Raw genomic sequence first — 62,046 nt, forward strand, 5'->3', positions numbered from 1 at the left:
AAACGGTAGAATACAAGAATATTAGCTTCACGGTGTGGGATGTCGGTGGACAGGATAAGATCAGACCACTCTGGCGCCATTATTTCCAAAACACACAAGGTGAGTTGTTTGCGTTCTGCAAGACCCGCATACGACGTCTATCTATTTAATCTGCATCAGCATTAAATTGCGCCAGAATTGCATCGAGATCACCAGGAAATCTTGTAAACTGCATGAATCAAATGGAAATGTGAAGGTCACAGGCAGTCCTCGACTTGCAACAGTTCATTTAGTGACCATTAATCCCTCAGTATTTTTGCTAAAGTAGTTGAAATGGAAGAAGGTCTGCAGATGTAAAAAAAAAAAAAGATGTTGAGACTCTAGAAACAGAGCACAGAAGAGCAACAAAGATGATTAGGGGACTGGAGGCTAAAAAATATGAAGAACGGTTGCAGGAACTGGGTATGTCTGGTTTAATGAAGAGAAGGACCAGAGGAGACATGACAGCAAATATCTACCTATATGTGAGGGGCTGCCACAAAGTAGAGAGGGTCACGCTATTCTACAAAGCACCAGAAGGCAGAACAAGAAGCAACAGATGGAAACTAATCAGAGAAGCAACTTGGAATTAAGGAGAAATTTCCTGACAGTTATAGCCAAATGTCTATGGAGATCCTCAGTCATCCAGGTCATGGTTGTCCCAAAGGTGCTTTTTCAAAAGACAGCTGGTTTCTGGTTTTTCTTCAAAGACATTTCGCTTCTCATCCAAGAACATCTTCAAAGAAAAACCAGAAAGTCCAGTTGCCTCCTGAGAAAGCACTTTTGGGATTCCTGGGAGTGAGAACAATTAATCAGTGGAACAACTTCTAACCCTATTCAGAAGTTGTAGGTGCTTCAACACTGGACGTTTTTAAGAAGAGATTGGACAACCATTTGTCTCAAATGATATACCGTTGCCTGCCTCAGCAGGGGATTGGGCTAGAAGACCCCCAAGGTCCCTTCCAACCTTGTTATTCGTTGCTAACTTTAAAAATGGTAGACTTCAGCTCCCAGGGGGACACACATGCACACGCACACACACGCACACACTGCTAGCTAAGTTGGCTGGAGAGTTCTGGGTGGTAAAGTCCAACCACCTCGAAGCAGACATAGTTGAGGAACAGTGCAATTCTGCTTTGCTGTTAGGAGCCGGGTATTCCGTACCTCAAGTTTCCAAATTAAATGGGTCAAACAAAGGCTTTGGCTTGATAGCTGCCAGATTCACATAGCCTGTTAAAATATAAATGTGGATTAAGAAAATACATGATTTAGCATAATACCCAGAAAACTTGAGCCATAGACCAGGGAAAAGGCTAATCCACAATTCTGCCTTTGACCTGATCTTAGGCGATCCTTTGTGCCTGGCACACTAGCAGCCTTTGCTTAATCGGGTTTGCCTCTTCCAAACACGAAACACTGATCTTTTGCTAAATCAAAGAGAAAAAAAACAGAGAAACATTTGGCGTTAAGAATGGAAGATTAAATGCAATGTTACATAGCAGTGTTTGTGAGGTGTTTCAGCTTCTTATCTGAGTGTAATTGGTAGTTGATGCAAAAAAAAATTCGTCCAGTTGGTACTTTTCTTACATCCTTTCTTCTCTCCCATCTTCTCTCTTTCTCTGTCCCTCCCTTCTCTCTCCTTTGTTTCTCTTTTCCTCTCTTCCTCTTTCCCTCTCTCTGCCCTCTCTTCCTTCCTCTCCTCTTCCTTTCTGTCTCTCTCTTCTTCCTCCTACCTTCTGTGTCTCTTCCTCTCTTTGTCTGTCTCTTTCTCTCTCCCTCCCTTCTCTCTCTCTGTCCTTCCCTCATTCCTGTGGTCACACAACCCCTTTCAGGGTGATCTTTTAATCACTCTACCAGCAGGTTAACCACATCAACGTGTTGCTGATAAAAAGTTTGAGCAGTAAAGTGGGATGCATGCAAACAACAGTGGAGGGGGGATGTGCTGTTTTCTCCTGCATTGTGAAACTGTTTATACACAAACTGTTGGTCTTAATTGCCTTGTGTACAATCCTCTTACCCAGAATCTTTTTATTGATTTGTTTGTCCAATTTGAAGGCCACCCATCTGTAAGGGCTGATAGTTCATTGACAACATTTTGTCTCTTCCCCTTCGTCCAGTTTCCAGCTTTGTCTAAAAAAATAATCCTGTTTCTCTTTCTGTATATTTGTTCCCCAAAGTCTGTAATTCTCTTGCATGAGGCTGATATTGCAGCATGTGAAATTTTTGAAGCAGGCTAAGAAGACCAATCTCTGCGCTGTGTGATTCACTTGAAACAGTAATTTACACCCTTGCAAAGTTTACTGCCTTTACTCTCTCGTGTGAGTAGTTTTGAAATCCAGTAATCAAAGAAAATTGGATCAAGGTACATGTAATTGTGGACGCTATTTACAAACACCCAGAAGTCAATTTCATATTGCTTGAAGCCTAATGTGGCAAGATTTTTCTCTCCTTGTCTGTGACTTAAATTATAAATATAATATTTTTTTTCTTCATAAAATGGAGCAATGTTGACCGTAAGTCCGGCTTACCTACAACTTGAAGGTGAATAGACTTCAATTCCCGAAATTCCCTGACCATCCAGTTCATGCAGGCTTTTCCTTTTTCTCCCCTCCTCCCCACCCCCACCCAAAAGGTCTAGGCCATCTGGGAATTTAACTCCACGTTCCTGAAAGTGGGCAGGGTTGAAAAACACAGTTCTAGGTGGCTGTTTGCTAGAACCTAGGCATGTTTTTGTTTAACTTGCTGTTTCCTTTCAGGCTTGATCTTTGTGGTCGATAGCAACGACAGAGAGCGAGTCAATGAAGCCAGAGAAGAGCTTATGAGAATGTTGGCAGAAGACGAGCTCAGAGACGCTGTCCTTTTAGTGTTCGCTAACAAACAGGTAGGTGGGAAGAGATGACCGAGAGAACCATTCTTCCTATTTGAATGTGATAAACAGTAGCAGGAACTGGGGATGGCCAGTGGAGAAAAGAAGGACTAGGAGGGGGGACATGACAGAAGGATTCCAGTATTTGAGGGGCTGCCCCAAAGAAGAAGAGGGGGTCAAACTATTCTCCAAAGCACCTGAGGGCAGGAGAAGAAGCAACAGGTGGAATTAAGAAGTAATTTCCTGATTGTGAAGACAATTAACCAGTGGAACAGAAGTTGCCTTCAGAAGTTGTGGTTGCCCCATCACTGGAGGTTTCTAAGAAGAGACTGGACAATCATTGTCTAGAATGGTATAGGGTTTCCTGCCTAAGCAGGGGGTTGGGCTAGAAGACCTCCCAGGTCCCTTCCAACTCTGTTATTCTGCTACTGTTAACCCTCCTATTTGTTGCACGGTCTTATTTTAGAAATCTCCCCGACGGCTTGTTTTGTGATGATGAAAAAAAAAATCAGGGAATATTCAAAGCTTCAGCTGTATGGAAAAATATCACAGGGAAATTTTTACTTGTTTTTTTACTTGTTCTGAGGGATTTTCTTTCAGTTGATCACTTTACCTGCAACCATCATAAATACGAGTTGGTTGCTAAAGGTCCAGTTTTTGATCATGTGACTATGAAGATATGCTTCCACTGTAAGTGTGAAAAAACAGCCGTATGCAGATGTGGGATTCAGCTGATCGGACTGGTTCAGACAAAACTGATTGTTAAAATACTAGCAGTTTGGCAACTGCTGGCTAATCCCATCACTGGCTGCCTCCGCCTCGGCTCATTTTTGGGGTCATTTTCAGCCATTTTTCGGCTGAAAAACTGCCTGAAAATAGCTCAAAAACAGGGTAAAAATGGCTTCAAAAACAGATCAGGAAGGAAGGAGGGAGGGAGGGAGGGAGGGAGATGGGAATGAGGAAAGGAAGGAAGGAAAAATCACCATTTACTATTACATATATAATACAGAATGGTGAAATAAAATTGTCTGGATCATATGCTACTCATGTGCAAAGCAAGCCTGCTATGTCTCAGTATTTGGATTTGTACATGACAGGGGACACTTCACACAGCAAAAATTCAAAGTGTAGCTTATTCATCTTGGCCAGCAGCCTTGCCCCAAAACCTACTAGTTATGTAGGATCACAAGGTGGTTGCTTTGTTCTCCACTGCTTAGAAATAATTAATAATCTTAATTTTGCTTCCAAGGGATTACTCACTCAAAGCTTCATCAGCGCTTGCAGTGTGCCTACAATTATCTAATAGTAAAATCTTATAACTACTTGCACAATGCAGACACGTTCACTCCTAAGAACAGGCAGGTGCTCTTCCATTTCTAGTGAACTACACAGTGTTTGCCATCCCTGAAATGATATAAAGTCTATTTTCATTATTGGGATATTTTTTTTTGGTACAATGATAGCTGAACCCTTTAAAATATGCTATGATAGGCTTACTGCCATGGAAGATGCCTTGAGGAACGTGCCGTTATGATTATCTATACCGTACCTCCAGCCAGCTAAAGAGGTATCTTGAGGTTGTCATTATCTGTTCCATGGTTTGCCCTCTTACCTCAACACAATATCTCAGGATGCTGCTGGCAGTGACAGAATCGGGGCATGGCACCTGCCCAGCTCCAGTGGGCTGTTGATGCGGGTGCAGGCAGGCCTCTCTGCATTGGGTCACTGGCCCAGCCATCCAGGGGGGCTAATGCAGCCTTAGCTTAGTCTCTTTCAGAATTGCATGCACAGAAGTGTGGCCAATCCTCCTCCTCCTGCTATGTATGTATTATTTTGGGGGTGCAAATGGGCTTTAATTGTAAATGGCTTCTGAGGAGTCAATGGGATTTATTGCCTCCGCCACCACAGGTGTGAAATGCTGGCTGTTATGACACCATATATTACTTTTTAATAAGCTCAGCCTCCAATGTCTTACTTTCCTTGGTGATGGGAGCAGAATGCTTTGCTGGTCTCTCCCCATCTTTTCACTGGGGGGCCGGGGGGGGGGGGAACGTGAGAGTTGGTTAACCCTTTCATTTCTGGAAGTGTTGTGTATAAGCCCGAGGCCGGGGGGGGGAGGGAGAGTGGTCGGGGTGGGGGCAGGGCTGGATAGGATGAGCGATGGCGAGTTGGCCACGCCTAGCCAGTCATATGACCACCCGACCACGCCCACCCAGCCAGTCACTAGGGCAGAGAAGCGGTTGTTAAATTGTTTGAATCCCACCCCTGGTCACAGACGACTTTTTTCATTGCCATTGTAACTTCGAACAGTCACCAAACAAATGGATTTCAGTCAAGGACTATCTGTATACCCAGCTGATGGCCTGCTGGCATTAAATATTAGGAAAGTGATAGGTGTAACACCTGCCTCTTGATTATAGAATAGGTAGTCCTCACCTTACGACAGTTCATTTAGTGACCGGTTCTAAATTACAGTGGCACTGAAAAAAAGTGACTTTGCCTGTTTTTCACACTTGTGACTGTTGCCCATTAGTCAGTCACGTGATTGAAATTCAGATGCTTGGCAATTGACTCATATTTATGACGGCTGCAGTGTCCCTGGGGTCACGTGATCCCCTTTTGTGACCTTGTGAGGAGCAAAATCAGTGGGGAAACCAGACTCACTTTACAAACATGTCGCTAACTGAACAACTGTGGCAGGAAAGGTCGTGAAATGGGGCAAAACTCGCCTAACGAATGTCTCACTTAGCAACATCCATTTTTGGCCTCAATTGTACTCGCTTTTTAGGAAGGTTGCAAAATAGCGCCCCCCCCCCGCTGTGATCAGGGGTGGGTGGAGGGTGGGAAGCGCCTTTTCTAAAGCCAGTTGCTTCCCTTTCCAGGACCTGCCGAATGCCATGAATGCTGCGGAAATCACAGACAAACTGGGGTTGCATTCTCTCCGCCACAGAAACTGGTACATCCAGGCCACCTGCGCCACCAGTGGGGACGGCCTCTATGAAGGACTGGACTGGTTGTCCAATCAGCTCCGAAACCAGAAATGAAGCCCTGAATTATTCCTCTCTTCTCCACCCCTCTCCACCCCTCCTCTTCCTCTCCCTCCTCCTCCTCCTCCTCCTCGCTTTACTCTAATGTGGCAACCATGCTACTCTGTAGTATTGAGTGCCGGAAACTGTTTTCATCATCTCTTCTCGTCCACAGGATTTGTCCTTCACCACCACCACCACCACCACGCTGTACATGTGGCAAAACCACTCCAGGAAAGAAAAAAAAAACAGTTTTAACTTTTTATTTTCTTATTTAATGTAAATAGTTCTTGTTTTTCCCACAAGGCAGTTTCTGGTACTCCTATGCAATGTTATTCGGCTCTTTTTAAAATGATAAAAAGGTTTGGTTGTTTTTTTTAACCACCACCCACCCAATAACTTGTGAGTGAATTCAGGAAAAAAAAAAAGGTTGCCAGGAATCTGGTTTTATTTGTGTCGTGTGTGTGCGTGTGTGGGGGCTAGATCCAAACGCGATCCCTCTCGGCTTGTGGATCTGGGCTGAGGCCTGATTTCCACAGCTCTGTTGTTAAGCCTGGGTATGAGCTCCTTTTCGGAAGACGGGGCTGGTGGGAAGGAGGGCGGAAAGGCCGGAACCCAGGACCCTTTGCGCGATTTCTGCAACTGAGACGTGAAGAATTGCCGGCAAGTTTCCCTTGTCCTGGATCATAAAATACCCTCTGTCTTCTTTCAGCGCTTGGCCTTTTCGCGACTGCAGGCGGATGGGAGACTTTGCCCAGAATTAAAGCGAAGTCAGTGGAGGTTGCAGATTAATGAGAAATTGGGACACCCCCGCCCCTCCCCCCAGCCCCTGTACTCTTTTTAACTGCCCCTTAGATTTGGATTTTTAAAAAAATCACTTTTTACCCTCCAACCCATGAGTGCCACCATCTTCCTCTTCCCCTCTGTCGCTGGGCAGCCTGTCTCCTTCAAAAGGGGAAAAAAGAAAAAATCCTCTTAATTTCTCCAGCCTAGAATGAATTTTCCAAAGACGGTCCTCTTGCACGAACGTCACAGCTGCAGCCACAAGTACTGTAACTTAAATAAGAAATGTCACACAAGCTTTCCGTTGTCGCATCCGGGAAAAGGGGGCGGGGCGGGAATACCAAAAACACGGGAGGGTTTGGTGATCGGACGCCTTCCATTCTTAGAGACGTGTCTAGATTCCATTTTTTGGAACGCGAGAAGCGCCCTCTTTGCATCCCTTCCTACTGCGAGGTTTGAGATTTGCCATCCCAGATTTTAACTTTTTGTTTTTTCTTTTGTATTTTGATAATTAAAAAAAAAAACACTGAAGAAGCTGGAGCTGTTGCAACTCAAGAAAAACACGATGAGAACTGGTTTGTTTAGTGTTGTGGACAAGAAAAAAAACCCCTCTCCTTGTTTTCTTTCAATACAGTAATCGACTGTTTTGTATACTTGTTTTCAGTTATCATTTCAACAAACGAGCACTGTAATTAAAGCTATTACAATAAAAATCTCTTAACTATTCCCCCGAGGTGTGTGTGTGGTTTGGCTTGTTCGCGCGGGCTCTGGAGTTTAATAATCGAGTAACGACACTTGCCTTGGCTAGTTGGGGGTTTTTAAGAAGAGATTGGGCAGCCATCGGTCTGAAATGCAGGGGGTTGGACTAGAAGACCTCCAAGGTCCCTCCCAACCCGTTTCTTTCATGTTCTGAGTGCTGGATGTAACAAGGCACTGGCTGCGTCCACTTACTTTCATTCCCATTGGTTGCAGTACAGAAGGGTTGATGCTCTACTACGAATTATCTTCAACAACCATAATTGAGCCCGGAATTACAGTCGTAAGTTGAACCCCTGACAGGACCGGAAGTCATTTTCTGGCCTTTTTCTTGGTTGTTAAGGAAACCCATTCATTTTGAATGGGTGCTTGGTTTGTTTGTTGGTTTGTTTTTACCGAAAACCGGTTTAAAAAAAACATTGTGAATTGCAGTCACACAAGCACAAAACACCACAACTGGTCACAAAGCTGGCAGCAGCCCTCGCATGACAGCTGGGGGTGCTTTACACTAGACTGACAGTTGCAAAACAACCAGTCATTAAGCGAGGACTACCTGTACCTTTAGCTGAAGAGGGAAATGCCTTGATTTTGTTTTCCACACAAACCTGTGTCTCCTCCGAATATTGGAGGGCATGTGGACTAGAAACTTGGAAACAGAGGTTCTGTTCCCAGCTTGTCCATAGAAGCTCCCTCTGTAATTGGGCCAGGCTGCCTCCACACAACAATGGGAAGAGTCCTGGAGGATTTGAAGCTGGGTGGTATTGGAGAAGTCACAACCGCTGCTTTATTTAATTAAAATTTGGTGCTCTATGGCAGGAGATACTCCCTGATCAGGTGCTTTTTATCTATCAAAAAACCTGCCAACAATCATTAGTTTTTAATTAGAGGTGCAAACTTACAAGAACATTTTGCAGATTAAATTATTGGCAGGAAGCCAGAATCTCATTGGAAGAAAAAAAAAAATATCAAAACTTTTTCTCTACTATTCACTTGCAACTATAAAAATAGAAACCTTCATTAGCATGATGGACAAATGGCCATTAAAATGCCCCTGGCATCCTGGTGGGTAAAAAAATAGTTTCTAGGCCAGATTATCACAAGCAGGTTGGACTAGAAGACCTCTAGGGTCCCTTCCAAACCCTATTCTATGCTCTAAAATTAAATCTGAAGGAGTTTCTTTGTAGAAACACCCATTTTGCTAGCAGAAGAGAAATTAATCTGGTGGGGTTAGCGGGCATGTGTTTCCATCCCCTGTTTGCATGTAAATGGTATCAATTGTGGTTCGACAACATCTGCCTGCAATTGACTAAGCCATGATTTAACCATGGTTGTGGGGTCCTTGGTGGTTTTCTTGCAGATGTTTTCATCTCTGTGCAGAAATTTCCAAGGTACATCAACTGGGAATCTTCCCTGATTGCAGTATTTCTGTTATCTTACATCTGTGGCTAAATTCATAATTCTTTGCAAAGGGACTGAAAAATGGGTGCTTCAGAATTGGCAGAGCTCTCTCTTCAGACATATAAGTCAATTTCCAAACCAATTTTAAAAAGCAAATTTTAAACTGTTTAGAGTTAGAGCAGTGTTTCTCAGCCTTGGTGACTTTTAAGATGTGTCAACTTCAACTCCCAGAATTCCCAAGTAGCTATGAAGAAAGAAAGAGAGACGGAGGGAGGGAGGGAAGGAGAAGAGGGGAGAGAAAGAAACCTGACAGAAAGAACGAAGAGAGGGATGGAGAGGAAAGAAAGGAGGGAGGAGAGGAGAGAAAAAGTGAAAAAGGAATGAAAAGGAGGGGAGAGAAAAAGAAGAGAGGGAGGCAGTGAAAGGGAGAGGGGAAAAATGAGTTGAGACTTAGAAAGGAAGGGAAAGGGGGGAAAAAGGTAGGGATAGGAGGAGAGAAAGGCAGAAAAACAGATAGAAAAGCAAAAGAAGAGGGAGAAGGAAAAAAAGACAGAAAAAGAGCGAAAGAAAAGGAAGGAAGGGGACCCAACTTTTTCTAGTACAGAGATAATCATGTGATACAACAAACTCAAAAGTTTAAATGAATATTTAGAATTAGAACTCTTTATTGGCCGTGTGATTGGACACACAAGGAATTTGTCTTGGTGCAAATGCTCTCAGTGTACATAGAATAGAATAGAATAGAATAGAATAGAATAGAATAGAATAGAATAGAATAGAATAGAATACTTTATTGGCCAAGTGTGATTGGACATACAAGGAATTTGTCTTGGTGCAAATGCTCTCAGTGTACATAAAAGAAAAGATACATTCGTCAAGAGTCAAGAATCATCAGGTCCAACACTTAATAAATAGTCATAGGGTACAATCAGCAATCAAATCATACTAGGAAACAGTCAGTAAAATACCTTAAAATACTAATAACCAACATTCTGAAAAACAAACGCTCATAATATATTCTTCCTCTAATTTTAATCTAATTCCCTCCGATCCCTGCTCCTCAACTCCCAGGGTCAAAAGTTGATTTTACCAACTCCTTTTCCAGCTGTGCTAGACTTTTCCTGTATTTGATTCTCGGCTGCCCCCTACTGGATCTGCCCGATTTTCAAAATCTTTCTTTGGCCAGTTTCCACCCACCCACCCACCGTCCCAAATTTCGTTCTGTTGTGGTCAGTTTTTGAGCAATTATTGTCTAGATAAAGTCTCTGACTCCTTCCATGCGAGTAGCCCTTGATTTATGACCACAATTGCGCCCAAAATTTCTGTCGCTAAACGAAACATTTGTGAAGTGAATTTTCCCGTTTTACATCCTTTCTTACCCCAGTTTTTAAGTGAATCGCTGCAGTTGTTAAGTTAGTAGCACCGCTGTTAAGCCAGGTGAGGACAATCAACCAGGGGAACTGCTTGCCACCAGAAATGGTAGGTGCTTCCATCGCTGGAGGTTTTGAAGAAGAGACTGGGCAGCCATTTCTCTGAAATGAGATAGGGTCTCCTGCTTCAGCAGTGGGTTGGACTAGATAACCTCCAAGGTCCCTTCCGGCTCTATTCTGATTAATTCATTGATTGTACTTGTCCGAAAGTTGCAAAAGGGGATCACGTGACACCCCCCCCCCCAGGACACTTCAGTCATCATAAATCCGAGCCAGTAGCAAAGTTCTAAGTTCTCCCATCCTTCCCGCTCCCCCCACCCCTCCTTCGTTGGCTTGGCCCTCCCACTCCCAGAATTCCTGTGGAAATGGTGTAGGGCGAGGGGTCTCCAACCTTGGCAACTTTTAAGACGTGTGGACTTCAACTCCCAGAATTCCTCAGCCAGTTTGGGAGTCCACAAGTCTCTAAATTGCCAGGGTTGGAGACCCCTGGCGCAAGGCATTCTGGGACTGGGAAGAAGTGATGGAGGAGAGTTTGGTGCTGAGAAGTTTTTGCTTTTTGTTTTGGTCTGTTTTAGATCCAGCTAATTCCTTGAAGGTGCAAGGTGAGCTATGATTGCGGTCCCTCAAGCCGGGAAACTCTTAAGGTGTGTGGAGTTCAGCTCCTGGAATTCCTCGGGCAGCTTGTGGGATGGAAAATTCTGGGGCATGAAGGCCCCCAGGTCTTAAAACATGCTGGCTGGAGAATTCTGGGAGTTGAACTTCACCCACAGATGCTGGGGGATTCTGGGAGTTGGAGTCCTCCCCTCTTAAAGCATCCTGGCTGGAGAATTCTGGGAGTTGAACTTCACCCACAGATGCTGGGGGATTCTGGGAGTTGGAGTCCTCCCTCTTAAAGCATCCTGGCTGGAGAATTCTGGGAGTTGAACTTCACCCACAGATGCTGGGGGATTCGGGGAGTTGGAGTCCTTCCCTCTTAAAGCATGCTGGCTGGAGAATTCTGGGAGTTGGAGTCCTTCCCTCTTAAAGCATCCTGGCTGGAGAATTCTGGGAGTTGAACTTCACCCACAGATGCTGGGGGATTCTGGGAGTTGGAGTCCTTCCCTCTTAAAGCATGCTGGTTGGGGAATTCTGGGAGTTGAACTCCACCCACAGATGCTGGGGGATTCTGGGAGTTGAAGTCCACCCTTCTTAAAGCTGCCCAGGTTCACAGACCCTGCTGCCCTCCCACCCCCTTGACCCCTTCCACTCCCTGTGAATCCTTCCTAGCCAATTGCTTGTCAAATTAGCCCAAAAGGTTTAGAAATTTTGTGATTATTTGAACCCAGTAGAGCCCTCTATCCATTTCTCCAAATGCTACAACCTGCCCTCCTAATACAGGGCGCGCTTATCCACAATGCCCCAGGGTTTTTCCAGCCAAACCATGTACAAAGAGAACAGATAATCCTGGCCGAAACTGTGTCACCCAAGACCACGCTAAATGGGTATTTCAAGCATAAATTCCCCATTTTTGTGTGTGTGTGTTTGCAACTGCCTAGGAACTTTGCAAGCAACGTTGCCACCTCTGTTGTTTTTGGCAGCATCCTCTGCCTGTGTGTGGCTTAGTTTTGTTCTTTTACAACACCCCAATTTCACAATTTTCTGTCACCCCCCCACCATTTTTTGGGGGTGGGGTGGGTGGGACTTCCCTCTCCTGGGGGCTTATGACCCCTGGCTTTGTCCATAAAGCGGCTTTTCTCACGGGATCCCCCCCCCATTTAACACGTAGGTGAGAAGTTCCACCCTTCTCGCCAACTTTGTTATGTAAGGAGGTTATTGGGGGGGTCCCTAGGGCCCCATTTCCTCTCCTTGGCCCCCTCCCCTTACAGCAGGAAGCTTGGGCAACCAGCCAGGCCTGAAGCAGAAAAATATGCTTTATAAAAAAAGACATCAATTGCACGGATTTATGGCCCAGCCAGCATCCTCTTGTAAAACGATTTGTTGAGTGAGAAGCATCCTGATGGCAGGACAGACATAGATAACCATTTTCTTGCAATTAAAAGCAAGGGGAACATCCCCTCCAAGTGAGACTTCCCTGCTTTTCCAGATATATACATACATACATATATATATATATGTATTTTTCCATTTTTTTTCTTTTCTCTTCCTTTTTTCCTTCCTCCTTTCCTTCCCTTTTTCTTTTTCCTTTCTCCTTCTTCCTTTTTGTTCTTCTTCCTTCTTTCCTTCTCCATTTTTTTCTTTCATTCCCCAACCTTTCCTTCCTCCCTTCCTCTTCCTTTTTTTCTTCTTTTCCTTCCTTCCTTTCCTTCTCCATTATTTTCTTTCATTCCCCAACCTTTCCTTCCTCCCTTCCTTTCTCTTCCTTCTTTTCATCCTTTCCTTTTCTTCCTCTTTTCCTTCTTCCTTTCCTTCCTTTTTTTCCTTCCTTCCTTTTCCTTCTCCATTATTTTCTTTCATTCCCCAACCTTTCCTTCCTCCCTTCCTCTTCCTTCTTTTCATCCTTTCCTTCTTTCTTCCTCTTTTCCTTCTTCCTTTCCTTCTTTTTCTTTCCCTTCCTTCCTTCCTTTCCTTCTCCATTTTTCTTTCATTCCCCAACCTTTCCTTCCTCCCTTCCTCTCTTCCTTTTCATCCTTTCCTTCTTTCTTCCTCTTTTCTTTCTCTTTCCTTCCTTTTTTTCTTCTTTTGCTAACTTCCTTCCTTTCCTTCCTTCCTTTCCTTCCCTCCTTCTTTTATTTATTTCATTTCTATATGTTGCTTTTACGTCCACCTGTTGTTTCCCCCCACTTCTCAATGTAACCTATTTGGGGGTTTTTTGCCCTTGTGGATTTTTCCCTCAGGTTTATTTCATTTATTGATGAATTAAATTTAGGCATCGCCAACCTCACACTGACATGACTCGTAGCGGCTTCCCAAATTTTAAAAGAGATGAGATAAAACAAGGAAAAGATGAAGACCCATGGTGTTTGGGATGCAGAATTAAAACTTCTTCAAAACCTTCATCTAAAAAAGCCATTAAAATGTTATTTGAAATTAAAATTTGCATTCAAGTTAACTGAGAAATGAATGAAGGTCTTGGTTAATTTGAACCTGAATTTTAATTTTTAATTAACAATTACACTTTAATTAAAGGGAGCAAATGCTCCCATTTTTCTCCAGTTTTTGGAAAGTCAATTCAAACCAGATCTATCTAACAATGCAATTGTTCTCTTAGAAAATCTGAAAAAAAGCATCTATAACAGCAATAGTACTTAAGACTTCTATACCGCTTTATAGTGTTTTACAGCCCTCTCTAAGTGGTTTATGAATCAGCCTCTTGCCCCCAACAATCTGGGTCCTCATTTTACCCACCTCAGGAGGATGGAAGGCTGAGTCAACCTGGAGCCCGGTGGGATTCGAACTGCCAAATTGGAGTCAGCTGGCAGTCAGCAGAAGTAGCCTGCAGACTGCACTCTGACCACTGCGCCACCGAGGCTCAGACAGATATGTCTGTGGTTAAGGTTTTTATGGGTAGTCCTTGACTTATAACCATAATTGAGCCCAATATTTCCTTTATTAAGCAAGGCAGTTGTTAAATCATTTTGTCTCATTTTACGACCTTTTTTGCCACACTTGTTCAGCGAATCATTGCCATTGTTCAGATAGTCACATGTTTATTAAGTGAATCTGGTTTGTCAGAAAGTCGCAAAAGGTTGTTCATGTGACCCTGGGACACTGCCGTCATAAATATGAACCAGATGCCAATCACAGGACCACAGGTGCAACAGTCGTAAGTGTAAAAAATGGTCATGAGTTGCTTTTTTCAGTGCCATTGTAACTGGCCACTAAATAAATAATTGTTAAGTCAAGGACTATCTGTAGATTACTAGCTCTAGCCTGTAACACTTTGGAAGACCAGAAGAGGGCAGCAAAAAATACAAAAAAAAAATTCCTCCCCCTTTAAAAAAAAAAAATCCTTTGCTGCCATCTAGTGGTCATCTGCAATCAAAATCTGATATTATTCCTAATATATTCCCACCAATTTACTGCCACAATTGAGCCCAAATTTTTGTTCCCAAGTTAAACATTCGTTATGTGACTTTAGTCCCATTTTATGACCTTTCTCGCCACAACTGCTAAGTGAATCACTGCAGTTGTTAAGTGAATCTGGCTTTCCTCATTGACTTTATTCGTCAGGTCACAAAATGAATTTCTCCATTTTTCATGACTTGGCAAAACAAACTTGCAAACAATGTGCAGGTAGTCCTTTATGGCAGTTCATTAGTGGCCGTTTGAAATTGCAACGGCACTGAAAAAGAGTGACTTATGACCATTTTTCATACTTATGACCATTGCAGCCTCTCCATGGTCACACGATTTACATTCAGATGCTTGTCAACTGACTCGTATTTATGATGGTCGCAATATCCTGGGGTCATGTGATCACATTTTGCAACCTGATTTAACAACTGCAGCAAATCACTTAACAAATGTGGCAAGGAAAGTCGTAAAATGGAGCAAAACTCAACACATTTCTCACTTCACAACATAAATTTTGGGTTCAATTGTGGTCATAAATTGAGGACTACCTGTAATTATTAATAAAAAATCTCAAAATCCCACCTCTCTCCCCCCGATCCTTATTCCCTTCCCTTCTGTACAGAAAACCATTACAGAATATTTTATATATATAAGCTTTTTTGTGAAGAGGGAGGCTACCACCGAGAAGGGAATGCTACGGAGGCACTGCAGATCAAAACCTTAGAGAACTGCTAGTTCGATCCAACGCTTTGAGATGGGTGGACTTCAACTTCCAAAATTCCCCAGTCCAACCACATTGGCTGGGGAATTCTGGGAGCTGAACTCTACCAATTTTAAAGCAGGGGTCTCCAAATTTTGTGGGCTTCGATTCCCAGAATTCCCCAGCCAGCTTGCCAAGGAATTCTGGGAGTTGGAGGTTGGGTAACTCTGCTGTAGAGGAGTCAAATTCTGTGTTGTTCCCCCAAGTCACCTCCTCTTAATGACTGCAAAATAAAACCACTTGCACGAAAACAAGGAAGAGGACAAAGTTGTGGCTGAATTACCTGTGTGTTGCCCACTCCTACCCAACACAAGACATGAGACGACATCACAACAGATAGGCCACAAAATGGAGCCGAACCAGCGAGGATAAAGGCTGTGCCCCAAAATGGATAGACCTACTCAGTCACCTGCAATTAGCAGCCCATAAGAATTGTTAGCCATCTGTTGCCACGCGGTTTCTCCCAGGAAGTGCCAGGATTCCAGTCCTCATGAAGGTAGCACATTCTTTCTCTCCCAGCACGGAACTCCAAATGCCTTCAGGGTGGGAAGGATCTGTAAAATCACTGTGCACATTGACATGGGCTGTGTATAGGTAGTCCTTGGCTTATGACCACAATGGAGCCCAACGTTTCCATTGTTGAGTGTGTTATTAAGTGAGTTTTGCCCCCATTTTACCCACCTTTGTCACAGTTATTAAGTGAATTGCTGCAGGAGTTAAGTTAGTAAAATGGTTGTTAAGTGAATCTGGCCTTCCCCACTGACTGCTTGTTAGAAGGTCGCAAAAGGGGATAACGTGACTCCAGGGACATTGTAACTGTCATAACTAGAAGTCAGTCGCCAAACCTCTGAATTCTGACCACGTGACCAAGGGCATACTGCAACCGTTAAGTATAAAAGACAGTCATGTCACTTTTTTCAGTGACGCGGTCGCTTCGAATGGCCACTAAACAAATGGTCGTTAAGCAGAGGATTCCCTAAGGTTAAATTCCCTTTGAATTCTGAGGAGGGATTTTGAATTTGTAAATGGCAAAGCAGTTTCAATTTGTGCATGGTTCGAAAATTGAGAGTGTTTTGTAATTTCTAAATTGCAAAGGGGTTTGTCATTTGTAAATTGCAAAGAGTTTCAGTTTGTAAATTGCAAAGGGTTCAACATTTCTAAATTGAAAAAGGGTGTGTAATTTTTAAATTTCAAAGGAGTTTGGAATTTGTAAATTGCAACAGAATTTGTAACCTGCAAAAGGGTTCAGAATTTGTACATTTGCAAAGGGATTCGTAATTTTTAAATTGCAAAAAGTAGTAGTTTTAAAATTGGCAGTGATGCAGCTTGCTGGAAATAAGCCAAGTTAATTAATTAAATACATTTATCCTTTGCCTTATGTTTTCGTAACCCCTCGGCCTATTTCTTCTGGAGTTGGTGTAATTCCCCAAAATTCTTGGACCCAAGAAAAATCGCAGGCAGAATATAATTTTAGCTTAGAAGACACATCAGTGGCCAACACCTTTTAGTCTTGTCACAAGAGAAATGAAGTTGCTGAACCGATTCCAATGATTCAATTTAATGACAATATCTGTAATTAATCTGTTCTTTAATTACAAGAACCAAGGTTGCTTCTGAAATTGGTTGACACTCGCAACTACACACACACACACACACACACAAACCCCAACAACCCCATAAAATGTTTCCATTCCTTGGTTTGGCCTGATGAAATTCAGAAGCATTTTTTTTTTTTTTTTGCAATCTGACAGTATTTCCTATTTGGGATGTACCTGATCCCCAAATTCTATTGCTTTTTAAAAATTAAATTCTACACGACCCCATCAGACTTCTTTTTATCAACTTTGGGAGGAGGGGAAAAAAAATCCCAACCCTCTGATAATTCCATATTTTGCACCTGGCATTTGTAAACTACGGACTTGCCCTGACCAGGTGTAGCATAGCTAAATTTTATGTCCAATAAAAGACAGGATCCTTTAAAAAGAAATTATAATAATAATAATTTTCGAGTAGCGGTGCCAATGGACGGAGGGGCATCAGCGCCCCCATCTAGAAGAAAAGGTTGCGGAATTTTGCACCAAACCAGAATCCATCTCCGCTTTAACGGTCAAAATAGCGACATGATAGGTAAATCTGGGTTTGTTTTAGAAGGATGGATCAATTGTTGGAATCCATGTCGTGCCACTTCTTGGCTGGGTGGTATTCTAAGGATTCACCCTGTGTCCGTTTCCGGGACTCTGGAGTTCTGTCTCTGGAAGCGGAGTACTTTCTATGACTTCGGTGTCGATGGTCGTCCTTTTTTGGCTTGGAGGGAGACGTCGAAGTCCTGTCGCGTGGATACCGGTCGGAGGACGAGTGCGCTGCTCGGGGCAGGGATGATGGTCTATCGCGCCGGCTAGGATCCAGAGAGGATTTAGGTGAAAATAGGAACAAGGCAAAGCCAGGATACGCGATTCGCAGACGGGATGCCAGCCCTGCAAAGCAGACCAAGCTAGATGGTCCCAAGACCATGGATCTTCTAGCTTATCATCACTTTATGATAGAGGTTACTCAGGCGGTCCTTGACTTACAACCACGTTTCAGTTGCTAAGCAAGAACGAGATTAAGTGAATTTTGCCCTGTTTTACAACCTTTCTTCAGACGGTTGTTAAGGGGAACCACTGCTGTTGTTAAATTAGTCGCACAGCTGTTAAGTGAATTGGCTTTGTCAGCAGGTCGCAAAAGGGGATCGTGTAACACCCGCCCCCGCCCGGGACACTGTGACCACCATAAGCATGAGTCCATGGCCAAATTTGAATACATGACCAGGTGGAAAAGTGGTGGAAAAACAGCCACAAGTCACTTCTTTTCCCAGGGCCGTTGTAACTTCAAACGTCCGCCCACCGAACTGCTGTAAGTTGAGGACTGCCTATATCCTGATTGGCCACTGCTTGCTTAACTAGAAGAATTCGGCAGTTAAAAGTTAAAGTTCCAATAGGCTAGGAACATAACTTCAAAAAAGGGGAATGCAGTGTTAAACGCGAATCCCACTCCGGTTGAAAGTGCGATCAATTTTATTTTTGGGCCAAATCTTAAACTTCTAATCTCTATAAGATGCGGAAAAGATTTCCGAACTAAAAGGCTGTTCACAATTTGCCACCCACCCACCCCCAATGCGTTTGCTAAGGGAACGAAGTTAAAGGCAAAACGCTGGTTACATCCGACAGCCCTATAAGGTAGACCGGACCAAGGAAACAGACCCTCCATAGACCTATAGCTATTAGAAGAGTTATAGCAACAGGGTCTTGCAAGTCTGAATTCCTCACCCAGCATGCTTTAGGATGGATGGACTTCAGAGGTGGGTGTTCAGACGGTTCTGACCAGTTCTGGAGAACCGGTAGCGGATATTTTGAGTAGTTCGGGGAACCGGCCAATACCACCTCTGACTGGCCCTGCCCCCATCTATTCTCTGCCTCCCATTGTGTCCCAGCTGATCAGCTGGGTCTTCTTTGGTTGCCCTGCACAGGAGGACAGAGCTGGAAAGCAGGTTAGTGGGGTAGGGAGGGAGGTTTTTTTTTTTGCAGTATCCTTCCCCTGCCACGCCCACCAAGCCACGCCCACCAAGCCACGCCACACCCACAGAACCAGTAGTAAAAAAATTTTGAATCCCACCACTGATGGACTTCCACTCCCAGAATCCCCCAGCCCATGGTCTCAAATGATACCTTTTCTCGTTATCCGAAGTCGTGCTGTTTGATGAGGACGGCCTTCTCTTCCTCTGGTCTTTTTCCTTCTTCTTTTCTTCCTTTTCTTTCTTCTCTTTCTTCTTCCCCTTTTCCTTCTTCTTCTTTTTCTTCTTCTTCTTGTCCTTCTCCTTTTTCGACTTCTTGATGACTTTCCTCCTGACCAGATAAATCAAGGAAAGGATGTCGCTCTTGGTCCACCCTTTTCTGCTCCACCCCAAAATATCCCTTACCCAGGCGCCAAAACGTCGCCCCCGAAAGGGGCTTGGATCGTGTAGGACACAGACAACGATGTGGCGCGGGTAGTTCTCGACTTACGACCACAAGGGAGCCCAAAATTTACGTGGGCTAAAAAGCCAGAGAGTTGTTAAGTGTGTTTTGCCCCGCCTGGCGAACTTCCTTGCCACGGTCGCTAAGTGAATCACAGCATTTGTTAAAAAATTAAGCAGCATAGCCGTTGAGTGAATCCGGCTTCCCGTTGACTTTTGCTGGTCAGAAGGTTGCAAAAGGGACCGTCGCAAATACGAGTCAGTTACCAAGCGCCTGAATTTTGATCCCCTGACTGCGGGGGAGGCTGCAATGTTAGTTTAAAAAAACGGTCGTAATATTGCCGTCGTAACTTTGAAAGGTCCCTAAGCGAGCTGTGGATCAGCCGAGGAGGACTACCTGTGGATCAATTAAAAAATAAAAATGACACTTACTCCAGCACCTTGTTGTCCTCATCCAGCTTCTTTGCAGGGCCTGAGGGTTTGTCAGCCTTTGTGACCGGTTGATGCTGAAAATTTCCGAGACAAAAAAATAAAACCAATCGAAAAAACCCCAGGCGGGTGGGTTAGGAAAGCGGAAAGGTAACAACGCTAGTTCTGACACAACGTTGTGCGGCCACCACACAGCTTACCGTAAACACGGATAGGCCCAGCTTGACAGCTTCTTTGTCTTCCTTGGACAACACCATCCTTCCGCTAGCATTCCTAAAAGAAAATTAAAACGGAATTAAACAGCAAGCAAGGCGGAATTATTTTTTCTTTCTTTCTTTCCTTTTTTTTTCCTTTGGTGGTTTGTCATCCTGGAAGGAAAATCTTCTTTTCCAGAAATAAAACCCTCAGCTCGTCAGAGGCTGCCTGTCGTGCCCCTGTCGGAGTCTGACTCCGAGGAGGAGGAAGACGAACAGCCGACAGGGAGTGGGAGTGGAGGAAACTGGAGAAGGGCAAAGTCTAGCTGGGCAGAGCAGGGAAGTGGTAGAACAAGGGAGAGGGAGTTCAGAGGAAGACCCAGGCCCACCCCCTCTTCATCCTAGGGCACGCAGGGAGGAACGGAGAAGGGAGCAACATGGGTTGCATGGCTTATGGGGAAGGAAAGGGCCCTGATTCCCTTCATTAGATGCAGCTGGGAACGGTTTATAAAAAAAGGCAAGCTGCATGTGGCAGACTGTGGGGAGCAAACATGACTGTATCGTGTATTGTCGTGGCTTATCTGTGTTCCTGGCATCTTCCCAACCGTGCGACTTTTGCTGTGCCTTCAAGTCTGAAATTCTTGCTCCTGCCCTGCCAAACTAATTACTTCAGTTTGGCTTGTTTGGACTTTAAGTTACAGTTTGTGTTGACTATGTTTTGGACTTAATTTTCTGCGTTCAAAGGCTGTTCCTGGGAGAGTTTTTCCTCCAGCCGGAAGGTAACCTGGACATTGGGGGCAAAGTTGGAGATAATAAAGGGATTCCTATTGATTATCTGATTGTGTTGCCTTTGTGCCATGCCCTGGGTCATCACACTACCAAAACGGGACATTATTTTTGGAAAGAGCCGTTGCCAAGACCTACGCAAAATTCATCCTTGCTAACAACGTACAGGTAATCCTTGACCTATAACCATTCGTTTAGTGGCCATTCAAAGATACAACAGCCCTGAATAAAGTGATTTAGGAGCAGTCCTCATACTTACGGCCATCATAGCATTCCCCACAGCCACGTGGTCTAAATTTGGACATTGGGCAACCAGTTCACATGATGGTTGTAGAGTCCCAGGGGTCAGGTTATCCCACTTTGCGACCTTCTGACCAGCAAAACCAGTGAAGCGGCTGTTAAGTGAAACCAGATTCACTTAACGACTGTATTTCCAATGGTTGCAGAGTCCCAGGGGTCATGTAATCACCTTTTGTGACCTCTACAGCCAGCTTCTGACAAGCAAAATCAATAAGGAGAAGCAGGACTGCCTGATTCACTTAACAACTATAGGGATTCACTTAACAACGGTGGCAAAAAAAGGATGGTAAATATCAGGTTAAAATGCTTGGCGGTGGAAATTTGGGTTCCTACTGAGGCTGTAAGTCAAGGACTACATGGGCATCATCAGACTGTTTTTCAGTGAACTGCTGCGCAAATCATAAGACAATTATTATCTTTCAAAATTGTTTTTATGTCCAAAAGAAGAGCGTGTCTTTGTGGCTCTTGAAGGTTGAACGGTGGAGTCTTTTGATGTACTCGTGAGTTTGGTGGATTTCTTGCAGACGTTTCATGACCCAACTAGGCAACGCCATCAGTGCCAGAAGGAGTGGGGCTTGTAGAGGAGGAGGAGGTATGTGGGGGTCCTTGGTGTGCTGGGAGGTTTTCTTGCAGACATCTCATGACCCAACTAGGAAACATCCTCAGTGCTAGAAGAGGGGGGGGTTCTGGAGAAGAGGAGGAGGAGGAGGAGGAGAATGGGAGGGAGAGGACTTTGGGGCCCTTGGGGATTTTCTTGCAGGCATCTCATGACCCAACTAGGCAACGCCATCAGTGCCAGAAGGAGTGGGGTTTGTAGAGAGGAGGAGGAGGAGCAGGAGGTAGAGGCAGTATGTGGGGTTGCTGGTGCACGGGGTGGCTTTCTTGCAGGCATCTCATGACCCAACTAGGGAATATCATCGGTGCTAGAAGGGGGGTTTCTGGAGAGGAAGAGAAAGAGGAGGGGTGGTGGATTTGGGCCCTTGGTGCTCTCTGGGCTTAGGGGCTTTCGTGCAGATCTTTCATGACCATCGTAGTGGTCTCTGAAGGCCATCCTCCTTACTACCTACACCAGCGTTTCTTCATTTCACACCACTTTAAGACACCTGGACTTTGTGCTGTCCCAACTAGTCTACGGGAATTGGATAGTTACTCAGGAACTATGAGCTGTCCCCTTAAGGGAATGCATCATGGTAAATGTAGTTAAAGGTATCCTGGGAAATGTAGTTCATGTGGCCACATCTGAAATCCCGATTGGTCACTAAATTGACCCTCGAAGGGTGGGGAGGTTTTCCTCACTTTTGCCTGAACTCCCTAACTGATGGCAGCTGCTTTCTATCGCTAGAAGATGGGTTAGGAGATAATCATCTTTTACCTACAAGGCAGATATACAAAGGATTGGTCATTAAAGAAGAACTTTGTCACAAATGTGAGTTATGAGGATACCTGATGAACCAATAAATGTTCTTTGTTATGGATGTCTTGTTGAGTTATCTGCATCTGTATAGCTTATAAATCCACCTCTGAACAGGATACAGAAAAGTAAAAGATGATTATTTGTATTCCTGAAGGCCAAGAATAGTGAAAGGATTACTTAAGAGTTGGGAGGGACCTCGGAGATCTTCTAGTCCAACCCCAGCTCAAAAGCAATGCTGTATGTTGAAAAACCTTCAGACTGCTCAAAAGCTGTATTTTATTATTGGTCTGTGGGTAATGGATCCAGCCTATCAACCTTAGCAGTGGAAAGACATCTGAACTTCAACCCCCAGAATTCCCCAGTCAGCGGAGTGGAGAATTCTGGGAGCTGAAGTCCACACAGGTGAGGGGCAAGAAACAGTAGTCTACATCAGCCTGGCCTTGGAGCCTAGAGGCTGGGTGGGACTGTCCCAAACTTCCTTGGGCTGGGTACAGCCAGGTTCCTGGTCCAGCAGCTACCAGCCACTAGGCCACGCTATCTCGAGCCACGCTTACCATGAGCTGCCCAACCCCATGAGGCGATCCACGCTCTTCTCATCAGCCTCTCCTTCGTTGCGTTTGCAGACTTCGGCGAGCTCCTGGGGGAACAATTGCAGGCAGGCATGAGGCCGCTAAACCGCCATAGGTGATGGTAGGTAGTCCTCGACTTACAACCAGTTCACTTAGCGACTGAAGCTACAACAGCACTGAAAAAAAGGGAGTTGGGACCGTTCCTCATACTTACGATCCTTTGTGGCATCCCCGTGGTCACGTGATCAAAATTCAGGCACTTGGCAACTGACTCACATTTATGACAGTCGCAGTGTTCCCGGGGTAACATGACTCCCGTATTGCGACCTTCTGATAAGCAACGAGGAAGACGGATTCGTTTAACAACCGTGTTACTCACTTAACAACTGCAGGGATTCACTTAACAACTGTGGCAAGGAGGTCGTAAAATGGGGCAAAATTCACTTAACAAATGCCTCAGCAACTGTGGTCGTAAGTCGAGGACTACCTGTGCCATCTTTAAAGCGACATTTTGCACTTTTTTTCCCCTTGGGCCAAAGTGACGACATGCTTTCTATCCAGGTTAAAAGATTAAATTTATAAAAGAAAGAAATCCAAGAAGATCCAATTGTGAGCCTCTTATCCAAAGCACTGAAATACTTTGAAATTAATAACTGACTTCTGAGGAGACAGCCAAGTGAAGTAATTCACGACCTTATTTTATTCTATGGTTGTTTATTATTGAAACCTAGGATACCGTGCACTAAAATCACATTTAAGAAGAGAAGGGGCAGCCATTTGTCTGGAATGGCATAAGTGTTCCTGCTAGAACAGGGGTTGGACTAGAAGACCTTCAGGGTCCCTCCCCTTCCAGCTCCGTTATTCTAAAAATCGATAAAGTACCTCTTTGCTCAGTCCCGTCGGCTGCTTTTTCACGTTCTTGTAACCTCTGCAAAATGACAAAAAAAAAAGGAAAGAAAGAAATGAAGCACAACACGGTAGTGAGTGAAAGATCATCCGATCCAACTTGGAATTTAAAGAGAAACTTCCTCTGCTTTCTCTACTGGGCTAATTTTCCGAATTCCAGAACCCAGGCGGTTCCAGGAAAAACCGAAAAGAAATAAGAGTCCTTGATTTTCTTAACAGCTCGTGTGGGGTTTTATTCGTGGGTATCGTTTCTTCAACACGAACTTGGTGGTTTTCTTGCAGACATGTAATTATCCAAATGTCTAGTGCTAGAAGGGAGGGGGGCTTTAGAAAGAGGAGGAGGAGGAGGAGGAGGAGGAGGAGGAGGAAGAGGAGGAGGAGGAAGAGGAGGAAGAGGAGGAGGAAGAGGGGGAGGAGGGAGGAGGAGGAGGGGAGGAGGAGGAGGAGGAGGAGGAGGAGGAAGAGGGGAGGGGAGAAGGAGGAAAAGAGGAGGAGGAGGAAGAGGGGGAGGGGAGGGGAGGAGGAGGAGAACTGTGGGGTCCTTGATGCGTCTCTAACCTTGGTGGTTTTCTTCCAAGACGTTTAATGACACAACTAGGTAATATCAGAATATTGATGTTCCGTAGAGAAGTTAGAATCTCTCCCTTCTTCTAGCCCTGATGATGTTTCCTAGTTGGGACATTAAATGTAAGAAATCCACCCAGCTCAGCAAGCCCCAAGGGACCCCACAGTCCTCCCCCATTCTGCCACCTCCCCTCCCTCCTGGCATCGATGATGTTGCCTCGTTGGGACACGAGACGCCTGCATGAAAAACCACCAAACTCAGAGACCACCAGGGACCCTGAGCCTCAAATATTCTCCTTTGTCAGTATCATTTCTTCCTTCCAGACAAATCCCCCTGGGAGGTTTGCTGCGATTTCATCCCTACCCATTCTCCTTGCCGTTTCTCATCTCCCTAGAGCTGAAAACTTCTTCCAAAGCTTACGTCAGGGGTCGCCCAAACGGCCATTTTAAAAACTTGTGGACTTCAACTTCCATCTTTGCTGGCTGAGGAATTCTGGGAGTTGAAGTCCACAAGTCTTTAAAGTGGCCAAGTTTGGGGAGGCCTGGCTTACATGACAGACCAAGGACTCCACCACCCGAGGGTTGGATCTGAAACTTACAGGGCTGCCATCATGGCTTCTTCTTCCGCCTGCCGAATGGCGTTCAGCTCTTCGGTGCGGGACAACGACGCATCGCCCTTCTTCTCCTTGGCATACCAGGTGAGGTCCTTGCCCTTCTGCCAGCGGCCCACGGGGGCCATCAAGGAGTTCCCTGAAAGGAAAGCCAAAGAAATTCTTGCAATGTCAGAGCAGGAAGATCTTGGTGCTCTCTTGAGCCCGGTGGTTTTCTTGCAGACGTCTCATGACCCAACTAGGGAAGAGCGTCAGTGCTAGTAGGAAGTGGGGCTTGGGAGGAGGAGGGGGAGGGGGAAAGGATTAAAGCTGCCGACGTTGAAAAATATACGGCTGGAGCAATTCTGGGAGTTGAAGTCCAAGCGTCTTAAAGCTAGATGGACAATTTGAGGAGCTGAAGGAAGGGAGGAAGGCTCAGCCCATATCATTGTACACATGTTGTACTCTGACAGTAAAGGTAATAATCATGAAGCGTACACCATTTAAAGCCTCCTGACTGAGGGATTCTGGGAGTTGAAATCCTCTCCCCTTAAAGAATACTGACTGGGGCATTCTGGGAGTTGAATCCACCCCTTTTAAAGTTTCCAAAATTGAAAAACGGTGACGTACTAAATAAAAAATGGCTCTACTCTTTCAATCTAGCTTAGCAAGCTGCCAATTTGCACCCAGAGACATTTGAACCCAGCACTTCTGCTCTTTAAATAGATGTGGAGTCAATTCGTTATTTTTCCTTTGTTCTCTCTCCTAATAAGCTTAATATTTTTTTCTTTTACCAGTAAAACTTGGCAAAGTCTCTTGGGGAAAAAAAAAAAAACAGGAGCTGATTGAACAAGCCATCACTCAGAAAAGCTAACCGAGATAGTTTTCACGTTGTTTGTCTGTCTTCACATCTTCCCACTTGAACTGGTCCTGCCCCCCCCTCACGCCACCACGGGAGGAGCCAAACATGGTGGAGCCTTAACCAGGATCTAAAAAAGAAGATGACAGTTTAAAGTAGGTTAAACTCTATTCTAGTCACAAGACTGGAGTTCTCCCAAGCTAGTGAAAGTTTGCTTATTGTATTCATGATTTGCCCAAGTAAGACCAGTGTTAGACAGGTAGTTCTCAAGTTACGACAACGTAGCCCAAAATTTCTGTTGGTAAGCAAGCTAAGGGAGTTATGTCCCATTTTACAATCTTTCTTGCCATGGTTGTTAAGTGAATCAGTGCAATTTATGTGCCAAGATAGTCACACGGTTAAGGGAATCTGGTTTCCCCACAAAAGGGGATCACGTAACCCAAGGACACCGTGACCGTCGTATAAATAGCAGCTAGTTGGCAAGCAACCAGGTTTTGGTCATATGACCACAGGTATGCAGCTACAGTAGTAAGTGTGAAAAACAGTCACAAGTCATTTTTTCAGTGACCTGTGTAGCTTCAGTCACTAAATGAAAGGTTGTAAGTCAGGGAGTATGGGTTCCACCATGGCTTGAAGTGTTCGTTGTCTCAAATGTGGTGTTAGACCACATTTTAGAGGGGGAAAAAATAGTCAAAAGAAGAGGTCATAGGCCACTGTTCTCAATCTTGGGTAGTTTAAGAGCTGTGGACTTCAACTCCCAGAATTCCCCAGACAGCAAAACTGGTGGGGAATTCTGGGAGTTGAAGTCTACGCATCTTAAAGTAGCTGAGGTTTAAAAACAATGCAATAAAGTTTTAACGAGAAGTGGAGACCCCGGAATTATGCACGCCCTCCCCGCTCCAACATGACCCTCCGCCCCCTTCCTCATCCTCACCCCAAACGTGCAAAGGGGTGCAATTCTAACAGCTGGAACCCCCCCATACACACACACAGGGAGCTCTTACACCGGAGCCCAAGAACCCCTTGAATCTTCAATGAATGCTTCCCCGCACCCCACTTCCTCTCGCCCAACTCTAGCTGGGACACACCCCACCCGGCTGGGGAAGATGGGATAACACATTCCCCGGTTTGCAGAGACCCCGGGGCTGGTGCACGGTCTCCCCACCGCATTGCAAAGGAGAAAAGGGGTGCATCGCAAGGAGTCCTCTCCTTTAAGGGGAGCCCCACCCAAAACCCGCCAACCGGTTCAGCCCAGCCCAGCAACCTTAACTGCAGCTTCACGTGCAAAACCCAGGCGTCGCTTCCGCGAGCCTGGGCGGGACCATCCGTTCTCATGGGGGACGACGACGAAGCGGGCTGGACCAATCGGCTCAAGGAGGAGGGGGGTGAGAGGAGGAGAAAACGTCTAATTGAAAATTCCTTTCGCTACGACCGCCTCCACTTGGCAGAAGTTTTTAATTTGTTTTTAATTTGTTTTTGTTTTTAAGTTTAAAAACAAAAGCAAAAAAAAGGCGAGGGCAATGAAGCAATGTTTTTTTTCCCCTCTCCAACTCCGGAGTAATTTTTCCAGCCACTTGGGGAATTTGTAGTGGCTGGGGATGTTGAAGCTTTGTAGTCCCCACGCACACACATGTACAACGGTGCCGTCGGGTTTGTTGGGAACAGTTGTTTGCAGAACGCCCAGCCGGATGGGCATTTGAGGTGTCCCATTGGTGCTTTGGGGTGTAGGGGGGAGTTAGTAGTCCAACTCCCATGATCCCCAGGCGGCAAGGGTGTCGTGGACGATGGTTGCAGAAATCCAGGCAGTGTGGTTTCCTGCTCTTTTTCCCCAGGAAGAAGAAAAGGGTGTTTCTGGGTGCATTAGGGTGGAGACCAGGATTTTGGGTATGGCTACAATGTCCATCCTCCTTAAGCCAGCAAAGATGTTGCAGTCCCCAACCTTGATAAAAAGCTAATTTAGGCATGCCTTGTAAAGAGAGAAGACCCCAAATAGTGCTGCAAATAACAGAGTTTTCTGGTTCGTCTTCTCACTTGAACAACAGCCCTACGAGGTAGGCCTCAGACACTTAAGTCTCCCAAATATTTTAGAAGAGCGAGAACCTGTTTATCTCTCTAAAAATGTTTGAAAATATCCTAGGTTTAGGCAGTGACTCTAGCAAAGGTCTTCAAACTTGGCAAGTTTAAGACTTGTGGACTTCAACTCCCAGAATTCCTGAGCTAATATGGCTGAAGAAGGAATTCTGGAAGTTGAAGTCCACAAGTCTTAAAGCTGTCATGTTTGAAGACTCTTGGAATTCAACAACATCAGGGTTTTTCAAACGTGGCCCATTTAGGAAGTATGGACTTTAATTTCCAAAATTCTCCAGCTGGCATGCATCTTAAAAGTGATCTATGTTAAGAAACTCTGATCTAGAATAGAATAGAATAGAATAGAACAGGGAATAGAATAGAATAGAACAGGGAATAGAATAGAATAGAATAGAACAGGGAATAGAATAGAATAGAATAGAATAGAATTCTTTATTGGCCAAGTGTGATTGGACACACAAGGAATTTGTCTTTGGTGCAAATGCTCTCAGTGTACATAAAAATACATTCGTCAAGAAGCGTAAGATACAACACTTAGTGATAGTCATAGGTTACTAATAAGCAATCAAATTATACTAGGAAACAAAACAATATAAATTGCAAAGATACAAGCAACATGGTTATAGTCATGTGGGAAGAGGGAGGTACTAGGAAGGATGAGAGGAATAGTAATAGTCTTAGTAAATAAGTTGACAGTGTTGAGGGAATTATTTGTTTAGCAGAGGGAAGGCATTCGGGGAAAAACTGTCCTTGTGTCTAGTTGTTCTGGTGTGTAGGGCTCTATAGTGTTATTTTGAGGGTAGGAGTTGAAACAGTTTATGTCCGGGATGTGGAGTCTGTAGATATTTTCACAGCCTTCTATTTGACTTGTGCAGTATACAGGTTGAGGGCAGATTGGTAGTAATTGTTTTTTCTGCAGTCCTAATTATCCTCTGAAGTCTGTGTCTGTCTTGTTGGGTTGCAGAACCAAACCAGACAGTTATAGAGGTGCAGATGATAGACTCAATCATTCCTCCATAGAACTGGATCAGCAGCTCCTTGGACAGTTTGAACTTTCTGAGTCGACCGCTCCTTTTTTCTTTTTTTGACCAGAATTGTAATTGCTAAGCAAGACAGTTTTGGAAGAGAGTTGCACCCAATTTTATGACTATTTTTATGATTGTAAAGTGAACCATTGCATTGTTAAGTGAATCACACAGTCGTTAAGCAAACCCAGATTCCTTTGCATTATCAGAACCAGCCGGCAAGGTGCAAATAGCGGTCACATGACTGCAAAAACAAGCCAGGTACAAATTTTGATGTGACCATGGGGATGCTGCAACGGTCATAACTGCGAGGACCAGTTGTAGCTCATAGTTTTCCGCACTGTTGTGACTTAAAACAGTCACTAAATGAATGATTGTAACTTAAGGACAACCTGTAAATTCTATTACAGATCAAACCAAGAATGCCTGTGTTTACAACAGACACTTATCAACACATATCACAAATGCCCTCCTCCTTCAAACAAATTAACACATTCTCCCAAAAACACGAGAGCAATTACAAAGAAATATCTTTATTTGTGGGTGGGTTGCATAACTTGCTGCCATAGAATTTAGTTTTTCTTACTGCCCAAAACAACCCCTCCTCATTTTTTATTCCAAAATTTCTTGTAATATTCCAGTTGAAAGTCGTCTTCGAAAGTTGCAACTACTTCTTCCTTCTTGGACTTCATCAAGTTCTTCCTCCTCAACCGACTTCTCCTTTCGGCCTCGGGGAGAGTGTTGAGGTCCACGGGTATCTGAGTGGGAAAAAAGACATCGCTCAGTAGCTGGGCTGACAGATGGCTAGACTACTGCTACGGGAAACCTACCTGGGGCTGCCCTTGAATACTATCCAATTCAGTTTTCAACCCGCTTACTAGCCGGCCTGTGTTGCTTTGAGTATCTTACACCTGTTTTGGCAGGTTGAGTTCTGAAGGCTATTTTTGACTTCAAAACACATTTATTTTTATAGATAGTCCTCGAGTTACGGCCACAATTGAGCCCAAATTTTTATTGCTAAGCAAGACAGTTAAATGAGTTTTGCCCCATTCTATGAACTTTCTTGCCATAAGGGAATCATGCAGCTGTTAAGTTACTCATATGGTCGCTAAGTGAATCTAGCTTCTCCACTCAATTTGCTTGTCAGGAGGTCACAAAAGGGGATCGCATGACACCGGGACACTGCAACCGTCATAAATATGAGTCAGGTGGTAGAGGCTGGATTAAGATCACGAGACCCGGGGGATGCTGCTAAGGTCGTAAGCGTGAAAAAGTCATAAGTCACTTTTTTCACTGCTGTGACTTCAAATGGTCAATGAACGAATTGTTGTAAGTCAAGGACTACCTGTATTATTAAATTTTTAAGCATCCATCTCTTGTATAAGATGATGCAAGTTACAAAGGAAATAGAAAAACATATGACTTGGCACACAGATTCCTGCGGTGTTGTGAGTTTGTGTGAATACAGGTGGTCCTCAACCTACGACCAAAATTTATGTTGCTAGGTGAGAAATCTGTTAAGTGAGGTTCACCCCATTTTACAACTTTTCTTACCACCATTGTTAAGTGAATCACTGTGGTTAAATTAGCAACATGGTCGTTAAGTGAACCAGGCTTCCCCATTGACTTTGCTGGTCAGAGGGTCGCAAAAGGGGATCACCTGACCTCAGGACACCGCGACCGTCATAAGTGTGAGTCAGTTGCCAAGCGTCTGAATTTCGATCACATGACTTGAGACTGCTGTCGTAAGGGTGAAAAATAGTCATCACTTACTTTTTTTCAGTGCCGTTGCAACTTTGAATGGTCACTAAACAAACTGTTGTAAGTCGAGGACTTCCTATATATTACATTGGTGTGTGTGTATGTATCTGCAGTCCCACACAACCCACAGCTGTTTTCTTTCCCCTCTGTCAGTAAGAAGAAATAATAAAACAAACTAAACTACCGCAAATCCCTACACGCATAGTCCTTGATTTATGACTACTATTAAGCCCAGAATTGAGGTCCTAAGTTATGCTGGCCGTTAAGCGGGTCATCACACACCTGACCCAATTTTGTGATTTTTTTTGTGGCGGACGTTAAGCAAACCACCATGACTGCTACACGACCCTGCAGTCGTTAAGCGAGCCCACTGTCTACAATGGGCCCGACGGGAGCTCAGAAACAAGTCAGATGGTTGCAACATGGTTTAGGGAGTCCTACCCTGTCACTGCAAAGAAAGCCAGGGGGGCTTAATTCTCACCTGAAGGATACGCCTCGGCTCTTTGTAACGGAGATGTACAGTAGATCCGTCCAGTTTAATCAGGAGGACCGGATATAGCCGAGCGTACTTTGATCTTGGAAAGCAAGCGATGGACGTCCGATTGGAATTCAGATGATTGGGCGTTGTGTGAAGCCCACAAGCCCTGAGGAGACATCTGGACAGATTCTCGACCTGCAGGATGCTGAAACCAATTCAGACAACACAGAATGGCATCTTTCAAAAGGTGTGGACTTCAATTCCCAGAATCCCCCAGCCAGCATGCTTTAAAAGGGATGAGGTTCAACTCCCAGAATCCCCCAGCCGGCATGCTTTAAGAGGGGAGGACTTCAACTCCCAGAATCCCCCAGCCGGCATGCTTTAAGAGGGGAGGACTTCCACTCCCAGAATCCCCCAGCCGGCATGCTTTAAGAGGAGGACTTCCACTCCCAGAATCCCCAGCCGGCATGCTTTAAGAGGAGGACTTCCACTCCCAGAATCCCCCAGCCGGCATGCTTTAAGAGGGGAGGACTTCCACTCCCAGAATCCCCCAGCCGGCATGCTTTAAGAGGGAGGACTTCAACTCCCAGAATCCCCCAGCCGGCATGCTTTAAGAGGGGAGGACTTCAACTCCCAGAATCCCCCAGCCGGCATGCTTTAAGAGGAGGACTTCACTCCCAGAATCCCCCAGCCGGCATGCTTTAAGAGGGAGGACTTCAACTCCCAGAATCCACCAGCCGGCATGCTTTAAGAGGGAGGACTTCCACTCCCAGAATGCCCCAGCCAGCATGCTTTAAGAGGGGAGGACTTCCACTCCCAGAATCCCCCAGCCAGCATACTTTAAGAGGGGAGGACTTCCACTCCCAGAAATCATACTTTAAAAGGGATGAGCTTCAACTCCCAGAATCCCCCAGCCAGCATGATTTAAGAGGGGCGGACTTCAAGCCCCAGAATTCTCTACGGAGCATGCTGGTGGAGAACTCTGGGATTTGAAATCCATCCATCTTAAAGTTACCAACACTGCAGTAACTCTTTTTAGATATTCCAAGATATATACCCTTTTCAGAATATTGCTGCTGTAAAAATTTCAGTTCTGGATTGCAAGTCTATAGAATTTCTGTCGAGACTGTTGTGGGAACATTATAAATACCTTAAACTCCTGCTTATAGCTGCCATTCTGATAGGCAATGAGACTTTGGGAATAGATGCTGATCAGGAATTCCTAGGAGGATTAAAATGCTGGGCTTTTCTTCAAAGCCATAATGCGAAGCCCTTGAGAAGGGGAAGAAGAGGAAAAAAATAAATCATGTTACAATCTTTGGATCTGTTATTTTGTGCTTCCAATGTTGGAAATAAAATTTTAGAGTGGCTTTTCGTGCATGGGTAGCAAATGAATGAATGAACAAGCAAACAAATGCAAGAAATAAAAAAGTTGCAAGTTAGTTGGAAATATCTTGGATTGTTTGCAAAATTGTGATTTGGCCATTATTTATTTAAATTCCTTTACTTATTTAAATTCGCTTCCTAATTTTCAATAGCCAACCACTAGACATACCAAGAGGAAAAAAATGATACACAATCCACCTATCAAACCTGCTAAAATTAACCAGTTTAAAAGTCATATAATTTAAAACTGCTCCTCTGGCGCTGAAATATTGCACCAAATTCCAAGAAGTATAACAAAAGCTTTTAACATGGCTAGCAAGCATGCAAAATGTAGGGCTGTCTGTCAAACAGGCTGAGAGCTTTGGCAGAGGAAAATGCAAAAAAAATAAGAATACAAGGCAGTCCTCAACTGAGCCAAAAATTTATGTTGCTAAAAAAAACATTCGTTTAAAGGTTTGCGACCTTTCTTGCCCCAGTTGCTGCAGTTGTTAAATTAGTCAGAGGGTCATTAAGTGAATTCGGCTTCCCCATTGACTTAGCTTGTCAGATGGTCGCAAAAGGGGATCACATGACCCTGGGACACTGCAACCGTCATAAATACGAGTCAGTTGCCAAGCTCCTGGATTTTGATCAGGTGACCTTGTGGAGGCTGCTATGGTCGTTAAATATGAAAACCCGTCATAAGTCTCTATTTTCAGTGCTGTTATAACTTTGAATGGTCACTAAGTGAATTGTTGTAAGTTGAGGACTACCTGTAAATAGCAGCCGGTCCCAAGTTACACTGCCATGTAATCTGGAGGCTCTGTAAGCCAGTCAGCCTCTATATAGGGATCTCCAAACTTAGTAACTTTAAGATTTGTGGGAAATACTCAGAATTCCCTAGCCAGCATAGCTGAGGAATTCTGGGAATTGAAGTCCACGAGTCTTAACGTTGCCAGGGTTCAGCCAATCGTGGTTTGTTGGAGCTCCCCTTCGCTTTGCACCCATCTCACGCTATTTCCCACGCCCGGAATGAATTGCCTCCCGGTTCCACGTCCATTCCCCCACCAATTCTCGCAATGGTTTGATCCTTACCCCCCCTCTTCCCGCTTGCCGGTGGTTCGATCCTTTACTTTTCCACTCTGTGAATACCCGCGGCCCGCTTCTTCTCTTCTCCTTCCTCCTGAATGGTTCAACCTATCGCTGCCCTCCCCTCGTCCGTGTACCGAATGGTTTAACCCGGAACGGCCGAGGGTAGGTCATCTACGCATGTGATTCCTGGCTGGCCCCGCCAGGCGCTTTCAATGTCCTCTCATGCATCTGTGACGTCATCCGCGCCGCCGCTCTCCCACACTGCCTTTCGGCGCGGCCGGAACGTACAGTGCTCCCGGATACGGGGCGGAGCTTGCCTGGGGCGGCGGAGCCCGGTCATGGCCCGCCCCGCCTCTCTGAGTCATCCTTCCCGGACGCGGCTCCGGTTTGGCTCCTCATGTGGTGGCGGCACTTCTTATGCGCTGCAGTTTCAGGTGAGTGCAACAGCTTCGGGGTTCCCCCACGCCCCATTTCGACTTTGCGGTGTGCTGCAGAAATGTGCCCCCCCGGATCCCGCACTACTTCGCGTTGGTTCCACTACAGTTATGGCGCTCTGCGAGCCTTCCCTTTGCTTTCTCCCAAGGCATTTAGCTGGCCGGGAGTGATGGGCCGCGTAGTCCTCCCGGCGCACGTGGCGCTTTTTTTGGGGGGCGGGGGGGAATGCACAGAATGACCAATGCATTAATTGAAAGAATGCCTATTTAAAGGAGCCATTGGGGTACCCCTGAGGTCATCCAGTACAACCCCTATTTGGATGAATGGATGAATACAAATCAAAGCATCTCATAGTTGTCCAGATAACTGCGATGGACACAGTGACTGAAGTAGAGAAGAGATTTTTCCCCCTCTAGGATTCGGTGAGAACATCTAAAAATTGGAAGGGTCTGTAGAGGTCATCTAGCGTGACCCCAGCTAAGTTCAGGGTCCCCTGCAGCATTTCTATCAGCTAGCCAAAGAAGGGCCAGTTTTCTCTGCAAGTCCTCGACTTATGACCACAATTGTGCCCAAAATTTCTGTTGCTAAGCCAAGTTTAGTGAGTCACATCCAATTTTTTTTACCGTAGTTCCCATCGCCTCCAGGTATCAGTTGTTGGATCCTGGGCCATAATCCAGATCCCCTAATTTCTGGGGTTTCTTTAAAATAATCTACTGACTATTACCTTGAACGCAGCCAGCTCCACTCACTTTATAAATAAAATTTCATCACCAGCCAGAATCATTTCCTTTGCTGAGAAATGGCTGCATTCTCAATGTTATTTTATTTTTATCTATTAACACATTTATATGTGGGGTCCTTAGTGCTCTCTGAGCTTGGTTTGTTTGTTGCAGACGTTTCATTACAAAACTAGGTAACGGCATCAGTGCTACGAGATTATCTCCTTTAGCACTGATGATGTTACCTAGCTGGGTCATGAAATGTCTACAAGAAAACCACCAAGCTCAGAGACTACCAAGGACCCCCACAGTCCTCCTTCATCTGCACTTCCACCTCCTTCAACTGATGATGTTAACTGGTTGGGTCATAAAATGTCTGGGGAAAAAACGATCAACTATCAGAGCGTATCAAATACCACACAGTTCAACCTTCTATCTCTTGTATCACTACAAATTTATATAGCTGCCCAAGTAACACATAGCTGACTGGGGTAGAGTGGGTAACAACATTAAAATTTTGGGGTTCACCGAGCTACCATATCAATTTTTTAAAATACTGCTATAATTCTGTTTTTAGTTTATCTCTGCAAGTAGAATGGGAGTACAGGTAGTCCTCAACTTGCAACTAATACCAGTCTTTAGAGTGGTACTAATACCACCCTATAAAGCCTTAGTAAGACCACACTTAGAGTTCTGCATCCAGTTTTGGTCACCACATTATAAAAAAGATGTTGAGACTTTAGAAAAAGTGCAGAGAAGAGCAATCAGGATGATGGGACTGGAGACTAATACATGAAGAACCGTTACAGGAACTGGACCTGGCTAGTCTAGTGAAGAGAAGGACCAGGGGAGACAGGAGAGCAGTTTGCGATATTTGAGGGGCTGCCACAGAGAGGAGGAAGGGAATCAAGCTATTTTCTAAAGCACCCGAAGGCCAGAGAAGGAATCATGGATGGAAACTGAACTAGGAGAGATTTAACCTGGAAACAAGGAGAAACTTTCTGACCGTGAGAACAATCAACCAATGGAACAGAAGTTGCCCTTGGAAGTTGTGGGAGTGCCATCATTGGAGGCTTTCAAGAAGAGATTGGGATCGCATCTGTCAGAAATGGTGTAGGGTCTCCTGCTTTTTTTTGGGGGGCTGGACTAGATGACCTACAAGGTCCCTTCCAACTCTGGTTATCTGTTATCTGTTACAATGGTTATTTAGCGACCATTTGAAGTTACAACATCAGTGAAAAAAATGACATCATCATTTTTCACACTTACGACCATTGCAGCCTCCCTGTGGTCACATGATCAAAATTCAATCAGCTTTGCAACTGACTCATATTTATGACGGTTGCAGTGTCTCTGGGGGTCACCTGAATCCCCTTTTGCGACCTTCTGACCAGCAAATTCAATGGGGAAGCCAGATTCACTTAACAACGTTATAACTATCTCAACAACTGCAATGATTCACTTAACAAATAGAGCAAGAAATGCTGTAAAATGGGACAAAACTCATATAACAAATGTCTGACTTAACAACAGAAATGTTGGTTGTGGTTGTAAGTCGACCACATATATAAATTCTCAGGGCTTGAAATGTCAATTTTGTCAATTACTTGGAATCTTTTAACTCAATGAATTTTACACTCTAAAATTGGAGTACGATTTGAATGATAATAGAGTTCCAAGAATCCAAAAAGGTTGGTGAAAAGCAGATATATTAAAAACCATTTTTTTCCAATATTCTGAAATAAGTTCTGATGAATATTTAGGATTATGATGATGATTTTTTTTTAATCTAAAAAACTTATTTTCAGAGAGATGAATGGAAGTTTAGAAGCTAAGGGCAGATGCCAGATTAAATACAATGAAGCGTCTTATATGTCCTTTTGGCAATTATTAAATCTATGCTGGAGCTGTCCACTTATTTACAGGATTACAAGCAACTGAAGCAGGAAATATCTAATTATTGCTGCTTTCGCTGGGAAACACATGTGCTGCGTGCTGTTCCCTGTTAGTGAATTTTATGCATGGCTTATAATGCACGAACAGCCTCTGAAAGCCAGGGTGAATTTCCCAGTAATTTATTTAATTTACCTATTCCTTTGGTGAACGTCCGTCCCATCAAAGCATAATTGACTCCCAGCTTCTTTCAACAGAATAAATGAGATAAAACCAACCCAGGATAAGCACATCGGGACAAGCAAGCTGCAAGAAACAAAACACTGTGTAAATTAACAGATTAAAGTACAGGTAATCCTAAACTTAAAACAGTTTGTTTAGTGACAATTCGAAGTGACAGTGGCCCTGAAAAAAGAGACCAATGATTGTTTTTCACACTTACGACCGTTGCAACATCCCCCTGGTGATGTGATCAAAATTGAGACATTAGGCACTGATCTCCCCTTCCTTCCTTCCTTCCTTCCTTCCTTCCTTCCTTCCTTCCTTCCTTCCTTCCTTCCTTCCTTCCTTCCTTCCTTCCTTCCTTCCTTCCTTCCTTCCTCCTTCCTTCCTCCTTCCCTCCCTCCCTCTTTTCCTCTCTCTCTTATCTTCCTTCTTTCCTTCCTCTCTCTCTTATATTCCTTCTTTCTTTCCTTCTTTCCTTCCTCCTTTCTTCTCTCTCTTACCTTCCTTCCTTCCTTCCTTCCTCTCTCCCTCCCTCCCTCCTTCCAGTATGAATCAGTTTAATGGTTTTATATTTTATTTTTCTTCTGTGTTGTGCCTTTACTATTTTCACAAATACCTCAAAGTGGTGAGCATAATAATCAATAATCAATACCTTCTACCTCTTATTTTACCTAGAACAACAACCCTGTGAGGCAGGATGGGCTGAGAGAAAGGGATTGGCCCAAAATCACCTAGCCGGGTTTCATTCCTAGGATGGGACTGGAACTCCTTGTCTCCTGGTGATTGGCCCAAAGTCCCCCAGCCAATTTTCATGCCTAAGGTATGACTAGAACTCCCAATCTGGTGATTGGCCCAAAGTCACCCAGTTGGCTTCCTTGCCTCAGGCAGTACTAGAACTCCCAGTCTCCCATTTTGTAGCCTGGTATCTTAACCTCTGCTCCAAACGAGCTCTTAAGCACATAACCCTAACCACTAGACCAAACAGTTTGAACTGCCTTCTTTTTTATCCAATTTCTGCTTTGCTCGTCATTCTGCACCAAGGCCAGGTAGGTAGAAGGAACAGAGCAAATTTCTGTAACACAAATTTCTGTGTCGTGGTTTTCAAATTTGGCTCCCTAATTATTCCTTTCTGCTCTCCTTGATCTTAGTTTAACGACTTACACGCCTCTTGTTTTTCTTTTTTTGCTGTCCTCGGATCAGCCATTGTAAAAGCGGTTTTAGATTAAAGCAGGCTATAAATAGGAAATCAGATTAGCGGTGCTTAATTGGGAAAAGGGTTCTGTTTTAGGCTCCGTAATCATCTTTTATTTGGAAGCCTAATGTTCTTCTCCCGCTGAGTTTTCCTCCCTTGTCAGGACGTGCTTGACTGAAAGCCAACCTCATCAGATATTGTCACCCATAACAGGGGTCTCTCCAACCTTGGCAACCTTAAACCTGGAGGACTTCTCTCAGAAGTCTGAGAACTTTAAGTCCTCCAGGCTTAAAAGTTGCCAAGGTTGGAGACCCCTGACCCATAGGGTGGATTTTATTCCTACCTTCAGCAGGACATTTGGTTTCAAACCCGTGGCCTTCCTGCGGCCGACGGCTGCATTTTAATCAGCTGCACTACATGTGCGCTGTGTGACTAACTTAACAACTGTAGTGATTCACTTAACAACAGTGGCAAGAAGAGTTCTTAAAACTGGGGCAAAACTCACTTAAAGGACTGCCTCGCTTAGCAACAGAAAGCTTGGCTCAGTTGTGGTCGTAAGTCTAGTTTCCAGTACCACCTATGGAAGAGTTTTTTAAAAAAATAAAATAAATTCCCCATTCTAAAATTTAAGAGCCGTGGGCTTTCTGGTGAGTCTTTCCTGCCAGTGTTAATCAGGATTCTTCCCAGTTGGCTTTTTTTGGGGACTGTTCAAGATTAGTTGTTGCTTGTCCGGATGAATATATTAAATAAATGATGGATATATAAATTAAACAAGGCTGACAAGACCGCTCATCGTTTCTTAAAACTCCTCATGCAGAGTTTACCTCCTCCAAAGCTAAGCTCATGCTGTCTTTAAGCATTAAATAGCAGGAGCCAAAGCGTCTGCTGGAAGCCACGAAAGATGATTAGGGATTGAGACCGTCCCAAGGTAATTAAGGATTTAGACAGTCAACCAGGCTGTCATTCCCTCTGTGCTGCCTTCTCCTCCCAACACGATCCGGAGCCATCCCTTTCCTTTCTTGGAAACCGTAAGGAAAAGCAGGATTTCGTTACAGTACTGAATTTTAAAAGGTCCTCCAAAAGGTAAGTAAGCTGTGCTGGACTGCAAGAAAGAGGCCATCAGCAAACATCTTAACAATGATGTTTTTTTCCCCCCACTTGGCTTAGTGGCAACCCTCTTCTATTTTAATTTTCAAAAACCGCTTCATTGTTTTGTGTCCCCGGAGGAGCTTGCTTGTTTTATTCTGGGTGGCCAGCAAGAAATACGAACTCCGCATTAATGAGTTAATCGTATGAGACATTATTCATCCCTCCTGGCCGAAGAAGCCACCGTCGAAACCTCAAAAGAAATAAACGTCAAAAATCTGGGCAGTTATATAAATGGAACAAATCCAGGAAGCCAGGTTTCAGATTAATGGAGTTGGAAGGGGCCTTGTAGGTCATCTAGTCCAACCCCCCCCCAAGCAGGAGACCCTGCACCATTTCTGACAGAGGGCAGTCCAGTCTCTTCTTGAAAGCCTCCAGTGATGAAGCTCCCACAACTTCTGAAGGCAACTTCTGTTCCATGGGTTGATTGTTCTCACTGTCAGAAAGTTTCTCCTTATTTCTAGGTTGAATCTCTCCTTGTTCAGTTTCCATCCATTATTCCTTGTCTGGCCTTCGGGTGCTTTAGAAAATAGCTTGATTCCCCCCTCCTCTCTGTGGCAGCCCCTCCAATATTCGAAGACTGCTATCATGTCTCCCCTGGTCCTTCTCTTTACTAGACTAGCCAGGCCCAGTTCCTGCAACCATTCAATGTATGTTTTAGTCTCCAGTCCCCTAATCATCCTGGCTGCTCTTCTCTGCACTTTTTCTAGAGTCTCAACATCTTTTTTATAGTGTGGTGAACCAAAATTTGATGCTGTATTCTAGATAGAAAAGGGGCTTGGAGTTTAAGATGGTTGGAAAAGGGACCTTGGAGGTCCTATAGACCAACCTCGAGCTCAGGCAGGAGATTCTATACCATTCCAGACAAATGACTGTCCAATCTTTTCTTAAAAACGTCCGGTGATGGAGCATTCACAACGTCTGGAGGCCAGCTGTTCCACTGGTTAACTGTTCTCACAGTCAGGAAATTCCTCCTTAGTTCTAGGTTGCTTCTCTCCTTTGCAGGCATTCCTTGACTTACAACCACAATTGAGCCCGAAATTTCCGTGGTTGAGTGAGACATTTGCGAAGTGAGTTTTGCTCCATTTTACGACCTTCCTTGCCATGGTTGTTAAGTTAATCATTAATACGTTAGCTAACACGGTTGTTAAGTGGCTTCTCCATTGATTTTGCTCGTCAAACGGTCACCAAAAAAAAAAATTGATCACATGACCCCGGGATGCTGCAACGGTCATAAGTATGAAACAGTTGCCGAATGTCTGAACTTTGATGACATGATCATGGGGGACGCTGCAAAGGTTGTAACTGTGAAAAATGGTCATGTAACTTTTTTCAGTGCTGTTGTAATTTTGCATGGACACTAAATGAAGGATAAGGACTACCTGTTAATTAGTTTCCATCCATTGCTTCTTGTGTTTGCTTTCAGGGGTCTCCAACCGTGGCAACTTTAAGACTTGTGGACTTCAATTCCCAGAATTCCTCAGCCAGCAAAGCTGGCTGAGGAATTCTGGGAATTGGTCCACAAGTCTTAAAGTTACCAAGGTTGGAGACCCCTGCTTTAGATAATAGACTGACCCCTTCTTCTCTGTGACAGCCCCTCAAATATTGGAAGACTGCTCTCGTGCCTCCCCTGGTCCTTCTCTTCCCTAGACTAGCCAGGCCCGATTCCTGCAACTGTTCTCCAAATGTTTTAGCCTCCAGCTCCCTAATTATCTTTGTTGTTCTTCTCTCACTCTTTCCAGAGTCTAGAGGTTTTAACTCACTGGGGGGAAAAAATCGGATATCTCAGAACATTCATATTATGCGTTGCTGTGGGGATTGCTGCTTCCAAGCCTTGAGAAAGCTTACGAGGGGGAAAATAATATAGATTTTTGCACAAAGTGACTCGTTCTAAATGAACCTGGCCACATCCGGTAGCCTTTATCAAAAGATAGGCAAGAGCTCAAGAGCGGAAATTGTTTTAGCAAAAAAAAAATACATGATTGCTTCCTCTGCTTTTCTTCTATTGGGTTCTCCGGGTAACATCAAATGCAGCTAGTCCTTGACTTACAACCAAAATGGAGCCCCAAATTTCCATTTCTAAGCCAAACCCTTATTAAGGGAGTTTTGACCCATTTTACAATCTTTCCCTGCTCTCATTAAGTGAATCACTTCAAAGGTTAAGTTAGTCACAGTTGTTAAGTGAATCTGGCTTCCCCACTGACTTCGCTTGTGAGAACGTCGCAAAAGTGGATCGCGTGACTCCGGGACACTGCAACCGTCATAAATATGAGTCAGTTGCCAAGCTTCTGAATTTTGGTCACGTGACCACGGGGAGGCTGCAATGGTCGTAAGTGCAAAACTATCATATCACTTTTTCAATGTTGGTATGTGTTAGGTATAACATTGATACCAAATATGGTTTGGGTGAATAAATATATAAAACTTAGATATCATGGTTTAAGTGCTTATCACTTTAAGCACAATGCAGCAGGCAATTAGCCGATTAAGGGTGCGGTTAGAAGTTACAATATAAGGAAGCATTAGAAGCTGGAAAGCTTACTGTCTGTTACTGTCTCTGGCTGTAACTGTGTGCTGCTGCGAGTAACTGTGTGTTACTGTGACTAACTGAGATTACTGACTGTGAGTGCCTGTGACTGAACTGTTTTTGTTTGCTACTGTTTGCTGAATATCCAGCGTTTGTTTCTCTGGAGAGTGAAACCGGAGGAGGAGAAAATATCTTTATCGGCTGATAAAGATATTGCAAGGACTCTTAACTTGGACTATACTAGTGAGTCTTACTGGATGGAAATACTGTGAATGACTTAATGGACTGAATGACAATGCTTAAACTCTAACTGGATTAAAAACTATTTAAACTACAAACAGTGTTTGTGTTCAGTGTGTGTATACTCTGGGGCCCTTCCGCTCTCCTTTGGCTTCCTGGCTTGACTACTGCTGCAATACTCTTCTAGGGGTTAATCCCCAAACCCTAACATTGGTTATGGGCCCAGCAGCATAGTCTAACTAACCAGGATATAGCAGAGAGAGTTGGTGTGAGTTGCACATTACTGTAAAAACAAACTGTTTTAATTAGTTTAAAATAGTCAAAATATCTGAAGAGTAATGGCACAAGTAAATTTGTCACAACTGTCCATGATATCCAGGCTGGATGGAACAAACTATGTTTCATGGTCAATGAAATGTAGTTTACTTCTACGCAGAGAAGGTTTGTGGGACATTATAGCAAACCCACCAGATGTGAGTAGCTGGGATCCTGCTAATGATGATGATAAAGAAAAGTTACAAGACTTTAAACTGAAGAATGAGCAGGCTTTATGCATCATAGGACTGACTCTCTGTGATCAGCAGCTTGTCCATATTCGTGGAGAAGAAAATGCTGCAAACTGCTGGGAGAACCTCAGGAAGATTTATGTTCGGGACAGTGTAGGAGCACATATAAATCTTACACGGAAGCTTTTCGACGCATCTTCAGAGGAATGGAGATATGTTAGTTCATTTAAACTGTATGAAGAGCATTTTTCAAGATTTGCAAGAAAAAGAGCTTATATTTAATGAACTGCAACAAGTCTACATAATATTATCTTCATTAGATCAAAGCTATGATGACTATGTGACTTCGTTAGAGGTATTGCCAAAAGAAAGCCTCTCATTAACCGAGATTACAGGCAGGCTACTAGAAGAAGCCAGAAGAAGGCGTGGCGTGACGAGCTGAGAGAAGATAAGAAAGAAGAGAAATTATCTTCAAAGCTTGAAAGAAACCAGCAAAGCAAAGTAAAGCACCTGGAAGAAGAGAATTTATCTTCAACAGCATACACAATTAAAAAGTGTTTTAATTGTGGAGGCAGAAGGACATTTGGCAAGATTCTGCAAAAGAGAAAAAGCCAGAATGTAAAAAAGCCAAAGAAAGCATTTGAACTAGCCACGTTTAGCAACTCTGATGTGAAGAATAATTTATGGGTGGTTGACAGTGGCGCATCCACTGCATCACAAGAGATAAGACAAAATTTATAAAAATGTCTACAAGTTCTCAACATATATCTCTTGCCAATGGCTGGAACCTGAAAGCGAAAGGTCAAGGTTTTGCACGTTGTCCGTACATAAACCAGGATATAAAAATGTTGTATGTACCGCAACTAAAGTTTAATTTGCTTTCAGTAAGGGTATTAGATAAATTAGGTTATGTAATTACTTTTAAGGATAATAATTGCATAATTGAAAAAGATAACAAAAGGGTAACTGCAGCTTTAAATGGAACATTATATGTCTTAGATAATAGTAAGAAAGGGGAGGCTCAAACTGTATTTAATAATATAAAGCCTCATGATGAATGTATCCATTTATTGCATAGGCGTTTGGGGCATGTAAATTTTAAAATGCTAAAGCGTACAGTTGAGTTATCTGAAGGAATAAGGTTAAAACCTTGTGATAAATATTTGCGTTGTAATGTTTGCTGTGAAGATAAGAGCAAGGTATTGCCTGCAAATAGGCTAAATGGTTTCAAAACAAAAGAACCTTTAGAAGTAGTATTTGCAGACATAATAGGTCCAAAGAAACCCAGTATGGGGGTGCTAGATATATACTGAGCATTATGGACCATTATTCTAGATATGGGTTTTGCTATTTAATGAAAAGCAAAACTGAAACATATCAACATTTTTCAATTGGCTTAGGTTTGCTGAAAGAAAGTCTAAGCGTCAACTGATAACCCTGGTGACAGATAATGGCACGGAATTTATTAATAACAAATTCCAGAACAGACTTAAGGTAGCTGGAATAGAGCATAAGAAGTCTGCTCCATACAGGCCAGAACATAATGCTTTTATTGAAAGAAGAGGCCAAACACTACAGGCAATGGTTAGAACAATGTTAAATGATTCTGGGTTACCTGATTCTTTGTGGGGAGAGGCTACAATGTGTGCTAATAACATATTGAACAACGTTGTTAATACAACAACAGGTGAAATACCATTCACCAGGTGGCATGGCAGGAAACCTGACCTAAGTTACCTGCACACATTTGGTGCACCAGCATGGGTGCATATTCCTGCACAACTCAGAAAAAAAGGGCAACATAGAGCTAAAAGATTTTTCTTCATTGGTTATCAGGCAAACCATAGGGCATATAGATTTTGGGAGAAAGGCACATCTAAAGTGTTATGTAGTGCTAGTGCCCAATTTCTAGAACATGAAGGATGGGAGAAATTAGAACAGGATGCCAATAAAGATGTAATTATTGAATCCTATAGAAATCCCATTAGTTATCCCTGTAACTTTAAAAATAAAGTAAAGAGACAAATACAGGATGAAATAGTGCCCATAAAGGAAGAAACAGATTCAATAGCTGAACAGGATGAGGAAGATGAACAGGTAGTAGTTCAACAAAGTCCTCCTGTAAGCCCTGTAATTCCCAGAAGAACTACACGTGTATCTAGACCGCCTGATAGGTACCAGGCTAACACAGTGTGCCAGATTAATCAAGTTCCTAATTCTGTAGAAGAAATTAAAAAGTATCCTAATAAGGAAAAAGAAAAATGGTATGCAGCAATGAATAAGGAACTGAATTCATTAAGAGATATGAAGGTGTATGAAAATGCCAAATTACCTGTAGGAAAGAAATCCATTGGCTGCAAATGGATATTTAAGGTAAAAATAGATAAAGATGGTAATTTAATCCATAAGGCAAGGTTAGTAGCCCAAGGTTTTAGGCAGAATGCTAATGACTACGATGAGGTGTTTGCACCTAGTCTTAAGGCAACAACCTTGAGGGCAGCTTTAGTGTGGGCAGCTAGTAAAAACTATATAGTTAACCATCTAGATGTGGAAACTGCTTACTTGCACGCCCCATTAAAACATATTATTTATATGAAAAAACCTGTTGGTATTAAAAGTGAAAATAAGGATAATAATGATTGTTGGTTGTTAAAGAAAAGCCTCTATGGTCTTAAACAATCAGGCTATGAATGGAACCAGTATATTGTAAAGGAACTAGACAATATAGGATTTAAAGCTGGTTTAGCCGATCCATGTCTGTTTAAGAGGAGACAAATGGGAAAGTATCATTATTATTACTATTCACAGATGACATTGCATTGATAACTGAAACTAATGATGAAGCAAATAAAATAATAGCATCATTAGGAAAGAGAATAAAGATCAAGCAATTAGGGGAGATAAAGAAGTATCTCGGTTTGAATATAAAGAAAACACGGAAAGGTTTTAAGATATCTCAGGAAGATAAGATAAGCAAATTGCTAAAAGATTACAAGATGGAGCTTTGTAAGCCAGCTAAGACTCAATGAGTCAGGAGTTTAGCAACACTGATGTACAAAGCCCTGAGTTTGATAAGGTGATTTATCAATCTTTAATTGGTAGTTTGAGTTATATTAGTAATTGGTCTAGACCAGATATATCGTACTGCGTGAATCAGTTGGCTAGATTCAATTCTGCACCATGTGAAAGACACTGGATTGCAGCTAAGAGGATATTAAGATATCTTAAAAGACAATGAATTATTCATTGTATTTAGAACCAAAGGGTGATTTAATTTTGAGTGCTTATGCAGATGCTAGCTTTGCATCAGAAAGAGACACTAGAAAGTCGACTTCAGGAACAGCCATAATGCTGGGTAAGACATTAATAGGCTGGAAGTCAATAAGACAACAGCATATAAGTTTGTCTACTATGGAGGCAGAATTCTCCTGTTTATCATTGTTATGTACAGAATTAATAATGTATAAACAAATGTTAATTGATATAGGTATAACTGTAGATTATCCTATAATTATACATGAAGATAATCAGGCAGCAATTCAAATGGCCACAAATATTGGAGTAAAAACAAGGAGCAAGCATACAGATCTAAGATACCTAAACGTGAGACAATCTGTAAGAAGTAAGATGATTCAGCTAGAGTACTGTATGTCGGAGGACAATTTAGCTGATAATTTTACTAAAGCCCAAGGTGCCAGTAAGCACCAGGAGAGTTGTGAAAAATATGGGATAAGATTGTAAAGGTATTATATATTTATTTCACCCAAAAGGGAGTATGTTAGGTATAACATTGATACCAAATATGGTTTGGGTGAATAAATATATAAAACTTAGATATCATGGTTTAAGTGCTTATCACTTTAAGCACAATGCAGCAGGCAATTAGCCGATTAAGGGTGCGGTTAGAAGTTACAATATAAGGAAGCATTAGAAGCTGGAAAGCTTACTGTCTGTTACTGTCTCTGGCTGTAACTGTGTGCTGCTGCGAGTAACTGTGTGTTACTGTGACTAACTGAGATTACTGACTGTGAGTGCCTGTGACTGAACTGTTTTTGTTTGCTACTGTTTGCTGAATATCCAGCGTTTGTTTCTCTGGAGAGTGAAACCGGAGGAGGAGAAGATATCTTTATCGGCTGATAAAGATATTGCAGGACTCTTAACTTGGACTATACTAGTGAGTCTTACTGGATGGAAATACTGTGAATGAATTAATGGACTGAATGACAATGCTTAAACTCTAACTGGATTAAAAACTATTTAAACTACAAACAGTGTTTGTGTTCAGTGTGTGCATACTCTGGGGCCCTTCCGCTCTCCTTTGGCTTCCTGGCTTGACTACTGCTGCAATACTTTTCTAGGGGTTAATCCTAAAACCCTAACAGTATGTCTCTAAACGAATGGTTATAAGTCGAGGATTAGCTGTAGGTGGCATGGGATGGATGGAAAAGTTATACTTGGGTGTTGAAGGACCACACACTTTGTGAGGAGAACATCACAACTAATTGGAAGGTTGGAAGTTTCTTTTCTGGAATTTTTTTTTATTGGTAATATGCCTACTTAAAATTTCCACATCATTTTTACACATTTCCTATCTAGCAGAGGAATATATATATATATATATATATTTAAAACTGAAACGGCTGTGAAAGTCTGACTCACAGACGAACACAATACAGAAGCCTGATGATGGCAGATGAGATTCTGCCGAAACGTTGCTACAACTTTAAAAGCACAACTACAATGACGTGGGAAAATACCCGAACAAAGCTGAATACCATACATGTAAGTACCCGCGAAAACTTAAGAAAACAAATATATATATATATATATAATACACACTGCTCAAAAAAATAAAGGGAACACTTAAACAACACAATGTAACTCCAAGTCAATCACACTTCTGTGAAATCAAACTGTTCACTTTGGTAGCAACACTGATTGACAATCAATTTCACATGCTGTTGTGCAAATGGAATAGACAACAGGTGGAAAGCGTAGGCAGTTAGCAAGACATCCCCAAAAAAGGAGTGGTTCTGCAGGTGGTGACCACAGACCACTTCTCAGTTCCTATGCTTTCTGGCTGATGGTTTGGTCACTTTTGAATGCTGGCGGTGCTTTCACTCTAGTGGTAGCATGAGACGGAGTCTACAACCCACACAAGTGGCTCAGGTAGTGCAGCTCATCCAGGATGGCACATCAATGCACATCAAGGTTTGCTGTGTCTGTCAGAGTAGTGTCCAGAGCATGGAGGCGCTACCAGGAGACAGGCCAGTACATCAGGAGATGTGGAGGAGGCCGTAGGAGGGCAACAACCCAGCATCAGGACCGCTACCTCCCCCTTTGTGCAAGTAGGGACAGGAGGAGCCCTGCCAGAGCCCTGCAAAATGTGCCTGTGGCTGCTCAAATGGTCGGAAACAGACTCCATGAGGGTGGTATGAGGGCCCGACGTCCACAGGTGGGGATTGTGCTTACAGCCCAACACTGTGCAGGACGTTTGGCATTTGCCAGAGAGCACCCAGATTGGCAAATTTGCCACTGGCGCCCTGTGCTCTTCACAGATGAAAGCAGGTTCACACTGAGCACATGTGACAGAGGTGACAGGGTCTGGAGACGCCGTGGAGAACGTTCTGCTGCCTGCAACATCCTCCAGCATGACCGGTTTGGCAGTGGGTCAGTAATGGTGTGGGATGGCATTTCTTTAGGGGGCCACATAGCCCTCCATTTGCTCGCCAGAGGTAGCCTGACTGCCATTAGGTATCGAAATGAGATCCTCAGACCCCTTGTGAGACCATATGCTGGTGCGGTTGGCCCTGGGTTCCTCCTAATGCACGACAATGCTAGACCTCATGTGGCAGGAGTGTGTCAGCAGTTCCTGCAAGACGAAGGCATTGATGCTATGTACTGGCCCGCCCGTTCCCCAGACCTGAATCCAATTGAGCACATCTGGGACATCATGTCTCGCTCCATCCACCAACACCACGTTGCACCACAGACTGTCCAGGAGTTGGGGGATGCTTTAGTCCAGGTGTGGGAGGAGATCCCTCAGGAGACCATCTGCCACCTCATCAGGAGCATGCCCGGGCGTTGTAGGGAGGTCATACAGGCACATGGAGGCCACACACACTACTGAGCCTCATTTTGACTTGTTTTAAGGACATGACATCAAAATTGGATCAGCCTGTAGTGTTTTTTTCCACTTTAATTTTGAGTGTAACTCCAAATCCAGACCTCCATGGGTTGCTAAATTTGATTTCCATTGATAATTTTTGTGTGATTTTGTTGTCAGCACATTCAACTATGTAATGAACAAAGTATTTAATAAGAATATTTCATTCATTCAGATCTAGGATGTCTTATTTTTGTGTTCCCTTTATTTTTTTGAGCAGTGTGTATATATGTATGTATATATATATATATATAATTTCAAGAGATCCTCAAGAGTGGACACACGTTACTCTCTCCTGCTGCAGATGTTCCTAAAACATTTCTCTCTGCAGAATCAAGGTGGTGTAATTTTGCATTTGCTTCTTACAACTTCCTCTTACCTGGTGTTTCTCCACCCATTTCAAAGGTCATCTTTTCATTCCTTCAAATACTGACTCACACAGTTGCTACGGTAGTTCACAGTTTACTTAAGGTCACAGAGATAACAACAGCCAATGCATACAAACCCAAGCAGAGTCTCTGACAGTCACTTGCTTGAATGGTTTTAATAGGAGCGTGTAGACAAATATTCCAAAATCAATCCAAGGTTCTGAGAGCCAGGTCGGAATCATCATCCAGCCCGAAAGTCAGCGTTTCATGGGCAGAATCCACACATATGCAATAGCCGAAGCGGATTGTTTCCACTAAATGAAGAGAGGTCAGGGCTGCCTAATAAATCAGGCAGTATGTTGTTGAAGAGATTTACTCCTTTGCTTGGCAAGGAGCCACATAGAACATCGCTGCTCCGCTCCAACTCTCCAGGTGGTGCCTGCTCTCAATCAGTTCTATTTTAACTTTTTAATGTTGTATTTGTTTATTTCCTGTTTTTATTTGTTTACAAATAAGGTAATGAACATAACCAACACACTTTCATCCTCCTATTTTCACCACCACAACAATCGTGTGAGGTAGGTTGGGTGGAGAGAGAGGGAATGGCTCACAGTCATCCAACTGGCTTTCATGCCGGAAGTGGGACTAGAACTCACCGCCTCCTGGTGATTGGCCCAAAGTCACCCAGTCAGCTTTCATGCCTAAGGTGGAACTAGAACTCCTGTCTCCTGATGATTGGCTCAAGGTAATCCAGCTGCTTTCATGCCTAAAGCAGGACTAGAATTCACCACCACCGACTTTTTAACCTAGCACCTTAACCACTAGATCAAACGGGCTCTCTTTTCCTAGGTTTTTAACAACTCTGCTCGCTTTATAAACCACTTTTCTCTCTTCTCTTTCTCCAGTCATGAAAGGACCAAGGCCAGTGGTGTTGAGCGGCCCTTCAGGTGCAGGAAAAAGCACTTTATTGAAGAAACTTCTCAAAGATTATGACAACGTCTTTGGCTTCAGCGTCTCCCGTGAGTGTGCCCTTGTCTGCACCGACGGTGTGCGAAGGGAAGTGTGCATAATGGCTGGGCGGGTGGCTGGCTGTGCCTGCCAGACATACGCAACCGTTCCAGTTAAAAATCCAGGCGGCTACATTCACACATTCAGACACTGCTTGGATCATCCTAATTTCAGTTACATCTTTATTCCTTTACTTAGCTCTGCTATTAGGATCATCTCCAGATTATGAATAAATTAAGCACATTGTGAATTTAGCTCACGCCATTTATGCCTATTCAGGTAGTCCTCAACTTATGACCAAAGTTGAGCTGCAAAACTTATGTTGCTATGTGAAACATTAATTGAGTTCTGCCCCATTTTACAACCTTTCTTGCCGCAATTAAGTGGATCCCTGTAGTTGTTAAGTTAGTCAATGGTTGTTAAGTGAATCTGGTTTCCCCATTGACTTGGCTCGTCAGAAGGTTGGAAAAGGGAATCGTGACCCTGGGACACTGTGACTGTCATAAGTGTGAATCGGTTGCCAAGCATCTAAATTTTGATCACGGGGATGCCGCAATGGTCATTAAGTGTGAAAAGCGGTCATCAGTCACTTTTTTCAATGCCGCTGTAACTTTGAACGGTCACTAAATTAACTGTTGAAAGTCAAGGACTACCCATAATGTTTCATTTTTCTCCCTTGCTGTTGACACTAATGCAGGAAGTCCTCGCCTTAATGGCCACAACTGGGACCAGAAGCGAGGCGGTGTTTAAGTAAGCCGACCCCGATTTTGCACCCTTTTTTCTTTTTGCCAAGGCTGTTACGTGAATCACTGCAGTCCTTAAGTGAATCACATGGTCGTTAAGCAAATATGGTTTTCCCCGTGGGTGGGAAGCTGGCTGGGAAGGCCTCAAATGGTGAGTTCATGACTCAAGAGGCTCTGCAACCGTCATAAATACATGCCAGTTGCCAAGCACTGAAATTTGATCACATGACCACGGTGATGCTACGACATTTAAGTCCAAGTTGCGGTGGTAGGTTGGGGGGATGGTGTGGCCGGGGGGATGGCCAGCCCCACATCACTTGTGTTGGAGGCACCTACGGAGGCCTGAACACTGCCAGTGAAAACGGGCTTCCGGAGCTCCATTTTCGGCCGCGATGGCCTCCTGCACCTCTCTGCCAGCGAAAATGCATGCCCCCACCCCGCGAGCTCCATTTTCGCTGGCAGAGGCACCACGGGCTGGTCCTTCTCTGTTTCCAGGGTGGCAGATCTAATCACCCTGTGAGCCGGATCCAGCCCGTGGACCTTGAGTTTGACACCCCTGTAGTAAACAAATGATTGTAAGTCAAGGACTCTAGCAGTGGTGGCGAACCTTTTTGTTGTGGTGTGCTGAAAGCGAAAGAAATACCGGAAGTGCCGAAACGGGCCCATTTTTCGCCCTCCAAAGGCTGAAGAGTCTTCCCTCGAGAGAGCGAAAAAGGCCTCAAACGGGCCGAAAATCAGCTAGGAGGTGCGCACGCATGCGCAGTGCAGTAAATCTGGCTGGGGCTCGCGTGCCCACACAAATGGCTCTGCGTGTCACAGGTTCGCCATCATGGGGACTACAGCATCCTTTTTCCTCCATTGCTAACCTCTTTTGTCTTGGCATAGTCCTTAACTTATAACCATTCACTGAATGGCTGTTTGAACTTACAGCGGCACTGGAAGAAGTGACTGATGACTCTTTTCACACTTATGACCTCCTCACAGTCACGTGATCAAAATTCGGGTGTGGCTGGCATATATTTACAACGGTTGCAACGTCTCGGAGTTCACATGGTTTCCATTTGTGAACCTTCCCAGTCTGTTTCCGACAAGCAGAATCAATGCAGGGGAAGTCGGATTCACTTAACAACCACATGATTAATTTAACCACTATGTCCTAAGTTGAGGACTACCTGTATCCATCATAGAATCAGGGCATAACTTAAAAGTGAAGAGAAGATGCGATTAAGTCAATGGAAATAGAAAGGGAAAAAACCCCAATTGGTGCAGCTGCTTCATAACGTCTTTTAAGAGTGTTTCTCCTCAAAAAATTTTTTTTTTTTTGCTACTTTCAGATACTACAAGACAACCACGACCTGGGGAAGTCAATGGAAAAGGTAAAAAACAAGAATTTTATCATCACATCCAGGAAAAAAAAAACAAAATATAAATTGAATTTTCCTCAATCTGTAACCCAGCAGCAAAAAATTACAATTCCCAGTAACATGGATAACAAACATGGACGGTCCTCAATTTACAACACCAATGGGGCCCACAATTTCTGTTGCCAAGGGAGACATTTGTTCAGCGAGTTTTGCCTTCTTTTATGACCTTTCTTGCCACCGTTTTTAAGTGAATCACTGCAATTGACAAATTAGTACTAGTTTTGTTCTGTGAATCTGTCTTCCCCATCGACTTTGCTTGTCAGAAGGTCACTAAAGGGGATCACGTGACCCCGGGACACTGCGACCGTCATAAATATAAGTCTGTTGCCAAGCGGCAGAATTTTGATCACGTGACCAAAGGGATGCAGCAATGGTTGTCAATGTGAACACTGGTCATAAGTCACTTTTTTTTGCCGATGTAACTTTAAATAGCACTTAGCAATAGCACTTAGATTTATATACTGCTTCACAGTGCTTTCCAGCCCTCTCTAAGCAGTTTACAAAGTCAGCATTTTGCCCCCAACAATCTGGGTCCTCATTTTACCCACTTCGGAAGGAGGGAAGGCTGAGTCAACCTGGAGCCTGGTGGGATTCAATCTGCCAAATTGCAAGCAGTCAGCAGAAGTAGCTTGCAGTACTGCACTCTGACCACTGCGCCACAGAGGCTCCTTAAATAGTCATTAAAAGAACTGTTGTAAGTTAAGGATTACTTGTAGCTGCCTCTTTGTTAAATTTTAAATTTTGACCTTTGGCCAGAAGTTCAACATGAATCCTAATTTTCTTCACAACAGCCTTGTGAGGTAGGTTGCGGGAAGTTTTCCGGAGGAAGTCTTCCAATTTTGAAGACTCTTTTGGGGTTCCTTTAAAATAATTTTAAAAATGAATTTAAATTGTTAAGTTTAATTAGTTAATTTAATTAGTTATTCTGGTTTTAACGTAGATGTACTTTTATGTCTGCTCAGAGTTACCTTATGGTAAGATTCAATAAAATTTTATAAATAAATAATAAATAACTTAGGAATTTGCACTTTAGTAAAAAAATAAATAAACGTGGAATACTTTTCAAATTCCAATTGTTCCCAGTTTTGAGGCTTCTTTAATTTTTTTAAAGAATTTGTTATTTATTTGCTTATTTATTAAATTTACTTGCCTCCTGCCTCGTAACAAAATGATTTTCTAATGGTTGATTTATTAATAGTAATAATTATTTTTATTAGATAAAAATGAAAATGGGTTTTTATCAGAAATTTTCACTTCAGGGAAAAATAAGTACCTAATTCTACAAATTCTAATTGTTCCCAATTCTGAGGCTTCTTTTATTTTTTTTAAATAGTTTAATTATTGAATTATTAAGGATAATTATTAACTAATAATGTATTAATTATTAATATTTTTATTAGGAATTTTCACTGAAGTAGAAAAAAATAAACATGAAAGATTACAAATTCCAGCTTTTCCCAATCCTGAGTGTTCTTGTTTTTTGAAAAAGTTTAATAATTGAATTATTAAAGATAATTGTGTACTAATAATTCATAGTAGGTATTATTAACTTTTATTAGAGCTTTTTACTTAGGTAAGAAATCAACAAAAACATACAAGGAAAGAAAAAGAAAGAAAAAAAAGTGGTGAACAATAATATAGTTTTTTTAAAAAAAGAAAAGATATATAAAGAAACAACTTTCAATCTCCTTTACTGAGAAATGTATTGTCTTGCACCCCCTTTCTTAAAATTGTATATAATTCCCATCTTCCCACGTTCAGTCCTGTTTAATCAGGGTTGGTTAATTTAATTCAAACCCATAAATAAGAAATCATTGTTTCTTTCTGTGCATTCTAATCTTTTCATGTCCCTTTTGAGTTGTTCTCGAACGTGAGAGAACCACGATCCCATCGCTAAGAATGCCAGCAACATCTCCTAACAAATCAAGCATGTATTCTAGCAGGCAGTTGTGAAAAACCTGGTTTGTTTCTCGCCCTAGATTACCACTTTGTGACCAGGGAAGAGATGCAGAAGGAGATTGACATGGGAGAATTTGTGGAGCACGCAGAGTTTTCGGGCAATATTTACGGAACGAGGTAGCCTCTTTGAAACGGATCAGGAGATACGTTGCTTTTTTTAAAAAAATGGTGAAGTCTGTCTTTGTGAACATGAGGACTAGGTTCTTAGAATATGAAGTATTTACATACCAAATGTAACAGGTATAGCAGAGGTACCTTGCTCAGTAGTAGTAACTGTGAGGGGGATCTTGGAGTCCTAGTGAACAATCACTTAAATAGGAGCCAGCTGCGTGACGCAGCTGCCAAAAAGGCCAGCACAATCGTAGGTTGCATGAATAGAGGGATAGAATCGAGATCACACGGAGTATTAATACCACTTTATAAGGCCTTGGTGAGACCCCATTGGAATTCTGCATCCAGTGTTGATCACCATGATGTAAGAAAAGAGGTTGAGACTCTGGAAAGAGTGCAGAGAAGAGCAACAAAAGATTAGGGGACTGGAGGCTAAAACATATGAAGGTTACAGGAATTGGGTGTGCCTGGTTTAATGAAAAGGACTAGGGGTCACATTTTTCCAATATTTGAGGGGCTGCTAGAAAGAACAGGGAGGTCAGCTTTATTCTCCAGAGCACCTGAAGGCAGGACAAGGAATAATGGATGGAAACGAATCAAGGAGAGAAGCAACCTAGAACTAAGGAGAATTCCTGACAGGAGAATTAATCAGTGGAACAACTTGCCTCCAGAAGTTGTAAATGCTCCCAACGCTGGAAGTTTTTTAAAAAGATGTTGGATAACCATTTGTCTAAAGTGGTGTAGGGTTTCCTGCCTAAGCAGGGGGTTGGACTAGAAGACCTCCAAGGTCCCTTCCAACTCTGTTATTCAGTTATTGTCCTAACTGTTTCTCATCACTTCTGGTTAGCTGGACACCTAGGTAGAAATTTAAAATCTTTGCGCTCGTTTTTTCAGAGACATTTTATAAACTCGTTTTAAGAAAAAGAACTGTGGGGTTTCCGGTTTGTCGGCTTCGCGAGCGGTAGGGATTCGCGAAGCTGCGCGATCCCTGTCGCGCTAGCCGTTTTGGGGCTCCAATCCGGACGGGTGCGGAGCAAGGCTGCCCTGCAGGGGTAGCTGAAGGTAAGGGGGATCCGGAGGAAGGGTCTGGGGTGTTGCAGACCCCCTCCCTGGCCGGCAGAACCCCTTTACCAGGACGGTGCAGCGGCGGTCCGTAATGGCCGCCACAAAGAAGTCGGCAGCCGGGCAAGTATGCGCAGGAGGAAGAAGAGAAAGTTATTAAAAGTGAAAGTTATTCTTGGTCGACCCAGGGCTTTGAGATTTATCTAATTTAATTCCTGGAAAAGATGGATTTTTGATGATTTTTTCCACAAGAGAAAAAAAGCGGCAATTTTGAGGTGCTGAAAGGAAAGTTTACTCTCCCTCCCGACGGAATTAAGCCGGAAGGGAGAGGACAAAGAAAATATATAAATCTGGATCTTGTTGGAGGAGATGAGGACAGAAAGATTTGAGGACAGAAACATAATTTTAAAAAGGCTTTAAAATACAGATTTGGACTCTCTTTTTTTTTTTTTTTTGATACCACCCCTGGAAGAGGAAGGGGAAATTTGACTTGCTTGGATTTATTGAGGATTGTGGATTTTGGGATTGTTTTACCTTTCTCTCTGAATATCTGGTTGGTGTAAGAAGAAAGAGGAATAAAGAAAAGAAAAGATTTATTTATAATGGCTTTTCCTTCTGAGGATCTGAGGGATGAATATGAGCAAACAAAAGCAGCCTGCAAAGATGGTATGGAAAAAGCTTTTCTATTTCTAGAAATGGCGCTGGTTAATTACCAACAGACAATGAAACAGATGGAAACAGAAGAACAACAACAAGAAAAAGACGAAGACGCCATCTTTATTGAATCTCAAAACTTATCTAAGAAAGAAGGAAGGAAGAGAGCAAGGAAAATGAAGGACTTAAGATCTAAAAAAACATTTGAGAAAGAGAAAAATATGATGCAAAGTAAATATAATGATAGCAAACAAGAGAAAAGGGAACACAACAGAGAAGGGATCCCAGCAAGGCAGAGGTTAGAAGAAGAAGGGGGTAGGAAGATTTGGTGGGGGAAGAAAGAAAGGGGAAAGGCGGAGAAAAGCCTCAAAGTTTTAAAATTGGATGGGAGAAGAGGAATTTTTTTTAGGGACAAAGGATGAAATATAAACTTTTGTAAGAAAGATTCTGCTAGGTACAGAAGATGGTATTGTAACATTTATATTTGAAATAGTAAATTAGAATGGTTTAAGATTTAACAAGAAATTAAAATGTTGAAGTTTTTAATAATGATTGATTTTTAAAATGTAATAAAATATTGAAGGAAAGGAGGATACAATGTATTTAAACATTTTTGGTGGATAGAATGTACCAAGCAGAACCGAATTGGGTATTTGTTATGTTGAATGTTAATTTTACTAACTTAGGGGGAGGATAGAAAGACATCATACTCTGATTAGTGATTTCAGGAGAAATTCTTTTTATTATAAGAAGAGATAGAGGGATAATGAATGGGCAAAAGATATAAATATAATGATTTAATTAAGATGGATTAAATAAGATAGAATTGTGAAGAGTGAAATGCGCTGCCCATACAAAGAGAGGTAACTGGGGCCAAGGTACTTTACTAAAAGATTTTTATATGTTTTTTGTGTTTGTTTGTGTTTTATGAGAATATTGGGGAAATTTCTGTGGAAATACAGGAAAGATTTAAATATGTAATGATTTGTTTGTTGTTGAAATTAATAAAACTTGTTTTAAAAAAAAAAAGAAAAAGAACTGTGACCACTCCTCTTTTCCTTCTCCTGAACAGCAAAGCCGCCATCCAGGCTGTCCAAGCTCAGAACCAGATCTGCATCCTAGATATTGACCTCCAAGGAGTGAGGAACATCAAGAAGACTGACCTGAATCCCATTTACATCTCAGTTCAAGTCCCCTCCATAGAGATATTGGTGAGAGGTTGGGTTACCGTAGTTTGTAGTTGTGGTTGAAGTTAATGTACCAGGGTTGCTGGTTTTTGCAAAATTACCGATGGTAGTAACTCAAAATCCAGACTTTGAAATCAGAGTCGTGGTCCTTCTGCTGGACCTTATTCCTTTGTCAGGCAGCATTTGAAGACCTTTCCTGTCTTATATTCTTCTCCAACATATAGGTAGAATAGAGTCTTCAGTAGTTCTGTGTCTCATAAACACATCCTCTGGGCATCGTAGACCGAGCTAAATCCATAGCTGTGTTGATGGGGGAGAGATTTTCTCTTTGGTAGTTCCTTGAAGAGGGTATTGTTTCCTGAAGAGTGTTTGTCTGGTGTTAATCCATGCTTATCTGGGTTCCTCTTTGTGTGTATAGTCCTTCCCTGAGCCTGGTGGTTTTCGTGCAGACCTTTCATGACCCAACTAGATAACATCAATATTACAAGGGAGTGAGGTTTGTGGAGTATAGAGAGAGAGGAGGAGGACGACGACAATTATGACTGTGGCTCTTTGGGGTTCTTTGAACTGGGTTGTTTTCTTGCAGATGTCTCATGACCCAACTAGGGAACGTCATCAGTGCTAGAAGGGAGTGGGGTTTGCCCTATCATTATTGGTGGGAGTATTCTTGGTGGTGCCTTGGTTTTAGACCATTTACTTCCTTCTAGAACTGATGATGTTACCTACTTGGGTCATGAAAGGTCTGCAAGAAAACCACCAAGAGAGCACCAAGAAGCTTACAGTTCTCCTCCTCCTCCTCCCTTCTAGCACTGATAATATTACCTAGTTGGATCATGAGACGTCTGCAAGAAAACCACCAAGCTCAGAGACCTCCACATACTTCCTTCTTCTATCCATACCAGTGAGATTTCCCCAGAAATTGAAACACCATTTTTCCCCTTTGTTTTTCCAAAGGAGCAACGCTTAAGGGAGAGACAGACCGAGACGGAAGACAGCTTACAGAAGCGGCTGCAAGCGGCTGCCACTGACATGGAACTCAGTGAGTTAATTTGCTGGCTTTGGGGGGGTTCTCTCCTGGTCCCCAAGTTGGAGGAAGGGGGTTCGGTCCAAACGTCAACAGAGATGACCTTCTGGAATGAAAGAAGAGGGGAGGGAAGGAAGGGGGATCGAATCCAGGAAGGATCAACCCCACATGAGGTTTGTCTGGTGTTAATCCCTGCTTATCTTAAGTTTTCAAACTCTGCCAATCAAAAGACCCAGTGAAGGTAGTCCTTGACTTATAACCATTCATGTAGTGACCATTCAAAGTTACAACAGTACTGAAAAAAGTGACTTATGGCCATTTCGTTGCAGCATCCCGATGGTCAGGTGATCCAAATTCGGACACATGACCACTGAACCTGTATTTATATGACGTATGCAGTGTCCCCCCGGGGTCACCTGATCGCCTTTTGCAACCTTCTGACAAGCACAATCAGGGCAGAAGCCAGATTTATTTAACAACCGTGTGACTCACTTTAATAACTGCAGTGATTCCCTTAAAAACCATGGCAAGAAAAGGTCATAAAATGGGGAAAACTGTCTGGCTTAGCAACAAACCTTTTTTTGGCTTAGTTGTGATCATAAGTCGAGGACTACCTGTAGCCCTTTTTTTTTAGTCTGGCCTTCCTCGCAGGGCTGTGGTTGTAAGGCAAGAAATGATGAGAAAAATGTCATATTTATGAAGATCCGTAATTTCTGGGTTATATTTCATCATCGTTTTCCCTTCCAAGGTGTGAACCTGGTCTAAAACCTTTCTAATCTCTGGTTTGTGCTAGGCAAGGAGGCTGGCCTTTTTGACATGATCATCATCAATGATGACTTGGAAGAAGCTTATACGAAACTGAAAAACATTCTGGCCGAGGTGAGTCATTGGGACTTTCTTCACAAGTTCAATTCGAGTTTCACTAGTTCAATTCGCAAGCCATTTTACTGGGTCATGAATAGCTGTATTAAACCTTGCATTTATTGGGAATTTCCAGAAAAACGGCTGCTTGGAGGAAAACAGGATCAGTTTGGGATGGGAAGTCCTGTCTGGTGCTGGGTTGGGTTTTAATTACCTATTATTATTTATCTTCTGTATATATGAAAGCAAAATACCACTCACGTGTCATCACAAAATCTCCAGAACCGTAAAGCCTACAAACTTGAAATTTGGCACGTATGTTCCTCTTGGCTTCTAGGGGCTCACTAAGGAAGGATTTTTCAAAATGACCCTCAGAGCATTAGTATGTTGTATATTATTATTAACATGCTCTGATGCTAAGGAGTTTCAGTTTTAGTTTCATAGCACCAAGCAGCTTTAGTACAGAACAGTTGAGGTAAGCCACACCCAGACTCCTTGCTGTCTCCTTGCTCACACAGCAAATACTCTTTCAGTTTCCAAACAGCCCTCCACTCTCTCACACACTGATAAGACGCTAGCCAGATGAAAACCGATGGATGTTAGTAGGCAGAGGCAGAATTTTTCTCCCTCTTATTTTCCTCCCCCAAAACTAAGCCCGATCACATAATTTCGTAGCGAAGCACAGGTATAGAACTAGTTTCATATATAGAATAGAATTCTTTATTGGCCAAGTATGATTGGATACACAAGGAATTTATCTTGGTGCATGTAAGAACAGGACAAAAGAGATATAAACACCTAAATTTCCATGAGGATATGGTAGTGGCTTCATAACAATATGTCCAATTTAGCTATCCAGGTCATTCCCTCTGGGTTGGGGTTTTTTTTTTTTTGCAATTTTGCACAAATATGTTTAGCACACATAATCCTTGACTTACAACCGCAATTAAACCCAAAATTTATAAGCAAGAATCGTTAAGTGAATTTTACCCCATTTTACGACCTTTCTTTCCATAATTGTTAAGTGGATCACTGCAGTTTTTAAGTTAGCGACATGATTTATTAAGTGAATATGGGCTTCCTCACTGGCTTTACTTGTCAGACGGTTGCAAAAGTGAGTCATGTGACCCCAGGACACTGCGACCGTCGTAAATATGAGGCAGTTGCCCAGCGTCTGAATTTTGATCACGTGACCATGGGGGATGGCTGCAGTGGTTGTAAATGTGAAAAACTGTCGTAACTCCCTTTTTGTTTAGTGCTGTTGTAACTTTGGTCACTCAGTGAACGGTTGTAAGTCAAGGACCACCTATAGTTTGCATTTTGCAACAAAGGGAATCTTTCCATCCCCACGGACACAGGTTTGAGCGACATAAATCAGTAAAATTCAAATTAAATTCTGCCGTGTCGTATTTGGGGATCTGGATCTGCTCTGTGAATTCCAGAGGCTAAATCTCTCCATTCTCTTCCCCGCAGGAGATCGAGAAAGTGCAGGAATCGAAGAAAACATGAAATCTCCTGGCGTTGGAGATCCAACCAAGCTTTGGAGTCATTCCTTGATGTGTTTTGTTGTGATTATTATTGTGCTGTGTTTGAGAAAAACACTCGTAAATCCACCCAAATGTATAAATACTCGTACATTCCTTTTTAGCTCCCTTCTCCTGCGAAATCCTTCTTCGAAACTTTCTATTAAAGGGGGAAAAGTTCCCGTCCGGTTATTTTGCCTGATTCTTTCTGCGTTTTGACGCCCGGGGGAGGGAAAGGGAATTGAAAGTGTTATAAAAAGGCTTTAAAATTCCACTTTGGGTGAAGTTTCCCACTTTTCTAAAAGATAAATCTGTCTCCTTTTTTGGATTGCACACCCCAGAGCCTCATTTATCCCTGCTGTGCAATGGGTTCTTTTGGTAGTGGGCCAGACTCAAAACAAACCAGTTTTGAGGTCAGATCTATTGTGGTCTGTAAATAGATCTTCTAACCTATCCTTGATCAGAGAACACATAAAATACAGGAAAACAGAGTTGGAAGGGGCCTCCAAAATCTCGCAATTTTTTTTAAATTTTTTTTTTTTAAGGCTGTCTATTCTCATTAAAATGAATTTTGCATCGGCGCCCTTAAGTAATATTCCCACTGTTATTAAGACAGGCAGCCTACTACCTGCCAGCAGGCAAATATTCTGCATTCTGGCCTTGTGATGCACAGCAGAAAATACACACACACACACACAACACACACACACTCAGAGAACCAATATTGTCTGTGGTGTTCAATACCACAGACAATACTGCTACCCTACAAAAAGATCTTGACTATGTATCAGAATGGTCAAACAAATGGCAACTTCAAATCTCAACAAATAAATGCTCTGTCTTACATATTGGCCAAAAAAATCAGAAAATAAAATACAAGCTGAATAGTCAAGATCTTGTTGATGACCCAAGCTCTGTAAAGGACCTTGGAATACTCACCTCTAATGATCTAAGTGCTAGAGCCCACTGCAACTACATAGCCAAAAAGGCATTAAGAGTTGTTAACCTAATCCTACGTAGCTTTTTCTCTGGTAATATCACACTACTAACCAGAGCATACAAAACATTTGCTAGACCAATACTCGAATACAGTTCATCAGTCTGGAACCCACATTACATATCTGATATTAGCACAATTGAGAAAGTCCAGAAATATTTCACAAGAAGAGTTCTCCACTCCTCTACTCGTTGTAGAATACCTTATGCCACCAGACTTGAAATTCTAGAACTAGAAAACCTTGAATTACGCCGTCTTCGGTCTGATAACCATAGTAGCATCCCTGGACGCCATAAAAGAAAGAATATCCAACCTTGAAAAAAAAGAAACAACGCAAAAACTTGAACTTCCAATAGCTACAAACCACATCTCTACCCAACAACCACAACCCAATCCAAAACCCAATCCACAAATAAACACAACCCAGACAAATATTGATATCCCAATCCTCATCAGAGAAGCTGTTGAGCGTGAACGGAAACGTCCAAACGCCATCTTATTTGGTCTAGAGGTCACCAATAACAATGATGACATCACAACTGTCCGAAACATCATCAGGGATTATCAAGCATCAACCATCTCCGCTGATGAAATACTTGACATTTCACGCATTG

At 43.1% G+C, this 62,046-nt stretch overlaps 4 protein-coding genes across 11 annotated transcripts in view; 2 read left to right on the forward strand and 2 right to left on the reverse strand.

The window, feature by feature from the left end:
* Nucleotides 1-7,419, forward strand: part of ARF1 (ARF GTPase 1) — a 20,056-nt gene extending 12,637 nt beyond the window's left edge. Inside the window, exons 3-5 of the mRNA XM_026682963.2 lie at nt 1-99; nt 2,775-2,899; nt 5,767-7,419. The exon at nt 1-99 is cut by the window's left edge and continues 12 nt beyond it. Coding sequence (XP_026538748.1) covers nt 1-99; nt 2,775-2,899; nt 5,767-5,928 — 386 coding nt within the window. The 3' untranslated portion in view covers nt 5,929-7,419. The remainder of the gene's footprint in view (nt 100-2,774; nt 2,900-5,766) is intronic.
* A 9,172-nt stretch (nt 7,420-16,591) lies between these two features.
* CZH1orf35 (chromosome Z C1orf35 homolog) lies at nt 16,592-27,001 on the reverse strand. 3 transcript variants are annotated; one of them, XM_026682960.2, is made up of 9 exons: nt 26,918-27,001; nt 25,670-25,783; nt 24,804-24,954; nt 23,617-23,662; nt 22,720-22,802; nt 19,672-19,744; nt 19,475-19,548; nt 18,756-18,932; nt 16,592-17,446 (listed from the first exon to the last, which is right to left on the reverse strand). In XM_026682960.2, exons 2-9 carry the CDS (start codon nt 25,761-25,763, stop codon nt 17,209-17,211), a joined length of 936 nt encoding a protein of 311 aa, XP_026538745.1. In that variant the 5' UTR covers nt 25,764-25,783; nt 26,918-27,001; the 3' UTR covers nt 16,592-17,208. The 3 variants fall into 3 exon arrangements, with proteins under 3 accessions (XP_026538745.1, XP_026538742.1, XP_087804211.1); XM_026682957.2 differs by having other exon boundaries at nt 26,924-26,973; XM_087948085.1 differs by lacking the exon at nt 26,918-27,001 and adding an exon at nt 26,819-26,914.
* A 2,282-nt stretch (nt 27,002-29,283) lies between these two features.
* Nucleotides 29,284-33,803, reverse strand: MRPL55 (mitochondrial ribosomal protein L55). Its single transcript, XM_087944875.1, has 4 exons — nt 33,466-33,803; nt 32,156-32,277; nt 31,009-31,210; nt 29,284-29,524 (listed from the first exon to the last, which is right to left on the reverse strand). The coding sequence occupies exons 2-4, from the start codon at nt 32,179-32,181 to the stop codon at nt 29,372-29,374; spliced, it is 381 nt and encodes a 126-aa protein (XP_087801001.1). The 5' UTR covers nt 32,182-32,277; nt 33,466-33,803; the 3' UTR covers nt 29,284-29,371.
* Nucleotides 33,764-60,627, forward strand: GUK1 (guanylate kinase 1). 6 transcript variants are annotated; one of them, XM_087944872.1, is made up of 9 exons: nt 33,789-33,896; nt 40,078-40,142; nt 49,785-49,898; nt 51,965-52,006; nt 54,034-54,130; nt 56,913-57,051; nt 57,982-58,066; nt 58,845-58,930; nt 60,386-60,627. In XM_087944872.1, the coding sequence occupies exons 3-9, from the start codon at nt 49,787-49,789 to the stop codon at nt 60,419-60,421; spliced, it is 597 nt and encodes a 198-aa protein (XP_087800998.1). In that variant the 5' UTR covers nt 33,789-33,896; nt 40,078-40,142; nt 49,785-49,786; the 3' UTR covers nt 60,422-60,627. The 6 variants fall into 6 exon arrangements, with proteins under 6 accessions (XP_087800994.1, XP_087800998.1, XP_087800997.1 ...); XM_087944868.1 differs by lacking the exon at nt 40,078-40,142 and having other exon boundaries at nt 33,764-33,896; XM_087944871.1 differs by lacking the exons at nt 33,789-33,896; nt 40,078-40,142 and adding an exon at nt 38,880-39,009.
* The last annotated feature ends 1,419 nt before the right edge of the window (nt 60,628-62,046 follow it).

This window comes from Notechis scutatus, chromosome Z (genome assembly GCF_049901735.1).
Source record: "Notechis scutatus isolate UNSWTSFEM ecotype Mainland chromosome Z, rNotScu1.2, whole genome shotgun sequence".
Lineage (NCBI taxonomy): Eukaryota > Metazoa > Chordata > Lepidosauria > Squamata > Elapidae > Notechis > Notechis scutatus.

What these genes read in the sequence shown, in the direction of transcription:
- CZH1orf35 (XM_026682960.2), bottom strand. Translation starts at nt 25,763, where the DNA reads ATGTTTGGCTCCTCCCGTGGTGGCGTGAGGGGGGGGCAGGACCAGTTC. An exon ending in GAAGCCATGATGGCAGCCCT is followed by an intron (nt 23,663 to 24,803) that starts GTAAGTTTCAGA and finishes GTCATTTTGCAG; the next exon opens with AGGTTACAAGAACGTGAAAA. An exon ending in GAGGACAACAAGGTGCTGGA is followed by an intron (nt 18,933 to 19,474) that starts GTAAGTGTCATT and finishes TTATCTGGTCAG; the next exon opens with GAGGAAAGTCATCAAGAAGT.
- MRPL55 (XM_087944875.1), bottom strand. Translation starts at nt 32,181, where the DNA reads ATGGCAGCTATAAGCAGGAGTTTAAG. An exon ending in GCTATAAGCAGGAGTTTAAG is followed by an intron (nt 31,211 to 32,155) that starts GTATTTATAATG and finishes AATTGGTTTCAG; the next exon opens with CATCCTGCAGGTCGAGAATC. An exon ending in AGCCGAGGCGTATCCTTCAG is followed by an intron (nt 29,525 to 31,008) that starts GTGAGAATTAAG and finishes TTTCCCACTCAG; the next exon opens with ATACCCGTGGACCTCAACAC.
- GUK1 (XM_087944868.1), top strand. Translation starts at nt 33,860, where the DNA reads ATGTGGTGGCGGCACTTCTTATGCGCTGCAGTTTCAG. An exon ending in CTTATGCGCTGCAGTTTCAG is followed by an intron (nt 33,897 to 49,784) that starts GTGAGTGCAACA and finishes CTCTTTCTCCAG; the next exon opens with TCATGAAAGGACCAAGGCCA. An exon ending in CTTTGGCTTCAGCGTCTCCC is followed by an intron (nt 49,899 to 51,964) that starts GTGAGTGTGCCC and finishes TGCTACTTTCAG; the next exon opens with ATACTACAAGACAACCACGA.